Source organism: Alexandromys fortis, unplaced genomic scaffold, assembly GCF_014885135.2.
Source record: "Alexandromys fortis isolate MF-2015 unplaced genomic scaffold, M_Fortis_MF-2015_v1.1 scaffold_25, whole genome shotgun sequence".
Classification (NCBI taxonomy): domain Eukaryota; kingdom Metazoa; phylum Chordata; class Mammalia; order Rodentia; family Cricetidae; genus Alexandromys; species Alexandromys fortis.
In genome coordinates, this window is record NW_026067904.1 from 14593204 (window position 1) to 14644211 (window position 51008).

The window sequence follows — 51008 nt, forward strand, 5'->3', positions numbered from 1 at the left end:
TGTGCTTTCTTCCTTGCTTCCATTTCAGTTTTCAATTCTTGAACTGTTTCCATTACCTGTTTGTTCATTTTTTCTTGGTTTCCCAGGGTCTCATGTACGTATTTACTCAATTCTTCAAACTTTTTGTTATACTTCTCATCCATTTCTATAAAGGTGTTTTTTACATATTGTTTAAGGGACTCTATTGCTTTCATAAAGTCGATTTTTTCCACTTCTTCTGTGTTAGGGTGTTCAAGTCCTTCTGTTGTAAGATCATTGGGTTCTGGTGCTTTCATGTTGCTTTTCAGCTTATTGGGAGAATTTTTGCCTTGGCGCCTGGCCATCTCCTCCTATTGATGATCTCTAATTGGTCTTTTAAAACCAGATCAGGTTTCCCTGCTGGCCAGAGGCTCCTCTTGCAAAATTCCCTCGTTCTGTTTCCTGGCTCCTGCCAGGGGCCAAGATCCCTCTCACCCCTCAGAAGGGTCTTCAGGAAAAGAACCAGGTTCCCTGTTTGCCAGGGACCTCGCCAACCAAAGGCCTACCTCTTTGATTTAATTGTCCTGGGGCGATCTGCTCTTGGTGTTGCACTGGTCCCTGTCGCCTGCGTTGTCTGCCACTGTGTCAGCACTCGCAGGTCCCGGCCGCTGCGCCAGCTACGTCGCCCGCCGTGCGCGTCCGGTTCCGGCCGCCGCTGCCGTGCGCGTCTGGTTCCCCATGTCCCACGCTTTAAAAGGATTTGTTTGTTGTGGTTTTTGTCCCGCCCGGTACCTCACAACTGTTTAGCCCCAAAGAAAATCACACATAGGTCTCCATAAATTATAAGCTGATTGGCCCATTAGCTCTAGCCTCTCACTGGCTAACTCTCACATCTTGATTAACCCATTTTTCTGATATATGTTAGCCATGTGGCTCAGTACCTTTTTCAATGGGGCAGATCACCTCCTACTGCTTTGGTGATCTAGGTAGGAGTGGGAGAAATCAACTTCCTCCTTCCCAGAATTCTCCTGTTCTCATTACATCATTTCTACTTTCTGTCTGGTTTTCCCACCTGTATTTCCTGCCTGGCCAATCAGCGTTTACTTAAAACATGATTGACAGAATACAGACAATTCTCCCGCACCAGTGGACAAATCTCAGCTTGCTGTTAACCAAGCAAGGCATTGGGAACCTTGAATTGTGGGGGGTAAATCTGTGGATTCTGGCACCCAGAACTGAAAAGATGGTTACTTTTCTTTATTGAACAGTTGTTCCTCTTCCTTAAAACCATTCCAGACTGCATTACTAAATAAATGCTAAGCCATGTCATTGCTGATTCAGAGTTTCTCTTTGTAGACTGGGCAGAGGATGTGAAAAAAACAGACCAGCCACCAATAAGTAGTCTGCTTGTATTTGTTTCCTAACTGTTGATGTCAGTGAAGCTAGACAGTTGCACAGGTACCTGTCACACTGTGACTTTGTCTTTGAGGTCACAAAATTAAACCAATTTTGCCTTGTTTTGTTTGGTGTGTGTGTGTGTGTGTGTGTTGATGTCAAGGGTTACATGCACAGGTGTGTGTGTGTGTGTGTGTGTGTGTGTGTATGGTGATGTCAAGGGTTACATGCACAGGTGTGTGTGTGTGTAGTGATGTTATGGGTTACATGCACAAGTACTTTATCAACTGAGCCATCTCCTTATATGCAGTCTTGCCATTTTTATTTCTTGAATTTTCTATGAATAGAATCTAGTAATATTTTTGTAATTTACCTAAATTACTTTCACTTTTCTGGCCTTGATTCAGAATGTTCAGGGCAAGTCATTCATCATTCTTTAAGATTCTTCATCTAGCGACCATTTTTACCTAGTTTTTTTCTCTACATTATTTTCATCTAAGGCTGACCAGGTTTAAGGGGGAAGGGCCCGTCAGAAGCAAGATCCCGTGTCTTGGCACCTCTTCAAAGGACACGCAACAGTGAGGCATGTATTTAGTGACAAGCCACCATGAGGGCAGATGGCTCTTCACAGTGTCCTGGTACAGAGTCTGTCACAGTACGTGAACACCGTCCCTTCTTTACTCCAGCGTCTCTCTCGAAGTCATCATAGAAGGGTGGGCTTTTGCTTGTGAGGTTACTCCTCTCGTCCAGACACAATGTGCATGTTTAAAAGCAACCAGTTTCTACGAGCTTTCTGCTTTGAACTCCTTGAGTACTGCATCCTCCCAAGGCAATTCTGAATCCTCAGATACTTCCTCCTTGTCTGGGAGGATGAGGAAGAGGTATTATCCAGGAGTAAAATGCTAAATACCGTTAAAAGATTCATATACACGTTTGCAACACATTTCTTAACAACCATTATGGAAAACTCTTTCTTTCACAGAGTGATTAAGGTTTATTGACAGTTTTATTGTAACTGTGTTACACTACCTGCTTTATTTGTTTGTTTGTTGGGTGTGGGGGGCATGCATGAGCCATGGTATACATATAGAGACCAGAGGAAAACTTTTGGGAGTGGCTCTCTCCTTCCACCATGTAGGTCCCAGGGATCAAACTCATGTTGTCAGGATTGAGTGCAAGCACTTCACCCACTCAGCCGTGCTACCAGCCCTGCTATGCCTTTTATTGCATACTGCTTACAATGTGTAGTATATGAAGTCAAAGGAGACTTAAATATTTTACTTAAAACAATTTTTATTTTTAATAAAAAATACAGATACATTGTTATAAATGGAGAGAACTCCTAGGCTGTTCCAAAGAGCAATACATTTTCAAACTCAAAAACACATTTATGTTTTCATCTAAATAAACTTTACCACTGTGACCTGGTTTCCTCTGCATTTTAATAACACAGTCAAATATCCATTTTTGAGGCTATCTTTCTAACCTTTTGTTAGAGACAAGGTCTCATGTAGCCAGGCTCATTATGTATCTGAGGATGACTTTGAACTTTTGATCTTACCGCTTCCATTCCCAAGTGTAGAGTTATAGGCATGTGCTACCAGGCCAGGCTCCAAATCCCATTTGATAAGTTTAAGAGCTAAAGCTAAAGTGTTCTGAGAAACCCGAGTCCACCTCTGCACATTGAGTAAGGACTGTTCTGAGTGTTAGTCTAGCAGTCCTGAAAAAGCAGAGGCACAGACCAGCGTCAGCACTCTGGATCAGAACTGAGGGGCAGGCTGCTCCACATGCTGGGCTTCTTTACATGCTGGGCTCATCGCACTTGGTACAGACGAGCTGAAAGTCTTGGAAACGTGGGCTGCTTAAGCTTCTCAACTTGTTTGTCCTAATACATACATTCCTGGGAACCACAATGCTAGCAAAAGGGACAGGTACTAGAGACAGTGACATTTGGGTGTTTGCTTCACCCTCAATATCATTAGACTGTATTTACTTTTAGGGTTAAAACATAACTAATTAATATTCAGAGTCTGGAAAACATTTTAAAGCTTTCATCATGAAAAAAATCTGATGTATGTGGTGGTTCATGCCTACAGTCTCAGCACTCAGGAGGTTCACAAGTTCAAGGCTAGCATGACTACATAACAAGTTTCAGGACAGCCTTAGCTAAAGCAAGATCCTGTCTCAAACAAAACAAAACAAAATAAAATGAATCAATCAACAAAAACCAACATCAACAACAAAAATAAAAACCCGGAGAGGAAAATTAAAAGACCTGCTTTTTATGCGATTTGAAATAACTGAGCTGGACAATGGCCTTGGAAAGATTCGGCGAAGACAATAATGCCGAGAAGCAGGTGAGGTAGGGTGTTCTTTGTGGGCTGAAGGTTGGGGTCATGAATAACCAGACATGTCTGGAAGAACTGTATTACTGTTAGAGCAACTCTCATGAAATATGTTCTAGACCAGAGGTTCTCAACCCATGGGTCATGGATCCCTTTTGGGGGTGTTGACTGACCCTTTCACAGGGGTCACATATCAGATATCCTGCATATCAGTGTTCACATTACGACCCGTTACAGTAGCAAAGGGACAGTTATAAAGTAGCAGTCAAAATAATTCCACGGTTTAGGGTCAGCCCAACTGTATGAAAGGGTTGCAGCTGCAGGAAGGCTGAGAACCAGGGCTCCAAATGTTCGCTCACACAACATCCTCACACTCAGCATTAATCGCTACAGCTGTCCAATTCTGTTTCACTTGAAAATGGTTTCATTTTATCCTAAAGTGATACACATTCGTTCACTCATCTCACTGCCTGCTATTTCAGTCCACGGTCCTTTTGGCTTCGAGGAAAAACCACACTTTCTCCTCCCACAAGCCCTTGCTCGACGTTATTTGCACACCACACCTCATGTGCATCTGTGAGCCAGTCCTACTCATTGGCACTTACACTAACGCTTTTTTTTTTTTTTAAAGATTGGCACAGGCTTAGTTTTGGAGGAGTATCTGTGAGGGAGCTCGTGTTTTCTGTAGGAAGTTGCGTTTTCTTGGACTAGCTTAAAATACTTACAAAATATTATTTACATATACTAAACTTTCTTACATGTTCTATGCTACTTGTATTTTAAAACCATCTTATTGTGAATATACATAGAATATAGATGCAGTAATTTAAGCATGTTCACCCACAGCCCTGGGCTTGAGCAAAAGACAGGCTTTGAGTTCTCTCACCAAGAAGACGAAACCCCTGAGCTGCATCCATTACCCTTGTCCCAAGCTGCCCTGAAAGCTTCATCATGCCCCTCAGATTCCCACTGTTAATAATACTCTCATATCCTTATTAGTGATGCCAGAAAGGTGACAGAGACAGGAACCTGAACTCCAAGAAGGAAGCCAATGTACTAACCCACACTGCGTAGGGTTACAGCATCTTCCTTTGATGTTGATATTACAGAACTGTAAAGATGCTTAGGAACACTCCCTACATAATATATTAAGATTATTTTTGAAAATATACAGGTTTACTCGTGCTTGAAAAAAATCAGAGAATTAGAAATATTCCTTAACATACCTAGCTGTTGTATATGAATAAGAATATGTAAATCATGATCATGATCAGAGGTTATCCAGTAGGAGCCAAATTAGTCCAATACCACAAGCTTTGCTAGATTTTAAAAAGATATTTGGGTACAAATATCCAAATTTGGCTAGTATATTTTTCCAGTTTGCTTAGGTCATAGATGGGAACTGGTTTCTTTTGTATAGAGCATACTGTAGGAGCCCCGCAGCTCTGTGGGAGCCACTATGCTACCAGAGATACTAGGAAGGGGGCAAATCACTCTTTCTGTTACGGTGACATTCTGGGTGAGACGTGAGTCAGAGGTGGCAGTGGTGGGCTGCACGAGGGAGCCTGAAGTTGCGTGGGTTTCTGTGAGCAAGTAGTTACCAAGCTGTAAAGGGTCAGGAATGGCAATGGCAGGGTGGACAGACCCGGAAGTGAACAAAACAGAAGCATCCTGACTGCCAGGCAAAGTCTGGTGTCTTTGAGCACCCGACTGAGCGACCTCCAGACTGCCAGGCAAAGTTTGGTACCTGTTAGAAACTGATTGAGGGACTTCCAGACTGCCAGGCGAAGTCTGGTACCTTTGAGAACGTGACTGAGGGATTTCCAGACTGCCAGGCAAAGTTTGGTACCTGTTAGCACCTGACTGAGGGACTTCCGCAGAGCGAGCAGAGATGCCTGCCCCAGAACCACTGTCTTTAGGGCCTGGCTTTGCCTGCTTGGCTTCGTCATCAATACCGAGACATATCTCTGCAAGCTTTTTAAATTTGGGGCCAAGGGACTCCAAGAAGCTGTCATCTAGGTCATCGGGCATGAAGCTGCAGGAGCTGAGGGCAGGCGAACAGGGGGCGCCATCCTCGTCTTCGTCATCGTAAATCAGCAAACAGTCATTCACTTCCCGCTCATCCTCCTCCTCGGCATAGGCAAACGATTTCTAAAGATGGAGAGAGGAGAGACGGACCTCACAAAGACCATCGAATTTATCCATAAAGCCCAAGGCTGGAGAGTGAATCCCCACATTAGGAAATCCCCACTAGTGATGAAAATGGTCTTCATATTTTAAATTTGGTTATTTTTTCCTTTGGGTAGCTAAAATGTTTTCATTTGTTTATTTTTATTGTTAGTATGTTTTTAGTTAATGGTCAATATAATAGGTTTATGACATTCTCATAAATATATATCCTTGATCTTTGATCAGATTTAGATCCCTGCTTGCCCTTTCTTGCTCTCCCCTCTCCCCTGCTAGCCATTCTCCGTTTCCCCAATAGTCTGTCCTTGGCGTCCATGTGCTGTATGTGCACATATAGTTAAATATGGATTTTCTCAACGAGAGAAAGCACGAGATGGCTTTTCTTCCTGTTACTGCCGCATGTTTCCCTCCTCTCTCCTATTCTTTCCCTTCCCTTCCAAGAAGTCCCTCCTGCTTTCACGTCATAGATAAAAGTAAACCTAGGTCCACACTAGAGAAAGCAGGATATGGGTCTTCCTGAGTCTGGTTTCAGGAAATACTCTTTAATTTACATTTTTGTTTGGGGAATTGGCAATATGGCTGACAGTCCATCAAAGAGGCTAGCCTAGGCTTATGTGTTAGTTCTTGATTTCAGTCTCCATAGCAACTGTATATACTGCCTGGAGTCTATCACTAGGGCTGCTTGATTTTTGTCTTGGGGACAGGCAGCTTTCTCAACGCTCATGGAAACAGTTTTCACCCCATGGGGACTTTGCATTAACTTTGTCTTTGCTGGCTTGGCTTGTGAATTTGAACTGGTGGCTCAAATCTGACAGCCACCAAAATTACCTGATTTATTTTGACAAGAGGAAGCTTTCCTTTCCTCACATTGAAAAAAGTGTAGAATGTATCTCAAAATGAATGCATACAATCAAGTAGCCAGATTTCCTATATAAATGAGATAACCCAGCCTGACAGTTTGCTACGCAGTTACCTGATTAAAGTAGGAACCTAGGAAAGTCATGTTCACTGGTGCAACAACGTAGTCCTTCAAGGTCCCTCCAGTGGAATGCCTCGTTCTCATCGTTCCTGAGTGATCCAGGGAACAGGGGCCAAGTGTCCCCGCAGCTCCTGCTCCAGTAGCGGCTCCCATTTTGGTAGTCATTTCCATTCCCGAAGCACCTTCCACCACCGTCCCTCCAGCATATGTGTTTGTACAGACTTCTAAAGGCAGAAGAGAGAGAGAGAGAGAGAGTTCGCTGATAGTTCATGCTGTGACTTTGTAAAAAGCTCCTATGTGTGCATATGTGTGTGTATGTTCGTGTGCACGCCCAGGGGTGTGCTCATGCCCACGTGGTATGTGTGCACACGTCAGACTTGTCAGAAGTCAGTCGTGGGTGTTGACCCTCAGGGCACCATCATCTCTTTTGAGCCAGGGTCTCTCCCTGGTCTGGAACTTGTAGATTCAGCTAGACTCTCTGTCAGTGAGCCCTGGGATCTGCCCCCTATCGCCCCAACATGGCCACAGTGCTTAGCTTTTTCATGAAATCAGGGTCTCATGCTCGTACAGCAAGCACTTGGCTGACTGAGCTCTTTCCAAGCCTTAAAGTTCTCTCATCTTTGACAGACAGTTGCCATATAAAGCCGCAATGTGACGGAAGTCTGGCGGTGTGGCTGGGGAACAGCATTGCCGAAGGTTTCTGTGAGAGAAACTCTGAAGGGGCGTGGGCAGGTGGAAAAGACACAAGAACATGTCAGTCAGTTAGAGGAGGGTACAGGGGAATTGGGTTGTCAGTGGCAATAGCCAGAAAGAACAACGTGAAAGGACAGGCGCAGTGATCAGCCGTGGAAAGCTTCCGAGCGCGTGTGTTCTCAGGTACAATGACATTGCAGTCAGGCAGCCGTGTGGTTTCAGTATGGGAAATGAAGATCGTCTCCATGACGTGGCCGTGCAAAGTGACAGATGGTACCCATGGGAAATTTAAAGTGTTACGGTGTGTTTCCTATTTCTTTCATGTTATGCTTTCATAGATTATTTGAATTTATTTTCACTTTTTATTTGTGCCTGTGTGAATGTGGGCCCATGTGTATGGATGGGTACCCACAGAAATCATAACAGGCTATCAGATCCCCTGTGACTGGAATTCACAGGTGTTTATGAACCACCCAGTGTGGGTACTGGGAATTGAACCCCAGTCCTTTGTAGTACCAACCAGTACCCTAAACCACCTGACCAATTCTCAAGTTCATCATGAGCTATATTTTTTATTTATTTATTTATTAATTAAAGATTTCTGTCTCTTCCCCACCGCCGCCTCCCCTTTCCCTCCCCCTCCCCCAATCAAGTCCCCCTCCCTCGTAAGCCCAAAGAGCAATCAGGGTTCCCTGCCCTGTGGGAAGTCCAGGGACCAGCTATATTTTATACCAATTCTGAGTTCAGTTTTTGCTATAGAATCATAATGGGAGAAGCAATTGAGTATTTGAGAAGCTGTTGAAGGCTGATATACAGTTAAAAGCTGTTAACTGGAGATAGCTTGTGCAGATTTTTGCTAACTATAGAATTAAGAATAAAATTCCTGTGAGTGTCATATTGCATGCTAATTTACAGTGTACTTCTAGTAATGAGACAGCATGATTGAAATTGTTACTCAGTAAACCCAAAGAAATAACAGATTCACTTAAATGCCAGCTTTAGGCTTTTGCCCCATGGTGATTGCAGAGAACTAGGAACTGAACTCAAATCAGCAACACAGTTGATGCTGTTATGCCAGGAAGAGGGACAGAATTGCAGATGTGCACACAGTGTATACACACACACACACACATACACACACACACACACACACTCACACGAGGCATGAACGCTCACACATGAGACACAGATGTGCACACATAGGATTTGACGGGCAAACATAACCCGACCTGAACTAGCAATAGACAGAGTTGGTGGTAGGCACAGCTGTTGCTTGAATTTTCATTTACAGTTTTCTAATACTGTAAAACAGTTCCTAACTAAAAGTTATTGATTAGTGGTTGGAGAGATGGCTCAGAGGTTAAGGGCTTGACTGCTCTTCCAAAAGACAGGTTCCATTCCTGGTACCCATGGAGTGGCTCACAGCCATTTTTAACCCTGTTTCCAAGGGATCCTATACCCTCTTCTGATTTCTGTGGGCAACAGGCATGCACATGGTGCATAGACTTACATGCAGGTGAAATACCTCTAAACAAAACAAAATAAAAAATTAAAAATATTTTAAAGTTAGTAACTAGTTGATTGAGAGCTATAGTTGTTTCAATTCATTAAAATTTGGAAAATTTAAAAAAAGTCTTTAGATTTTTCCAAACAGCAACATCAGCGAGTGAATTACCTCATGGAGGGCAGACCAGTGCTGTGGAATTGGCTCAGACACAAAGAACTGTAAAGCCAGCTTCTAATCTCAGTGGTAATATCGCTTGTTATGTACACGAATGTGCAATTATTGATCATTTCTTAATTTTGGCTAGTTCTCCTCTAACCTGCCCTTACTTTCAAAGTTACATTTTAAAAATAAATTCCAGCTACTCAGGAGGTTGAGGCAGGGGGATTTAAAGTTCAAGGACTGCCTGGGCAAATTAGTGAGAGCCTATCTCAAAGGAGAAAACATAAACAAGGATGGACTGTACCTCAGCATGCATGACACCCTGAGCTCAAATTCCAGTACAAATAAATAAACAAATTTGATGCCTACTCACCAGAACTTTCCATAAAATCTGCACCATTGGTTGTGATAGGAGGCACACAAATATTTGTGATTTCCTACAAATTATAAGACAAACACATGTTTCAGTGCAATACAGATGAAGTGTGACCCCCTTATAAGTGATAACATTAAAATTCTTCTAGGAGTGTGGCCCTTTTTAGGACAGGACTTCTGTAGAGCTGGAGTCCTAGAAGTCCCCATCCATGACAGTTTCAACTCTCCATTTAGGATTAAGATGTCTCCTGAGCTCCCTCTATTCCCTTTTCCTACTTTAACATAAACTGTTTCCCACTGCACGGCCGCAGTAACTGTCTTACAGACTGGATCCTCACCTTGTCTTCAGGCTGGGCTCCTTCAATTCCCCACTGATGGATTGTTCCTTCTGAACCATCAGGCACAGGGATAAAGCCACCTGTCGCGGCTCCTCCTCCGATGGGACCTGACCCACAGTCACAGGCCAGCAGCAGAAGCGGGGCCACTGGGCAGGGACAAGGATAACAAGAGAACGTTTGACTCCATCGGAAACTATTTGACATGGCAATTGTCAAAAGTGTTACAAAGGCAATACAATAATTCAAACATTAAAGGAGGATATTTACTGAAAGCAAAATAAGTGTCTACAGAATGCAATTTGGTAAGTTAAATGCAGTAATTTTCTAGTGATCATTAGCTGTAGGAGGCCAGGCCATTTCTTGGAGGGTTTGTTCAATTTTGTAATTCCTTTTAATAATACTTATTATTATTACTTGCTGCTGTTGTTATTATTCTTGTTATTACTATTTATTGTACTTCTTTTTCCATGTTGACTGTATCAATTATGTCTGGCAAATATACACAAAACTATGATACCCCATAATCAGGATTTTAGGTGATTTTGATCATACTTCAGGATCTGATCTTTACTAAAGAGCAATTGACCAGCAAAGTGCAACAGCGGCTAAAGACAGTTTAATCAATGGCTGTTAGTGCACCATGTGTAATGCACTGTGTGTGTGTACTGTAGGTGTGAGGTGCTGGGACCTGGAATCCAGGTTCTGGCAGAGCCTGTGCTCTTAACCTCAGAGTCGTCTCCCCAGTCCCCATCAGTGCACTTTTAATTGTGAACAGAGCGTCCTTAGCGTGGAGGGTCTTCCAGCCACTGCGTCATCCTTTCTGCTAATGGGTAAGACATGTTCATTTGAAAACATTTTTTATAGGTATGGGTGTTTGGCCTGCATCTTTGTCTAAGGACCGTGTGGCTGCCTGGTGCATGCAGAGGCTGGAAGAAGTGTCAGATTCCCTAGAACGGGAGTTACAGGCACTTGCTGGCTGCCGTGTGGGTACTGCAATCCAAGTCCAGGTTCTCTGGAAGAGCAGCGAGGGCTCTTAGCTGTTGATCCACTATCTAGTTCTGTGGTCACTGCCTCATCTCCATCCCTGCACTGTCAAGGCCATATGAACCCTAATGCTTGAACTGTCTGCTTAGAAGTGGTTCCCTGAGCCGGGCGGTGGTGGCGCACGCCTTTAATCCCAGCACTCGGGAGGCAGAGGCAGGCGGATCTCTGTGAGTTAGAGACCAGCCTGGTCTACAGAGCGAGTTCCAGGACAGGCTCCAAAACCACAGAGAAACCTTGTCTCGAAAAACCAAAAAAAAAAAAAAAAAAAAAAGGTTCCCTGAAAGGTTAGCAAATGCCGTCTCTGAATCAGACTTCTAGGGTTTGAACTTTGGATGCATGGCTTTTCAGTTCTGTGATCCCGAGTTGTTGTATGATCTAAGTCATCAGTTCAAAGGGGAAGCAAATGGTGCCTCCATCATGGTTGTCTGAGAGAGGGAAAAGACAGTAATGGATACTAGGAGGAGCTGCTAGTATTGCTAGAGTGAGCTACATAACTATGCAAATTATATCAGTCATATTAGTATAAAACTAGGTCAAGTTATAAATAGATGGGATGTAATTCATACAGCATATTAATTTTAATATAATGCTTATATGAATTGTATTTATCATTAAAATATTTTATTTTTAATTATGTGCACACATGTGCATCTGTGTGTAGTTATGTGCATGTGAGTGCACATGTCTCTGAGGGCCAGAAGAGGATGCTGGGTCACTGGAACTGGATCTATAGGGAGTTTTGAGCCATCCACTGTATGTACTGGGAACTGAATTCAGCTCTTCTAAGAGCTATGTGTTCAAGACCACTGAGCAATCTCTCAGCCCCATAAACCATATTTCTAAAGACAGTTGAAGTAATAAACTAAAAAATTATTGTGAATTTATTGAGGATCTCTTATCTGACTCCTTTCAAAGTTTCTTTAAGTAGAGGACTCGTGCATTCACAGCATCATTTGATTAATGAACTTTTGATTAAAATGAAAATTTCCAAGAATCTATCTACTGAATAAACTAAAATGCACATTTATAAAAAGACAGTAAGACATGTAGTTTCCCTAAATGTCTTCCTATTATGTATGAACATTAAAATGTTTTGTAAAGGTTTATTTTATATGTATGAGTGTGCACTGCATATGTGTCTGGGAGTTATGGGTGGTTGTGAGCCACCATATGGGTGCTAGGAATTGAACCCGGGCCCTCTGAAGGTACCCCTAACTACCGAGCCACCTTTGCAGCCCAGGGGTGAATATTTTAAAGGGTGCACATGAGATAAGGAATAAACTCTGATTTGAGGACTTGCTGGATTAAATAATAAATCCTCAGGGCTCAAGTTCTGCTAACGTGGATCCTAGATGACCTCTCTGAAGTTATGTGACCAGCATTCTTTGTTTCAGAACTATAGTTATGAGACTAATAGGTGAGTCAGAGATGTATATGTCCATTTTAGAAAGCCCATGCATATGAATAAAGGCATGGTTTTGACTGTGAACAGAGCATCTTTATAATTTCCCCCTCACTCTTGTCCGCTACCCTCCGCGTGTGTGGAATGTGCTTGTGAGCACACACCATACGAGTGTACTCATGGAGGCCAGAGCACCACCTGAATATCATCCCGTGAGTGTCTTCCCCTTTTGTTTGGGACAGGGCTTCTCAATGGCTTGCGCTTCGCTAAGTAGGCTAGGCTAGCTGGCCAGTGAGTTCTAGAAATCAGTGTGTCTCTTCCTTCCATCTTGGTACGGCTGGAATTACAAGCATCCATTGCGGCACTTGACTTTTTAGGTGGGTGCAGGATTGAACTCAGGTTCCTTATGCTTGCGAGGCAAACAGTATTGACTGAGCCATCTCCCCAGCCCTGTCTTTTTTGGAATGTTTGCATATATGACTTGCCTTGCTGTATTTAAATTGCTGTTAAGTGACAAGCTAAACACATCTGAGATTTTTTTTTCTAGCAATTTCTTTCAGCTTCACCAGTTAAGTGATTAGAACGATGCTTCTCACATTGCACAGATGAGCACAGTGACTCTTACAAATGAGGCCTTTGCCACAGACTCCGACAGGCGTGTTAGTTTACTCACACAGCAGCATCAGGAGTCCCAGCAGGATCAAGCCGATGGCAGCGGGCCCCAGCCGCCAGGATGACTCTCTGTGTCTCATAGGCTCTCTGCTCGGGTTAGGGGCTCGGCACATGTTCCGGTCATCACACTGACACACTGTCAGGGTCAGGATCTCTGGTGTGTCACACTGCCCGCCCTCATTGTCCTTCACAACGACTGGGACGCTGTACACTCCTGGGGACACCTGCTGCTGGGCTCGTAGAAGTGCGGAGGTATCTACAAAAAAGTCAAAAGCAACAGTGAGACCAGGCAGCACTTGCTCTTAAAGCCTCCTCTTTGTGATAAGGGTGGCAGCATTGTCTTGGAATCATGGTCACAAACAGCCAGACTGGTGTTGTTGGAGCAGAGCTGAGTGGCGAAGGGGTTTGGCGGGGTCAGTCTGCCCACCAGGAGTGTCCAATCATGTAGGCCACTGTGGCCTAAAACAGCTGTAGATACAGTCGAACACAAAATTGTAAAAGCTAATTAAAATACAAGAGATTGATTTTGTTTGTTTGTTTGTTTTTATAGACTGCTCAGTACTTGAAGTCTTTAGAAGACAGCTTCAAAGTGTTGTGTCATGAAACACAGTGTTGTGAAAATACACACACACACACACACACACACACACACATATATGTATATATATTTGCAGTCGCCAGGCTCTTGTAGGTTCAGTATTGTGCGTTAGACATCTCTCTGTGGCCCAAGACAGTTTTTCATCAAATGGATCCCAGAAAAGCCAAAAAGTTGAACCCCTCTGGTATCTTCTTGTCATTCTCTCCCATAGTCCAACAGACCCATGATTCCCCTCCACAAGGACCCAGCCCTGTATTATTTTTTCTACTGAAGTTTGTGGGAGTCGGGGCATCACAATGTCATGTTTATATCCTGAGCTTACCCACTCGTGTGTATATCTGCACCAATACTTATAGACACATGACCTCATGTACACTTTCAAACTCTGATCCCATGTCTGACTCTTTGAAATCTAGTTTGGGTTTTGGGGGTGCTCTCTCATCTGCTCCTTTTGCTTATCCCCAGAGCTAAGGGCCTGGGTGATAGGGTTCCTAGTGGTGGGGCCCATTGCCTATTAGACAACTGAGCACCACCTGGTTTTGGTTCTCCATTACTTTGTCACCTCTTTCTAAGTAGGAAACCTGGCAGTGTTACATTGCTTGAATCATTCTGGAACTCACAGTGCCCTTGACATTGTGCCATGGCTACATAGTTTGTGTTGACCAACCTAACTCAATTCAGTCACCCCCATCCTGTCACCCCAATACTTGACCCTAGGACTTTGTGAGTACTAGGCATGAGCAGTACCACTGAGCTACATTCCCAGCTGTCTGTTCACTGACTGTGCGTCTATCTGGCAAACGCCTTTGGAGACCAATGGCGCATACAGTTTGGAGCTATTCCTCTATATAAGATCAGAACGCTGAGAGTGAGAGAGCAAGATTTCTTTAGTGTCTCTGGCCATGACTGATATACGACTGCAGGATACCATGGAGCACATTCATTAGAGGAAGCAAGATTTGCACAGAAACCAGAGAGGGAAAGTGTGTTTGCAGAGGACTAGAAGCATCTGGATGGTCACTGTGCAGTCCAGAAAGGGACTTTTGAAAAACTCAGAAAATATATGATAAACACAATACGCTTTAGGAGGAAGATTCCCTCTCTTTCATTGACTAGTGAGTTTGCAGCTGTCAGTCTACTGGACTCAAGGTTACCTCTGACAGGCCAAGCTCCAGCCCAGGCTAGACCGCACAGAGAGATCCTGTCTCAAACAACGATACTAACAAACCCAGAAACCAGTAAATGATGCTCAGCTCATCCAATTTCTCCTCAGAAGAGACCAGGCTCATGTCTTAGTTTCAAAGCAATGCTTTCAGTTTTTCTCAGAAAGGACCTCCGTCAAGGGGGTTCATGTTCCTCTGGAAATACACAGCAGCCGCAGCTTCGGCCCACAGAGGCAAGTTTGCTCGCTCACCATTCATCATTCTGATGTTCCACATGACTGGCAGTTTCAGAGGCTGCTCCTCCAGCGACACTGTGTAGGGGCCAGTGTATCTGCCCCTCTCCAGGGTTTTCACCGAGATGAGCACAGACGGCGAGGCACTGCTACAGATCTCGTTCTTCTCCAGGACAACCGAGGGACAGTTTTCACTGAAACTGGGCACTTCGACGTGTACTGTGCCCGTAGACGTCTTACCAGTGTTTTCTGTAAGAATAGTAAAGGAATACAGAGAGTAAAGTTGAACAAAACATGATCTTTCACACCCCATCTCCCCTCCTCTCCTGTCCTCTCCCGTCCTCTCCTTTCCCCTCCCCTCCCCTCCTCTCCTCTCCTCCTCCTCTTCCCCCTCTCTCGTTGCTTTCTCTGAGTTCTTCCCCTTCTCCTCCTCCTTACTGTTCCTCTCCACTCCCCGTTTCTTTCTATCTTTTCACCTTCCTTTCTTTTTCTGCTTTCCTCTCTCCTCCACACACTCGTCTCTCTCCCCTCTCTTCCATCCTTTCTTTTTCTTTCCTTCCCTTCCCCCTCTCCCCCTCTCTTTCCTCTCTCTCTCCTTTCCTTCCTTTCTTGTTGAGAAAGAGTCACTCTAAATTGCTCAGGCTGGCTGTGAACTTCGGCCTCAGTCTCCTGAGTAGCTGGGATTATAAAGATATGCCCTGCAGCCAACTTACAAAATTAATTTTTTATATTTCTTTCTTGTTGCCAAGTCATGATAACTTCTCATGAAAAGTTGTGTTTGTTATTATCAGGAGTAAAAAGACACCATCCTATCTCTGCAACTTATAAAACCAGTTCAGACTTGTCAAGTTGTCTGGTGTCTCTAGTAAGCAGCATGAGTATTAGTTAAATAGTCGTGAAATCAAAGTAACTGATTCATTAATTACAAATGAAATTAAAACAAAAAATAGCTTGTAAGGGTCTTGCTTCTGCAATCTGAGCCCCCAGTATTTAAAATAAATAATTATATTTATTACTTAATACTTAAAAGTTTACTGAAGTCAGGGTGGGTGGTGGCATGTGGATTTTTAATCCCAGCACTTAGGAACAGAGACACGTGGATCCCTGTCAGTTCGAGACTAACCTGCTATACATAGTGAGTCACGGGACCAGCTCCATACAGTCAGGCCCCATTTCAAAAAAGCAAGCAAACAATTGATGTTTACAATCCAGCAACAAAATAAAACTCTTTGGTAGTGAGATGATGAACGAGTTCTGTCATTTTTGCGGTTGGGGTGGTTTTTGCAAATGTTAATATTTTTGATGTTTATTTTTGGTGCTTATTACACCGAGCTTAAATTAATTTTATAGATCGTTTAACACATACATTCTATGAATATTATTTTAAGACATCTCAGGAGAGGAAACTTCATTGCTTAATGACATGAGTTTACAGGGAGCTCACAACGTGAGCTTATATTTGGAGTGGATTTGTGGTTGACTGTCTATAGGGATTTTTCCTTGTCCTCTAAAACTCAGTTATTTCTGTAAGTCAAAAAATTCCTCCTGAGGCTTGGGAAATGGCTCAGGGTGTGAGAACACTGGATGTACAGACATGAGAACCCACGTTTGGATCCTTAGCACTGTGTAAAAAGCCGGGGCTACTGTGTGTGTGTGCGCCTGTAATTCTGTCTTGTCGGCCTGCTGACAGCCAGCATTGCTCCAGGTTAAGTAAGACACCCTGTCTCAGGTTACTAAGGCTTACACTGATGAAACAGGAAACTCAACATCTTCCTCTGGCCTCCACAAATGCATGGACACATGCATTCCCACACACATAGGGATGAATGCACATCATACACACACATATGTACACATGCACACTTTCTCCCTCACCCATAGTAAACCAAAGGGACCAACTAAACTGAGAAGTGGAAATTCTTAGTCTCTCTTAGGTTAAGGTGTGGGGTCTTAGACTCAAGGCCGGAAAGTGCCTAAGATAATAATCTCTATGATAAAGAGAAAATAAAAAGCAGTCATATCCATCTACTCTGAAGGAAATGCTTTTTTTTAAAATACATTTAATTCAAAACCACGGAAATAGCTTTCTTACCATCTATAGCCAGAACCTCAGCTGAGATTGTCTTGTTAACTATGAAAGTAGAATCTCGGTCGATGTTTTTGATAAATTTGATCTGAGCAGTTTTTGGATCAATAACAAGCAAACCACCATCATTACGACCCAGGACATATCTGTTTTATAATAGAACAAAATATAAAATGTTATTTGCTTAAAAATATTGTTCATTAGACAGCCAACATATTTATGCATGATCTAAAAATGTTGTATATGTACTTGTAAACAATATCAGGGTACTGGAAACGTAGCTCAGTACTTAAGCTGTTCTCTAAGGGGATCTGGGTTTAGTTCCCAGCACCCACACAGCAGCTCAACCACCTATAACTCCAGTTCCAGGGGGATATGATGCCCTCTTCTGGTTCTTTGAGGAACTACACACATAAGGCACAAAGCTACATGTTCAGGTAAAACACCCATCCACATTAAAATAAACATAAATAAATCTTATAAAGCAATTAAAAAACCAGAAAATTAGCATGACATAGATGGATTACAATTCATAATCTTATGCATGCATTAGTCTGGTTACCCAATTTTGGCTGTGGAAAATAAAATAGAACAAAGTAAAACAAACCCTGTGCCTTTGCTCTTTACACTGCGACTGTTACTCTGTACGACGTTTATGCTTCAGCTATTACTGACTTTGCTTTGGATTGAGCTGATGGAGGAGGGTCTATGTGTTACTTTCATTGGTTAATAAAAAAACTGCCTTGGCCCTGATAGGACAGAAAATTAGGTAGGCAGAGTAAACAGAACAGAATGGTGAAAGAAAGAAGCCGAGTCAGGCAGTCACCATGATTCTCCTCTCCAAGACAGACACAGGTTAAGATCTTCCCTGGTAAGTTACCACCTTGTGGTGCTACACAGATTATTAGAAATGGGTTAATCAAGATGTGAGAATTAGCCAATAAGAGGCTACAGATAATGGGCCAGGCAGTATTTAAAAGAATACAGTTTCTGTGTAATTATTTCTGGTAAAGCTAGCCATGCGGAGCTGGGCGGGAACGCAGCCCACCACAGCTCTTACTACATTGAGCCATAATGTCTTCTCTCACTGGTGCTCACTCTTCTGATGAACTTCTAGCCTTTTCCAAGTCTCAACTGTGAAGCGCTCTCCTGATTTCCACATGGGCTAAGGCATCCCTCTTTTAGTGTCTACTAGTTTATGGGCATACTATTTTTGCTCACGGCACAATGTATTCTAATAATTTATCTTTATATCTCTTCTTAGGTTGTTTGGCTCCTCAGTTTCCCCCTTTTTATAGCTCTGGTTTTGGCAGCTAGTGAGTGGAGCGTTATGCTGTAGTCGCTTATAGACGAAAGCTACATGAAGGCCTGAAAGGATAGAAGGCTCATCTTACCTGACAGTCGAGGCAGCTCTACCAGTGTCTTCATCAGTAGCTTCATATGTTCCCAGGATATAACCAGCCAGTTTACTGGTGCTTATGCTCCCTGGCACAGTAAATGTCTTGGAAGGAGGACGGAAAGAAATGCCTTCTTGGACATTGGTGACTTGGATAATGACTGGAGTCGGCTGCACTCGGTACTGAGAGATCACGGACTGGTGGAACTCAGCTTTGTTCCTGACGGCGATGCTAAACTGCAGGCTTTGCATCTGCTCGTAATCCAGAGCCTGGAGTGAAGACCAAATTAGACAGAAGGGAGCGTCACAAAAGGCAAAACAAGAAAGCACAATCTGGAAGACAGGACCTTCTAATTCTATAGAGCAAAGATAGTTTCAGAAGTGATTGCAGTGTCAAATAGAGAATGCCTCAGGATTCCTAACTCATGAGACCTCGTTTTGGTAACCTGTGTTTAAAGCATAGTGTCTCCTTTCCAGATTAACGGAACATCATCAACTCTTTTTAGGCTGTGAGGGAGAACTTAAGAAGTCCTGAATTCATGGTGGTAACATGGCTCAAGTCTTCATTCTGATACATCTGAGCTGTGATCCTCAGCTTTTCGCTTCTAAATGTTATGTACATTTTATTAATTTGTTTAAGAATATTAGTCTTTTCAGCACTGGAAACAGAACCCAGGATGTTATGTAAGGCAGGCAACTGTTCTATCACCATGCCACACCCCGGGCCTAACTTCCTGACACATAAAACCAAACCTTATCTCACCAGGTTGTTGGGAGGCTGAACAAATAAAGTTCTATGATTCATTCTTTTTTTGTTTGTTTGTTTTTGAGACGGGGTTTCTTTGTGTAGTTCTGGCTGTCAATCTATAGACTAGACTGGCCTCCAACTCAGAGATCTGCCTGTCTCTGCTTCCCGAGTGCTGGGACTAAGGACATGCCCCACCACTGCCTGGTGATTCATTTTTTTTTTTAAATAAACAGCCACTTGGCCATTAATAATATATTCATTGGATTCATGTATCTTCTTTTCTGACATAAATAAAATTCCAAGGTTCAAAGGCCACTTATTGCGTCTTTGTTGGCAAAAAGACCAACCAATTCTTTTTTATATCAGTGAGCAATTGGCCCAAGTCTTTATAAAACCAATTTTCAGTGTTTTTGCTTATAGTGGCTTGGCTTTCTAGTTAAGCTGGCCTAAATCAAGAGTTCAAGGTTAACAGTTTTCATTCATTCGTTTTCTTCTTCTTTTTTTAGGATGGTAGATTAGGAAATGCTAATTTTGGCTTTATCTATTTACCCGCAGAATATTTTTTTTCTTTTTTTTTAATTGAGAAGTTATTTATTTATTTATTTATTTTTCTTTTTTTTTATTTTAATATTTTTTAAGGGAAGAGATCTGGTTTCGAGTGTCAGCTACAGGGACTGCTTGACAGTGTCAGAGTTCCCCGGCAGAAGGGAAAGTGTGGGTAGAGGTGGCAGAGCTGTGTGGAAGCAGGAGGGGCTTCTAGTCGAGAGCTGGGAAAGGCATCTGAGAGGATCTGCACTGAGCACTGAAGGATGCTGGGAAGTTCTTCAGGGAAAGGCGGAAACATCTTCAAACACCCTGCGCTGCGGAAGGATCTGAGTGGCTGGTAGGGTAGGGTCTTGGGCACCGTAATGCGAAGGTCTGCCGCTTCATTTTGAAGTAGGTGGTCATCCACCTGGATGGCACGTTAGAATCATGTTGCTTAATTTAAGACTCAATAATATGAATGTTTGCCCCACAGACTCCTCCCACGAATCCTTTCTGTATTCTATGTAGAAAAACTGCAGGTGACGTGAAGGTGCTGTTGGCACGGGGCCAGCTAAGCTCATTGAGAGCCAGGGCAGGATTGACAGAACAGAGTAAGTCATCTTGTTTGTTTCTTTAAAAAATGTGGTAGTGGACTGGTGGCAGTGAGGACGACAACTGGGGACAGGCAGCAGGGACACCTGCTAGACAGTATTGCAGTCAGGTAAGACGGAAGGAGCAAGGCAAGGCAGAGGCTAGGTGGAAAAAAAAAGGAGGAAGCCATCCTTGTTTCATAGCTTGCGCAGAACTCGGTGGCTGGTGGAATTGTCAAGGTTCAAGGTTCAAGGATAACAGCCAGGTGTCAAGTTTGAGAAAGGGAATGACCCCAGGACATTAAACAGGGAGTCACGATGATGTTGGAATTTATAACAAGGTCTTTGCAGATTCAGAAGCAGTGACACTCTCTGTGAAATGTGGACCACTAAGGAAGTGTTTGCAAACCTTCTGGAAGTCTCTGTTAGGAAAATAATATCACTCCATCTTTGAGTCAGACCCAGTCGTTAAAGAAGCTCCAGAATGTTTCAAACCCAGTGCCAAAGAACATCAGCAGAGTGGCTACCGTTCGAGTCTACAGTTTCCAGGCACAGCTGCCCTGATGTAATTCCAGCTGGGAAGTCTGTCTTGCTGAACCCAAGCTTTACTCAGTGTTTTGCTTTTTACCTAGCAGAATTTGTTAAGTTTCCATTTTCTAGGAATTTTGTGATTTCTTTCTGTGACGACATTAGTTAAAGCCCTTAAAGCGTGTTGACAAATTCCCAAGTCACAATCCCATGCTTTCTTATCTCTTCTGAACTCCAATCCAGCTCCAGACAGTGAATCTGATTAATATATGAAAAGTTTTTTCTTTCCTGTCATGAGAGTATGCAAACCTCCCCCACCATGTGTGTGTGCGTATGTGTTAAAGAAAGTATGGTAGCTTGGAAGGAAAAAATAGTATTTCAAGAGAAGTTGTCTTTAAGTAACAGAGCTATGATGAGAGTAAAATAAATGCTGCCCACTTTGTTATGTTTTCTATGTTTTAAATAATAGAGTGATCATATCATTGATGTAATTTATTTGTATAACTAATAGTTTGAGTTACTGTAGAATGCTTTTACCCACTAAAGAAACTCTGACCTTACCTTAACCACCTTCAGGATGCCTTCGTTGGTTCTTGGATCTGTTTCAATTTCAAACCAATTCCCCTCATTCCCAGAGGTAAAGAAGTACACGGCCAACCAGTTATCCGTGTACTCTTCGTCCCAGTCTGTTACTTGAAACCGGAGTAGCTCGGCGTTTAGAGTGTTTTCCTCAATGCGCGCTGAGTACTGAAAGGGAGAAGCGCAGGATTTAAGAGTCAGTGCTAGGAGTCCTGAGTGCTGCAGCCACTCTGTCCACTGCCAGGGTTGTTTGGGTGACCTGGCTGCTTAGTTCAGTGTGCCCTTCCTCCCGCACTGTGTCAGCCCTCCCCCATGAAGAGGATGGTCCGCAGCTCCACTGCTAGAACCGCTAGAAAAGGACTCAAGAGTCCACACTAGGGTTTACCTAAAAGACTATTTTTAAATAATATTAATTCTTATTTCTCAAATTATGTGTTATTTCATACCAATCCCTTAACTGCCATATTTGAGGGTTTTTTTTTTTTTTTGACAGCATTCTCTGTGTAGCCTTGGCTGTTCTGGAACTCACTTTGTAGACCAAGCTGGCCTCGAACTCATAAACTTTCCTTTGTCTTCCAAGTGCTAAGTGAGATTAAAGGCATGCACCACCACTACTCTACCTAAACTATATTTTTTAAATAGAAAAACATAAAAAATTTAAAACCCAACAAACAGGTAATTAGTAAATTGGGATGCTAAACTGTTAACCACATATAAAAATGGTTCTTCAAGAACCAGGGGGCATACCTGAGAATCCCTAAGCACCGGGAAGTTGTCGTTGACGTCTTTCACTTTAATACTGCATTCGCATTGAGTCGACAGTCCCGTTCCGTCATTGTCTGTACCACTCACAACCAGATGGTAGCTACTGATTTGCTGAATTTGGAGAAAGAGAATAAAATTTATGAATGGCCAGTAGTTGCCTTTATAGATATGATAAAATGATTCCATGAAAACATTTAAGATCGTGAAGCGTGGCAGAGAGAGACTGGTACGGCTCCAGATGCCTGGGTGGAGGTGTTGAGGGGCTGGAAGAGGCTTCCTCTTTGGCCAACTTCTGAAGGTAGCGGTGTAGATGTAGAACAAAAACATGGATATAGGAATGAGGTGTGCTGTGCCTGTCTGAGAGAAAGAGGGGTGCTGTGCCTGTCTGAGAGAAGCTCACGTGTGGCGTTTCCCTGCCAATCAGTTGGGAAAACCATTTGTGTGAAGGATATGTGTACCTGAGTAGCCTGCTCTGGTGGAGAAACACGGTGGAGGGAGAAGAAAAGAGGGAGAGGAAGAGATCCTTCGGTGTCTGTAAGGAGAGGTAAAAATAAATAGCGATGTCTAGAGGAAAGGTATGTATGCCTTCAGACTTTTATGACAGATAAACATCTCCTCATCTAAGAATTTTCTCCCATTCTTTAGGAATGAGTCCCAGAGTAGTCTGCTTCTACACACCAGCGTCTTCTTTAACCCCATTTGAGCTGTCGTGTGAGAGGTATTGTCCCAGGTACACACGCTACTACAGCGGAATCACACCCATGGAGGCAGGGTCCTCCAGATGGTGTCTTTGTGTTCTCTTTGTATCCTCAGATAAAATGGAGGTACCTCTCTTGGGTTGCTAGTCATCAAACCCTTTTGGCTTTTTCTTTTTTTTTTGATGCTTCCAGGTAATCTGCCTTACCTCTCGATCAAGAGAACTGGTCAAAGTGCGGACTTCTCCCGTGTTTCTGCTGATGAGGAACATGGGCATGCCTGCAGGCTCCTGGGAGACGATTTTGAAGGCAATTTTAGAATTCAAATGGTTTGGTTCATCCGCGTCTGTGGCATTTAGGATCATTACCAGTGAATCTAGGAATATAGGAAAATTGTCAAAGACATTACATTCACATCAAAGAGCCAAACTAGTTTAGCACTAATTCCCATTCAAAAAAAAATTTTTTTAAATACTACCTGTTTGCTTTAAAAAAAAAACTAAAAACAAAAAACAAAGTATGTCAGTGTTGTTCTTTCTGTTGGCTTTCAGAAAAATCTTCCAATGTTCCCTCAGCCTTGACTTTGTTGAGATTGGGGCTATCTTCTGACTGGAGTTCTCCCCCAAATAGATGCACCTGCGTGTTTCCTTTTAAATATGACCCAAGAAATATGAATAGATCTTGGCCTCCTATAATCCAAACTCATTGAGCTTGTGCATCTAGGCTGCCCAGGCGGCCTCTTCATTTTTGGGACTCACACAGAGTTTGTATGCCTAGGCACTAGCTTCGTGACGGGACTATAATCTACAAATGTAATCCTGGTGTGTAATTGTTGAGAGTTACTACAAAATTTGGAAAAGAAATCTCAGACTATCGTGATGAGGTTTTTTTTTTTTGTTATTAAACTACAGAGCAAAAGAACAGAATAGTTTTTAAAAATGGTATAATGACATGTGTAGTTGAAAGTCATGGATAGGAGGTGGTTGGTGCTGCTAAAGACTTACTTGAAGCACTGTTTTCTTCAATTTCACCCTTGAATATGGTTTGTGAAAATATCGGAGCATTATCATTGACATCTAAAATTTTCACTGTTAATATGAGTGGTCTCTCTACATCTTGTCCCAGGGCGTTCAGAGCTCGGCATGTGATCTAGAGACAAAGGGAGAATAGCCATTATCACTATACGGAGCTAGTTTGAATATGATTAACACCCATAGAAAGCAGAGCAGTGCTGGTATTTAGAGAAGTTAGTGAGAAAGGAAGAAAGAACATTTCCCCCAGGGTGGGTGAAGGGAAAGGTTCCCACTCTTGCTCTTGTCCAGCTGCTCTTTCTTCAAGCTGCTGCATTTTGGCAGGATGAAGTTCTGGAACGTGTCCCCAGTCCCTCCCCTATTCCCCGTCATCCCCCACTCTCTGGTGTATTATCCTAGGGACATGAACCATGGGGTGGGGGTAGAAGGATGAATTTTATTTGCTGATAGACTAATCCGTGTAATAAATTCTTCTCTTGCAAGCCTACCTGGAGAGAAGCTACCAGCTAACTTCACAAAGTACATGGAGAGGGCCAGCTTGACTGGGAACTCACCAGGAAGCTCGGGGTTTCCTCACGATCAACTATGGCCGTTATGTTAATATCACCATTGTTTGGGTCAACAACAAAGATTCCAAAAGGGGGCTGATCAATTCCCACCCCAGAAATTCGGTAGGTAATTTTCTGGGTTGCTTGAAAATCGGAAGTGATCTGTAAGGAAAGAAAATGGCTTAAATGTCAAGCTGACCCTTGACGAGCCTTCTCCTGACTCCTGCATGGTCTAAAGTCATCTGTTCACTGGATCCACCCTTTCCGTTGCTGTCGTTTTTTCTTGTTCTACTTATTTATTGGAGAGTCGGAATAAAAAAAACCAAGTACAGCTGCTCTGCTCACCAGCATGGACCAAGAATGACAAGCCATTCTGAGTGCTTATTTGGGTCGTGGTGCCACGGTGAGAATGTTAAAATGTTGTAAGAAAACAAAGGAGGCTTAGTGGTGAGGAAGCTTCTTCTGGATGTCCAATCCTTACTTACCATTTACAAAAGGATGCTTCTGTAAGTTCGGGGAAGTGACAAGGAAGGGGGAAACGGAGAGAATAAGGTAACAGATGCTCAGAGTACGTGTGAACATGGACTGAGTTTTATTTTTATAATCTTAAAGCTGTTTAGCAGAGCGAAGAGTACAGAGCTCATGAGACAGCTCATTGTCCAGCCTCAGTAGTCGCCATCCACGGTCACACTCACTCCCAGTCATCTAATTGCTGTCTCTTTCTATTTTTAGCCTTGCTTAATAGAATGTGGACAGGCACAGGCTTACGCATTAAAATGAGCCAATATATTTCTTAATCCCTATTTATAGCTCCAGAGGCTATCATTCCTATCTTTTTTCTTTTACATTACTATTATTGTAGTTTTGTTGTAGAGGACAGGTTGTTGTTCTGTGGACTTTCCAGGCTGCACATTGTTGAGTGGAATTCCTACAATGTCTTTAATTTGCATGTAATATGTTTATTCTAAAGCGCACACTGCTTCTGTCAATATGACTTACCTTGGCAATGGGATTTCTTTTTGAGTTGTCTTCTCTTTCTCTGCAGGGCTTGGCAAATTTGACCCATTCACGTTTGTACCTTCTTTTGACCGGCTGCACTGCTGTCCCGTCTTCTCCGTGCTGCCCTCCTGACTGTGTTGAAAGAGACCCCGATTTATCGCCTCCGTGACGGGCAGTCTTTGCTTTGAATATTGATCATAGATAGATACCTACGCTGAGAATCTTTATGTTTCTCCTTTGACGAGCATTTGCTCACCTGACCCTTTGTCGAGAAGAAGCAGCATTAAATAGGTCATCACAAAGCTATGTGATATTTCATCTTACTATTTAGTCAATTTGATTTCCCCTATAAACTCCATAGTAGGATTTGACTTCTTGTTTATTTGAGCTATGAAGAAAGGAGCCAGACATAGCAGGGAATGCCTGCAAGCAAGCACTAGGGAGGCTGAGGAAGGAAGATTGCCAGGAGTTCAAAGCTAGCCTGGTCGGCATAGTGAGTACCCAGCTAGGCAGCACTTCCCAGAAGAGCGGTTCTCAAGAGAAGAGAGCCAAGCAACCAACCCAGAATCCAATAGAAGATAAGATAAAATAAGACCATATGAGACAATAATCATAATATGTATAGATAAGTTTGAAATATCTTGAGTTATTTGCTAGAATTTTAGTTTTACACATTTTTACAGTTGAATTACCAAATAATTAAATTAAATGCTTTTCTCAATATAACTAAGTTTTACCAGTGAAGCGATTCTAATGATGCAGGCTGCACACTTTACCTCTGTTCGCAGCTCCCCGTGCACCAGCAGCACCTGCAGACATCAAGTAGAAACAAGCTCCACGTGAGTTCCCCAAACAGGCGACTGTGGAAAGCTATCCATCCTTATCACTGCATCTTGTTCTTCAGCTCATAGTTCGTTTCTAGTTTTGTAACAGTTTGCAGAAGCATCCCGAAGTGTAAAATTCTACCAGGAAAAGGAATATTCTCCAAATAAACAAGGTTCTCAACTTTTTCGATCTGACTTTAGACATTTTAAGGATTTGTTTTACTTTATGTCTATGGATATTTTGCCTGCATGTATGTGTGTGCACCATGTGTGCACCTGCTCAGTGCCCCACAGCTGGAATTTAGAATGGCTGTGAGTTGCCATGTCAGTGATGGGAGTTGCACCTGGGTCCTCTGCAAAAGCACCAAGAGTTATTAATTCTTAAGATATGCCTCCAGTACTGTGCTTCAGATTTTTTTTTATGCCAGAAAAGAGGAATCCACCAGTGGTTAGAGGCAGATGCTGCAGGATAGACAGACCTGGGCTGTACAGTGACTGCAGATCAGCTTGGACTACAAAATAAAACCCCGCCTCAAAACAAAACAACAAAAGCAAGGAAGAAGATCCACAGCCACCCCCACAACATCATCATCATCGCCATTGCCACCATTATCACCATCTCCTTGACTGTAAAATTCTGCTTTCAGGCAGTCTCAGTCACTAGATGTTTCTTACACAGTTATCACATAAAAACTTCCCAGAAATCATTGCTTTCAGAACTGTTATGATAAACTCCTGCAAGAGGCCACATAGTTATTGACAGCTGTTATGCTGGGCATGTTGGTGCATGCCTACAATCCAGCATGTGGGAAGCTAAGGTAGGAGGGTTACAAAGTGCTGGAGGCTAGTCAGGAAGACATAGCAGGACTTTGTCTCAAAATACTAGGAAGAAAAAAGCAACAACAAAACCAAAACCCTAAGCCTCTATTATCTATCATGTGTGCTTATACAAAAGCAACTTCAGATTAACTCCTTCTAAAGACAGGTTCTTTGTTCCCCACTTTTTTATCCCCCCTCCTCTTTTTAAAGCTGAACTAGAGTAAGGAGAATAGGACAAAACTATTCTGGTTTATGAAAATGGAACCTTTTTCTAAAAGCAGGGGTTGTCCTATGCCGGTCTTAGGTGCTGTTTGCTGTAGGGCACGAATCTGTTCTTCTTCCTACTGTAACATAAACATTACACTTCATTTTAAATTCCAGATGTGGTGGTGTTGTCTTCAACCCCAGCACACAGGAGACAGTGGCAGGTGGGTCTCTGTGAGTCTGAGACTATCCTGGTTTACATGGTGAGCTCTAGGCTAGGCAGAGCTACATGAGACCATGTCACAAACAAAAACAAGAGTTTCATTGTGTACTACGGGTCTAAAAATTTAAATGAGGACAAAAGAAGTGGGGCTGCCTGGGACCTTTGCTTTCTTAGGAGCCCACAGGCCTGGCACCTGGGTTGCTTTCCACCTGGAATGCGATCCTGCTCCTCACGGCCCACCTACAGGTGATTCACCCAGTCAAGCACCGGCATGCTACATGAAGCTGCCTTTACTAGTGGCTCCCTCTCTGAGTTTGTACAGCTCACATTCTCTTTAAGGGCATGTAGCTCACAAACGCTCCCTGTATCTTACTGTTTTATGAGTAGTAAAGAATTTCTTCCTGAGCTTTCCAAAGCCTGGGTCTTACGCTATTGCTCTTTCCTATTCAGGTGTTCAGCAAGTACAGTTCGGAACTCACCTGAACAGCAAGTTCGGATCTCACCTGAGTGTGAGATCCGAAGAAAAGAAGGGCATGGAAAACAAATGACAGGGTAAATTTAGGAGAGTGGTAGCGGTGGTGACTTGCTCAGTGTTTACTCACAGAACATTGTGCTTAATATTGCTATTGTTTATTGCAACCACCTGAAGAACAAAAAACTCCCGTTTTTGTGTATATAGAGAAGCAGGAACACGGATACTTTCTCTCTGTTTAACAACCCTTGATGAGCTAGGGTTTGAAACATAGCCACTTTATCTCCAGGGTGTGTGCATTGCCGTGACAATAGATTCTAACCCCAACCTAACGTAAATACACAGAAGAAAGTTGTAAGACGGTGACTTAGATTTTTATCTGGCCAAAGGCTGTTGGCTGATCCTGATGTAGACTTATTATGTCATTTATTTTTAAAGATTATAGTGAACAGGCAGGTCCAAGTCTTAACTAAAGGAGCAATTACACCAGACATATGATCAACCCCTCCATCATAAGCATTCTGATTTTAATTAACACCTCAAGATGATGCCCCAACATCGTGCAATCTCTGAGGAAAGAAGGGATCTGTATGGTGTGGTCACTGACCGTTCTTTCTCATCTGACTGTATGGGGAAGGATGGGCCGGGTGTGCTCCCCTTTACAGGAAAAATGGAGTCATCCAGAAACCATGAGTCACGTCTGTGCTGGCTCCTGGAGAATGGGGCTTCTATAGACCTTAAAGCCCTGATCTACCTTCCCAGGCAGCAAAGCCTAGTCTGTGAAGGATTAGCAGAGCAGACCACGGGCTATCGCATTTCCAGTGCTCTCGGAGAACCAGAACCCACAAATGACTTCTCCATTTAAACTCTCTTCTTTTAAGCCTGATCTCAAAGAGTGCCCCTTCATTTCAGTGTTGTGGAAAGATGCTCTTTGTTTCTGGAAACATGAGAGATACCATAGGAAACATTTCTGAATGCGGAACCATTATTTTTGGCTGGCTGGAACTGTGATTGCAGCTCTACATTAATTCTGAAGGCCGGGGAGCCTTGGGAGGGGGGGCTCTGGCTGGAGAAACAGGTCACCGAGGGTGGGGCTCAGAAAGTTGCCTCCTTCTCTAGTCTCAGCAAGCCCTCTGCCTCCCGTGCGAGCAGCTATTGATGTGAGAGTCTCTTGGCATGAGCGTTGCCATCATGCTTCCCAGTGGCAGACTGGAATCATTGGCCAAAATAAAGCTAGCCTCCCTTCAGGTTTCTGTCAGCTGCCTGCAGCAGCTGCGAGAAAAGCAGCTTACACAGCCTCTGCCCGTTTCCAGAGTTATCACAGCACCCACCATGTTCCCCGCTGGGGAGTTCAGAGAATAACGTAGGTAACTCAAATAAGTCATTACAGAGTTTGAGTATGATTTTAGATTTATACCTTTCAGGCAAGAAATGTCGTGAAATGCCCATAGGCTGGCGGTTCACTGCTGTAATTGATCAACTAGTCAGAAACTTATTGTAAGCACATAGGTCATAGCAGCCTTTCAGGACACGTTTGATGAATGAGTTACACAGTGCACAGCTCAGAAGAATGAGTGACTTCTTCTGATTTCTATGTGCAAGCTCCTTCACTTATGGTGTGCAATGTCCTAATAACCCACTGTAAGCTGGAGATACTGATCCGCACGTGCAGGTAACATGCATAACCCTCTGAACATCTTAGCTTAGTCTGCATCCTCAGAACACTTACTACAGTCCATGGCTGGGGAATCATCTAATACAGAGGCCGTTCTATAAACGAAGCATTGAGTACTTCATGCAATTTATTGGATTTTACACTGAAAACAAAACCCCAAGGGTTGTGTAAATATAAAGCAGAAAAAATTCAAGTGTAAGTCAGGACTGTGTAGAAATTTTGAATTTTAAAGCCACAAACATCCTAATAAATGTTATATTCATTAAGACAAAGACAAATTCTCCAATTGAATAATACATATTAAATTGCTTAGAAATTAGTATTTAATTTTAGGCAATTCAGTTTTTGAGACCTGATATGTGAACTCAATTAATTTAGAAAGCTGATTTTTTTTTCTGCAGCGAAGAAAAGCTAAATAAAAGTGATGCCCTTGGTTGCTTGTGGATGTTCCATTGGATGCACTGGGGGATGCTGTGTCAGGTGTGCTGGTATGAACCTGGACCCTGCACACTGGTTTTCTTTTTAATAGTGTGTGTGTGTGTGTGTCTTTGTATGCGCATGTGAGACCATGTGTGTGGAGGTCAGAGGGCAACCTTAGGTGTCAGTCAGTCTTCATCCATCTTGCATGAGGTAAGAGCTCTGGTTTGCTGCTGCGGTTGCCAGGCTCCTGGGCCACGAGCGTCTAGGGATTCCTGTCTCTCTCTACTGTCTTCCCAGAGGCATGTTCTGATTACATGTGTGTACTTCATGTTCTGATTACATGTGTATGCTGCATGTTCTGATTACATGTGTGTACTTCATGTTCTGATTTCATGTGTATACTGCGTGTTCTGATTACATGTGTGTACTGCATGTTCTGATTACATGTGTGTACTTCATGTTCTGATTACATGTGTGTACTTCATGTTCTGATTACATGTGTATACTGCATGTTCTGATTACATGTGTGTACTTCATGTTCTGATTTCATGTGTATACTGCGTGTTCTGATTACATGTGTATACTGCGTGTTCTGATTACATGTGTATATTGCGTGTTCTGATTACATGTGTGTACTGCATGTTCTGATTTCATGTGTATACTGCATGTTCTGATTACACTTGCTCGGCAACCCCCTGAGCTATCTTCCTAGTCTCCAGGCTGATTTAAATCCCAGTCCCAGACATGTATCACTATATGGTTGGGAACATGACCCAGTCCTTGCAGTTCCTCATCTGCCGTAGTGAGATCACACCGCTTCTTACTTGCATGTTTGTTGTGGGGGTTGAACTATGAGCCCAAGTGCGTAGTAGGTGCTTAGTAGATGCTAGTAATTTCTGTTAGAACAACAAGAGAAGGAAAGGGCTATCAAAAGCCCTTTGACCAGTACAGAAACTCCTTAACACAGCGCTCCACTGTACCGCTGTGCAGGCTGTTCCTTGCAAACTTCCGGGTGCTGCTTCCACTGCAGATCCCGTGAGTGCACCTACTGAAGTTGTGCAATGCACAGCCTGGCCAGCGGCACTGCATTAAGAAAAAGTGTGCATTAAGCAGATTCAATTATTCGTCATGTAATTATGGACGACCAACCCATCATCTGTGTAATTTTCTCATGAGGCATTTCCCCAAACAAGCCCTCACCTTAGGCTATCAGATTGACTTTTTACTGGAAAGGAAGCACCAAGAGCTAAGAGATTTACGAGAAACCTCTGGGACACAGAGTGTTCTAGTTAGGGTTGAGAACCGGCTTCTGGTATTAAGCAAGCGGGAAGGCTAATTGGTAGAAATAATTGGGTCTATCCCAGCTGCTGCCCAAGCCAGGCAGTGTTAGGCAGGAGTCCTGGCAAGGTTCCTCTGCCTTTAGAATTTGAATTTCGAAGAGATTCAGTGGGACTCACCTTCATATGTATTTATCAGCGGAGGAAACAACCGTCTCACTAATCAAGACAGAAAGAGACATTTCTGAGACTTCCATTGACTGAAGTGGGATGTTTGAATTAAAACTGTTTTTATAAACTTTGATGGGGCAGAGAAAGATGGCTGGAAGGGATCTTGCTAGTTTTAGGGGATATTCTGCTCATGACCTGACTTTTTAATGGCTGTCACTCTTTCCCTTTACCACAGCAGCTTAAAAAGCCGTGTTAGGGTTGGGTGGTGGTGGCGCAAGCCTTCTCTAATCCCACACTTGGGAGGCAGAGGCAGGAGGCCAGCCTGGTCTACAAGAGTTAGTTCCAGGCCAGGCTCTAAAACTACAGCGAAGCTCTGTCTTGATAATCCTCCCCCCCCCCAAAAAAAAAACCCCCAAAAAACCAAACAAAACAGAGCTGTGTTAAACCTTTGGGTTTGGCATTGTCACGTGAGATTGACAAGCTCATTCTTCAGGTAAGGAGGGTTATGGCACAGGATGTGTGCTAGAGTTTGTTAACTATGTGGCGGGGAATGATGGGTTTCTCTGTAAATAATCTTTATTTTCAGAAGTGAAATCTCTGAAGGGGAGCATCTTCCCTGAAATGTTTTTGTGATTTTGTGTTATGTGAAATAAATCGATACATATAAATAACTGGTAATCTGACACCTTAAAAGGGATATTCAGGTTCACTTTATACCTATGTATTCCAAAAAAATAATCTTAAAGCCCAGAATAATGGAGATTTTTGAGAAAAAATTCTCTACATTAGAAAGCATGTCATTTTCCAACAGTCACGGTATATTTATGATTGGCTTTTTTCCTGTAACTTTCAAAACATTCGTTTCAGAAATGTTTTTTAAATTTTTTATTTGAGTATTCGTATGTATAGGTGAACAGTGTGTGTATGTGTGTGTGTGTGTGTGTGTGTGTGTGTGTTATGTATTTACATGTGCCTGGAGGTCAGAGGGCACTGGATGTGTTCACTATCGCTCTTTATTTCCTTGAGACAGGGTCTGTCACTGAACATGGAACTAGGTTAATGGGCAGCAAGACCCAGCAGTCCTCCTTCATTTCCCATAGTGGGAAGCTTCAGGCATACGGCTTTGCCTGGTTTTACATGGGTCTTGAGGATTCAAACGTGCATCTTCATGTTTGTTCGACAAGCTCTGTTAACCTACTGGGACATCTCCCCAGTCCCACACATTGTAATATGCTCTAACTGAAGAAACATATTCGTCCTTCCTTGACATATTAAAATGGATGTCAGTGGTTACTTAAAGCATTAAAACACAATACTGATGTCATCAAGAATCACCCCTAGAATGGAAACACCACAAGTGGATGGTATCAGAGTTTTTCAAATGCTTCTGTTTCTCCAAGCACTTGGGTGAACATGATGACACTCCCTTCTCACTGTGGGCATAATAGAGAGGCAGGGGGAGGACTAAGGTCTCTCTACTGTTATTACTTTCTGTTGCTTGGTTTTTTTTGTTTTTTTGTTTTTTTGTTTTTTATTTTTTTTGAGACAGGGTCTCTCTACAGAGCCCTGACTATTCTGGAACTTACTACGTAGACCAGACTGGCCTTGAACTCACAGATGATCTGCCTCTCAAGTGATGGGGTTAAAGGTAAGTGCTACCATATCCAGTCTAAGATGATTCTTTGTTGACAATGGAGAACACGAGACCTGGAGTGAGTCACTGGAACAGCTGCACAGTCAAGCTTAGGTCTTGCTGTTACATCTCACGTTACAGCGCTGTCAATGACCTTGTGTGGTGTGTGCGATGGGAAAGGGACCTAGAAACCTCCAGACATGTCTTTCAACTTTCAGACACCACCCTTCAACAACAAATGATGCCCGTGCTCTGAGAACATTGCCTTTTACCCGTAACCACATTATGTCAAAACTCTGGGTGGCTCCGCGTTCTAAAAGGATTCCATTTGCCTTCACAGAATGAACCTTTCAATGTCACACTCCTCTACTTTTATAAATTGTGCCCCGATCCCCTAACAGACAGTTTCAGTCCAGTCAAACCGGTAGCTCCACAGCCCCCGGCAGAGGCCACAATTGCCCTGTCTTTGCTTGTATCAGTCTGACAGTAGTTCCGTCCATCCCCACATATGGAATCTCAACTCCCACTCAATCCACAGAGTCTTATCTGCCTACACCATCCTCTGCAAGTAGAATTAGGACACAGCTTTGCTTAATGTGAAGCACAAATACCACCTACATGAACAGTTTAAATTTTCTTATACTTTTATCAAAAGGCTTGTTAAAAAGTTAATTAGTGGTATATTTAATTTGATCTACTGAAAAAGACTATAATTTCAGTATGTAACAAAATAAAAACTAGTAATATCTTTTATACTCTTTTGTTATGTTGTATGGTTTACATTTAACAGCATATCTCGTCTCAGAACAATTATGTCCCAAGTGAAAAATGTCCATGTATGGATAGTGGCTATGATATTGCACAGCTTACATTTAGACCTTTCATTTTTCCCCCTCTCTGTTTCTGTCTCTCTTCGTCTCTGTCTCTCTTCCCCTTTACCCTTCCTTTCCCTCCCTCTCCCTTCCTCCCTATCTTTCCTCTCTTTCTCTACCCCTACATGGGCAAAACTTTATTGTGTGTTGGAAAACATCTTATATGTTCTAACTTCCTCATCACCAGCATCATAAGAGAACTGAAGGTTGATTCCAAGTTAAAAGAGGCCTTGTTCAGTCATTGGTTCAGTTTTTAAAAGCGGTGCGATGTCTACTTTCTGTCTGAGCACTGCCACATGAGGGAGAGCTGAGTTTTCTTCCACACGAGGCGTCTGTTATAATGGCAGACAACTTTACATTTCAGGCAGTCCTTGAGATCTGTCTCCCTGTAACTTTTAAAAGGCACTGCTCTCTGTGTTTTGAAGCGAGGCAATGGTAAGAATGGCTCCTGAGGCCGAGTTTGTCATCTACAACGTGGTGATAAACTTTGGTGTTTTCCTTGTATTTATTTATATTCAAGTTTTTGGTGAACTTCCCGTATGAGATAAGTCATACTTTTGCCTCACTAATACAATGATTAAAGCATAAACTAGCTTATAGAATCTGAGCTAATTCTTTCCTTCTTGATTCTTTTCGTCTATCAGAAAACATGTAACATTCCCCCAGCCAACAAAAGAGCTACATGAACATGTAAAGCTCATGTCACCCCTCCCCAAGGCTCGATATAGTTTGTACATAATGGCTAAATGTAAAACCGGTTTTCTTAATAATCCTCCCAACTTGTCTAGAATCAAAATTACTTTGATTTTAGTTCAACGGTTGATGAGTATTCTAAAAACAAGTCGGGCGTCAAGATCAGGCATGCAGAGCTCTCAGCCATACCGTACCAGGAGATGTGTAATCCTGGAGAACAGAAGTGCCTGTGTTGTGCGTGTTCTCATCTGGGTGTTGGAAAATAATGTGCTGCTTTGAAGAAAACGAAGGTTGTGGGAAGCAAAACTTGGGATTGGGATGAGTTAATCTGATCACTGAAGAAATGTGAAATAACTATATTAAATAAACTTTTTTCCCTGATTTATACTTCTTATCAAAATTGAACACTAAGAAAATCAAAAAAGGAAGGAATGTAAAAATTTCAGTTTAACGCTTTGTTCTGCTGTGTCCTCTTTAGAATGTACATCAGGGATTCAACAAACAAAGCCAATTTTCTGATCTATGCAAGGAAGCAGAGAGAGTTTTCTAGTGTTAGAAAAAGAAGGGACTTACCATCAAGAGGACCAGAGGCCCCAGGGCTCTGGGGAAAAGGCAGGTCATTGTCGCTGGTGTCCCCGGTGAACAAATCCAAGCCTCTTGCTGCTGCTCCTCACCCGAGTGTCTGTATCCAAGGTCTGAAACTCCCTTCTGGCAGTGGTGGCTCTCTTGTCTGCCCTAGGACTCTCCTGGTGGCCTGCTAGTCTGTTCCTCCCCACCCCAAGCCAAGGATTGGTCTCAGCTGAAACGCTTGCATCACTGCCTCCCAGGTAAAAGCTGAGACACACCTCAGTTCCTACAGCAATGGAATCCTTTGTTGGAAGTGAAATGAGATGTTCACAGGCTAAAGACAAGAGTCGACTAGGAAGGTACCAGATGAATAACACATTAATCACGGCATGAAAGTACAAGAGCTGGCTCTGCCACACTTAAAAAAAAAGATCTAGTTGGCTTCTGATGGTCATAGCTAAAAACTAGAAAGCAGAAGAGGAAACATAAAATCCCCAAACCTGCTTGTGGAAAAGTACTTGTTTTAAGGCTGTGTGTGGGTAAGGGGTGCATCTTAATTAATAATGTATGTTATTGAAAGGTCTACAAGTAACAAAGAAAGGAGCCACATCTAGCCACAATGAATACAGAGTTTGAATAAAATCAATTAGCAATAACTAGAAACAAGCAGCTCCATGGGTGCGCTGGGGTTTGAGGTATATGACTAATGCATTGCAGAATCTGCTTGTGTTGGCGCTGAAGCGACATCCTATTGTGCCTTTGTTCACTCATAACTTAGGGAAAGTAGATTGACTATCAGATAGGTTATCACAGTGCTCATTTAATTACTCTTTTAATTTCCCGAGGCAGTCACCATGACTGTCACATCGTAAGAGGCACCTGAATACCTGGACTGTACCCCAGGTTAGGGGAGGGAGCTAGAATAGGCTCTTCGCTGGTGTCACAATATCTGAAGAAGGACTCGAGGAAGAACAATTTTATCTTTGAAATATTTATACATCATTTTAGAAGCATTTTGTTCTAGGTAGCTCATTTAATCATAAAGCATTTGGCATAAAAGATTATGTAGGCCAGGAGTTAAAAAAGATTCTGGTAGGAAACATTTTAATTTCTTTTAAATTGTGGTGAAATATTCAGGAATGTTACTAATAAAAATTTTAAAAATTGCACTTATAGTGTGTGTGTGTGGCCACAAGACAAGTTACAAGAGTCACTTCTCTCCTTGTTCCATGTCTCTGGTGGCAGAACTCAGGTCATTAGCCTTGGCCATGATGTCCCCATGTCTGAGCCATCTTTCTAGCCTTCCTGTTCAGGTACTTCAGGGTACAGCTCAGTGTTATTAAACACATTCATAGAGTTGTGTAACTGTGATCATTATTACCACCTATCTCCAAAAGAAAACTGTTGTTTTTGACATAAAAATTTTTGTGAATTTAAGGTCAATAGACATAGGCATTCCCACTTGTTTTGTTGTGAATGGCCGTCTTGGTGCAGCATGGGATAGCTGAGTAGGGCTATGCAATTATACAGGAGCCTGAATGACTGCTGGGACAAATATATTAACTGTATGTCTTGTTCATTTGCTGATTTCTAGGTGACACTATAAATGTGTGTGTGTTTGTGAGTATGTGTGTGTGTGTATCTGTGTGTATGTGAAGTAGGGCAGAGGACACCTTGGGTGTCATTCCTAAGGTGCCATCTGCCTTTGACTTACTTATTTACTTTATTTATTTTGGATAGGCTCTCATTATGTATCTCTTGCCTGGACTGGCACTTACTATGTAGACCAAACAGGTCTTGAACTCATAGAGATTCATTTGCCTTTGACTCTGGAGTGTTGGAATCAAAGGTATGTGTCACCATACCTGGCCTTCCTTTTACTTTTTTTTTTTTTTTTGAGACAAGTTCTCTCCCTGGCTTGGAACTTATCGAGTAGGCCAGGCTGGATGGCCAATGGGCCCCAGGAATCTGTCTGTGTCTGCTTTCCTAGCTCCAACACTGCAAACACGCTACCACGTCTGGATTTGGGATTCTGGGGATTGAACTCAGGCTCTTGTGCTCATGAGGCAACCACTTTACCAACTGAGCCATCTCTCTAGCCCATCATCTATTTCAACAGTATTTGTGACAAATATGTTGGGCATTTGAGTCTGTAACAGAAAAATAATCAGTGAATCTTTTAAAGTCTTCTTCTATCCAAGAGGTCAAGCTTGACATTCCTCTTAGAGTTCCCTCCATATGATCCCAGCAAACACATTTTATGCACTTTTGGACCAGCATTAGAAAGTGAGTGACCACTCAGCTCTCGTCAACACTGAAGGATAGAGGCACAGGACAAAGTCTGGACACAAAGATGGTTGTTCTGTGTCTCAGTCCTTGGGAGGACTGACTTGGGAGCACACGTGAATGGCTAGAAGCTGAGCAGAGATTGATCGCATTTTCCAGTGTTTTGTGCAGTGCTGATATAAGTGATCAAATGTTAGGGGCTCTCTGAATTTAGTGTTTGAACTTAGTTAAGGTTGTAGATAACCTTGGGGTTTCTGCCTCTACATTGTTCACACAAGGAGAAATGCAGAAGAACAACAAAACAGTAGTAAGAATCATCGCAAACCCCAAGCTTAGTTTGAAGAGTCTGAGTGTATTTTACCGATTTTGATCATATGCTGACTTATTTGTGATTTTGTTTTTGTGGTGAGAACCTTTGCCACCCTTTGTTTGGTTTTGTATGAGACAGGATCTCACTAAGTAGTAGCTCAGACTGGCCTTGAACTCAAGGTCTCCCTGCCTCAGCCTCCTGTGTGCTGAGACTGTGGTTGGGCACCACCACATCCAGCTAGAGACTGGATTAATTTTCAATTAAAAAGGTAAGTTTCTTAAAAAGTAATGTGAAGAAAGCAAGGCTTTATGAGTAATATTCCAAACTTATTGGTAGGGAAGGAAAGACAAATCAAGTATGGTAGTTTTCTCCCATAATTTAATATCTTGCAATTCTTTAGATTTTTCTTGAGCTAATTACAAATGGATCAACAGGCAGATGGGGTTCTCTGTGTTTTTTTTCTCTGTGCCTTTAACAGTTCCTTTATATTTTATTTTACTATTCTGGGTTACATAAGACAAATTTCACGCAAGTGTATAATATACTTGGGGCATGTGCCGCCAAGCCCTGCCATCTTTCTGTTTTCTCTATAACTCCCCCAGACAGTTTGACTTCTATGTAATGCCATCTGTGCTTATAGGATTTTATGCATCGCTATTAAATATAGGACCCACAGACGAGAGAAAACATCTGATCTTTGTCTTTCTGAGATTGATGTAATTGCCTTAATATGATTATCTCTAGATGAATCGATGTTTTGGCAAATGACATACCTTCATCTTTCTTCACGATTGGAACATTCCAGTGTGTATATAGACTGTATTTCCCTTATCTATTCTTCTGTTGATAGGCACAGGTTAGTTCCATGACTAAGTTACTGTGAAGTGCTTCAGTAAACATGGAAGAAATGCAAGAATTGATGTGACATCTTGACTTGGAATCTTTAGGGTTAATACTCAGAGAGGTATAGCTTGGTTTTATGAAGATCTATTGTTAGTCTTTTGAGGCTCCTCTACTGACTTTCATAGTAGCTGTAAGAAGTCATACATCCTGTTGATTGAAAGATGGGTCCCTTAGCAAGGTAAGGAAGCAGCCTGGTGTAGCCCTGTTTATGTGGCTGTAAAAGTGGTCTGGATGGTGATTTTAGGTAGTGTTTCTTATACTTAGTAAGACTTTCTCTTTCTATTTAATTGTGTTTGGAGTTAAAGACGTTATGAACTGGTGTGTGGTGCTGGGAATTTGAACTCTGGAAGAATATACACTGCTCTTAACCATTCACTGTTTTCCAGTGCTTTCTGTTTGAGCAATGGTGTTACTACTTTTGGGATAATTGCTTGGAACCCCAGCCTAGCTTGAACTGGCTCTGGATCAAGAGACTGAAATCAAAATGAGAATCATAACAATAAAAATTAAAGGGGAACTTCATTGTATGTGTTGGCTGTGTCCCAACTAATGTACCATGTGAAGACAGGAGAGGTTGAAAGTGGATCCAACATAAGCTGAAGAATTCATCTTCTCTTTGCTGGAAATTGAGCCTCAGAAGCCAAGCAATAAAAGTGAGCATTTATTCAAATGGGCAGAGTCTCGAAAAGTTTCCATGCTGCTTCTGAAGCTTGTTATCTATAGTAGCTCCCTTATCCATCAAGTACAGACACTAATTAGACTTCAGCTTCCCTGGCAAGCCTTTGCTGGCATTCATTGCTTCCACTGGAAACATGTATGTAGCTCTATGCCACGTTTACTACTTTTTTGATGTTTAATTGTGCTTGAGTGTTCACAAACTCATGAACTGGGATTAGTGCTACCAGTCAAAAATGTACCTGTATTTTGATATGACTTGCAAAAGCATGGGTCTGTCTTCTTTTGTTATTCAAGGTACTGGGAACTGTATACCTCTTCCATTCTGATCATCCAGGGGAGACATCCAGACATGCCAGGAAGTCTGACTGTGCTGCAGAGAACAGCGTGCATTTAATTAGTGGAAACCCAGCTGTTGTCCCAACAACGCTTCACATGCTTCTGTGGTACTTAGGAATATTTTGATAGATTATGTATTCTTCTTCTTCTTCTTCTTCTTCTTCTTCTTCTTCTTCTTCTTCTTCTTCTTCTTCTTCTTCTTCTTCTTCTTCTTCTTCTTCTTCTTCTTCTTCTTCTTCTTCTTCTTCTTCTTCTTCTTCTTCTTCTTCTTCTTCTTCTTCTTCTCTCCTCCTCCCCCTCCTCCTCCCCCTCCTCCTCCCCCTCCCCCTCCTCCTCCTTCTCTCTTTTCATGTATATGCTTGTGGTATCAAGGATTAAACCCAGGATTTTGCACATGCCAACTGAGCACCCTGCTGTTGAGCTACATCCAGACTTACATGCTAACTCTATCCCAGACTTCAGACTTCATTAAAAAAAATTAATGTATGTTCTTTTAGTCTGATTTAGTAATTACTTACTTGTGGGGATGTTTTGTAAGATAATAAAATGTGTGAGAGAGACTTTCCAGATGAACCTCAATGCTGCTTTAAAATAAACTTTTCCTTTGTTCCTGTGACTTTTTTTTTTGGAGGTAAAACTGACAGACTTGAGTCATTTTACAAAAGTGTATATTGAAGGCATGAGTTCCTTTCTTCTCCCAGCTACTTTAGCCAAGTTCCTAGCATCTGTCTCAGAGGTAAGGACTTACAACTTTGTTCTTGCTCAGGTCCTACTCATTAACATCCTACATACTATTTTTAAAAAGGTGCTGTCTCCCATGCTGGGTGGTGATGGTGCACACCTTTAATTTCAGCACTGGAAGGCAGAGGCAGACGAATCTCTGAGTTCAAAGTCAGTCTGGTCTAGGATAGCTAGGGCTATGCAGAAAAACTCTATCTTGAAAAACTATCAAAACAAAACAAAAACCAAACAAAATCCATATACAACTTTCTGAACAGAGCACCTGTAGTGCAGACACTATGATCAACAATTAATAAATGGGACCTTATGAAACTAAAAAGCTTCTGTAAGGCCAAGGACACTATCAATAGGACAAAACTGCAGCCTACAGAATGAGAAAATATTTTCACCAAATATCTAATAGGGGACTAATATCCAAAATATATAAAGAACTCAAGAAAACTAGATCTAAATACACCAGATAATCCAATTAAAAATGGGGTACAGATCTAAACAAAGAATTCTCAATACAAGAATCTCAAATGACTGACAAAACCATTAAAACAATGTTCAGAGTCCTTAGCCATCAGTGAAATGCAAATTTATATTACTTTGTGATTCTATCTTACACCTGTTGGAATGGCTAAGATCAATAATACAAGTGACAGCTCATGCTGGAGAGGATGTGAAGCAAGGGGAATACTACTCCACTGCTGGTGGGAGTGCAAACTGTACAGCCACTATGGAAATCAATATGGCAGTTCCTCAAAAAAACTGGGAATCTATCTACCACAAGATCCAGCTTTATCACTCTTGGGCTTATACCCAAAGGACACTCCATCCTACCACAAGGGCACTTGCTCAGCCATGTTCATTGTGGCTTTATTGATAATAGCCAGAAACTGAAAGTAACCTAGATGTCCTTCAACTGAAGAATGGATAAAGAAAACATGGTACATTACACAACAGAGTATTAATTAACTACTAAAAACAATGACATTATGAAATTTGCAGAAAATGATGGAGCTAGAAAATAAAAGCATCCTTAGCAAGTTAACCCAGACCAAGAGAGACAAATATGGTATGTGCTCACTCAAAAGTGGATATTAACTGTTAAGTAAATGATAATCAAGCTACAATGTACAGACCCAGAGAGGTAAAGAGGAAGGCTCTAAGGGGTACACACAGATCTCTCTCGGAAGGGGAAATAGAATAGAATTTGTAGTCGGTCTGTGGGATGATGGGGATGGGAATGCGAGGGATCAGATGGTGGGGGAATGAGATGGAGAGAGGGAGATTCAGGAGGGATGGATGGAGTTGGGGAGTATTTGGGGGTGGTGTGGAAACAGTGCAGTGGAAATTTCCTGGAGTCTATGAAGGTGACCCTGGTGAGGACTCCTAGTAATGGAGGATACAGAGTCTGAATTGGCCCTCTTTTGTAGCCACGCAAGGCTTCCAGGGATGAGTTGGGTTGCATTTCCTTGAGTTGTTGATCAAAGGGGTCCCACGGAGATCCCTAAACTACCCAGGCTGATGCTAGGACAGAGGGTTATTCTCTGAAAACTGATAGTGGGTCCCCATTGCTGAGGACAACATTCACACAGCTTATTGAACTTAGAGAGGTAGTGCTGGTGCCTGTCTGGAACTTTCACCCTACATTCTGGTCACTTTTGTACTGGAAGGTGATCTGCGGGTTACTAAAAAAGAAACCTGGATACCAACTCAGCCACAAAATAATCGACCTATAATCTGTCCTCCTTGCAGGATGTGCTGGGGCAATGGTGGCGCAGAACTTGTCAAAAATGCTCCACCAATGTCTGTCTTACCTTGACGCCCATGCTCTGAATGGGAGCACCAATTCCTGACACTGCTCGATGACCAGGAACCAGACACTGGATAGCCTAGAGATCTAAGATTGGTGCTTTGGCCTCCAGTTGTTATCGGAGAGGCTTCCTATGGCAGCATATGGAAGTCTGACATTATACAGAGAGTCTGAATTGGAGGTCTCCATTGGGTCCCTCCCCTTGGAGCTTTAGAGAACCCCATGGAAGAGGAAGATGAAATACTGTAGGAGTCAGAGGGGTATGGAGAACACTAGGAGAACATGGCCCACTAAATCAACTAGGCAGAGCTTACATGGGCTCACAGAGCCAGAAGCAGCAAGCAAGGGTACTATGTGGGTTTGCACCAGGTTTCTGTTATGACTGTTAGCTTGGTGTTTTTGTGGGACTCCTAGCAGTGGCAGCATGTGAGTCTCTGACTCTTTTACCTGCTGTTGAGACTCTTTTTCATTAGGTTGCCTTGCCTATGAGAGTTTTTCCCTTGTCTTATTGTATCTTGTTTTGTACTGTTTTGTTGCTGTCCTTTGGAGGTGTGCTCTCCTATGAAGGCAAAGCTAGAGAAAGTGGATCTTGTGTGTGGGGGCTCAGAGTAGTGCAGGGAGGGAAAACTGTGGATGGGATATATTGTAAGAGGGAACAGTCTATTTTTAATAAAAAAAAAAAGATACTGTCTCCCTGTGTCTTTAGGACAGAATCTAATCTGCTTGATGCAACTTTAAATACCACAGGATCTCAACTTCTACTTTCTATTGGTTGAATGTACCCGTATTATTACTAGCAATTCTTAGGGAGATTTTTAAAAAATAATTTTTGTGAGTTAAATCACAACCCATTTCTAAATACCAAGTGGAATATCTACTGGCTCCTCAACCCCATAGTAGAAGATGTAGTGACCACTGGTCACTGCCTGGGCTCTCTGTCACATCACAGATACTGATGTGTGGAAGGGTGCTGTCTGTAAGCATATGTCACATTGAGAAGAAGCTGTGTAAAGGTCTCAGCTCTCAGTGTAGTGGAGAACCGCCAGCTCTGACATGACAAAGGCAGCGCGTCATACTTAATTCTTCAAGACCTGTGCATTTTTTATTTAAGACTCATGTACTCCTGTCTTTTTATTCAGTGAGGTATTGGGCATCTATGTGTGTGTGATTAGTAAGTCCCCAGTGAATTTACAAAACCTGAAAGACTTGCACAACTAACTGGGCTCTGTGATTTTTCTATTGTCTCCTAACCAGAAGTTATGAGACACTTCCTGAAGTGATTAATTGGTGGGAATAGAAATTTCGAAAGGGTTTTTGTCAGTTCTGCCTCTCAGAGGACAGAATAACACTAGCTCATGAGAACCTACTTTTCATTCTCCTGTGGTTGGGCAAATGACCTACAGCTCAGGATGTGTTTGGTTGGCCTTTCTCTGTGTCATCATCATTCTCCTGCTGTTGGGGAAATTACTTAAGTTTGGGATATGTTTGGTTGACCTTTCTTTGCATCATCATGGTTCTAGCCATTGGCATTAAGGGCAGAACCCACTGCCTATTTAACCTGTTCATGAATCTGCCTTAGAGAGATGTGTCAGTTCTTCTACAGAGATTTTCTATATTGTTTCCCATTGCTTTGATTCTGACTATGATTACAATCTACTTTTTGGGTTTAAATCTCTCCAGGATCCCAAGGGTTATTTAGTCTGAACATTAGATGTGCCTCTCAAAGAGGGGTTTATAATCTTTGATCCAAGACTGGTACAGATGCAGCAATATGTGGTTCCCTTTCTGGAAACTTAATCTAAGAGGGTGACAGTAGAGAAAACTCCACCTTTCTCCTTCCTCACTGTGACAGCTGCTCCATGAGTCACGTTAGGCTGAGTTTCTGATGCTTTAGTTAAAGGACAAATTCGATGGTTGTTTGTTCTCATCCCTCATCTTGTGCAATATAGTGGCTTAGCATTAATCTTCCATTCTCTGGTGCAGAATCAGGCTGACACATTCTCAAGACACCCTTTTATTGTTTTAGAAATAGAAGAGGCACAGTGCAGGCTGATCAGGCATCACTCGGAGGAAGTGTTGAGCTCAGGCTATTTAACCTCTAGGTAAGAGTGTCCCTGCTCTAAATGCCCTCAGCATGCAATCAGTCTGCCAATGTTTTTTTTTATGTTTGAGGAGGAACTACATTTTTATAATCAGTGTTTTCTCAGGATCAAGGAGCTCTTCAGCATTTTCACACTCACCACTGCATATGGTACCTTTCTTAGAAAAATTTAATTCCAAGAAATGGTTAAGGGGAGTTAGGATAAATGTTAAAAAATGGTATCTTTCCTGTAGTAATGAGAATTTAGAAGCTTCTAAGCAATCTTAAATGAAACACTGAGGATAGCATTATACTGAGGGTAGAGTGTGTGATTACCATGGGCAAAGCCCTGGGCTCAACACCCAGCACACTTTGCCCAGTGAAATCCAACATTAACAGAAACATGATTGTTGAGAAGAAGGCTGAAGGGTCTTGTTTATTAGGCGTCAAAGTTTACCCCAGTGCTTCTATTGTCCCTGAATCAACCATTAGAACTGTTGCTACTGGGGACCTAGAAAGGGACATCAGCAGTAGAGAGGCACCGAGTTTGATTCTCAGTACCTATGCTGGGCAGCTGACAATTACTTGTTACTCTAGCCCTATGAGGATGATCTGCCTCCACCAGTATCTGCGCTCATGCCTCCCTATGTGCACATGACTAAAATAAAAAATAAATAGGGTGAATTTTAACATAAAATATTCTTACTACTATATAGTCCATAGAGGGGAAGGGTCATTTAACTAAGAAGGAAATGGAAAAGAACTCACTGGAATCTCTTTTAACTATTTTACTTTTATGTTACTGCTTTAATTTATATATTAATACATCACATTTATGCATGCCTTAGTTAGGGTTTCCATTACTGTGAAAAGACACCATGACCATGGCAACTCTATATATATAGGAAAAACGTTTAGTTGGGATGGCTCACATTTTCAGAGGTTTAGCTAATTGTCATTATGGTGGGGAACACAGAGGCTGGGATTATGATGGCCTGTAGACAGACTTGGTGCTGGAGAAGGAGCTGAGAGTCCGATATCTTGACCTGAAAACAACAGGAAGTGGTCTGAGACAATAGGTGTAGCTTGAGCATATATGAGACCTCAAAGCTCACCCCTACAGTGTCATACTTCCTCCAACAAGGCCATACCTACTCCAACAAAGCCACACCTCTCAATAGTGCCACTTCCTATGATTTTATGGGGATCAATTGCATTCAAATTGCCACAGTCACCTATGAAAAATGTAATATATGCATCTGAAAAATAAGATATTTTGATTAAAATATATTTTTATTTTTCAAAGCATTTGATATTTAAAACCATTTAGAAAAAATGAACTTGCCCTAACATGAAAAGTTACATATAATTGTTATTTTAAGACTTTATCTACAATAAAAATACCATATAAACATTGAACTATTAGATTTCTTTGAAGCACGTGTTTTTTCCTTAATATAAAATGCTGTCTGAAAAGAGGAATCAGCTGTACACATTGTGCTGAAGGTATTGGCAGCATGACCAACTTTATTTTCTTCTATTGTAACTGAGACAGAGGGACATTTAAAGAGAGAAACAGGAACAGGACTGAGGAAGAACATTCTTTTTACTTGTGGTTTGAAATGAAAAAAGAAACCACTGAACATTTTCTTTTTAATTTGGAAATCACTTTCTTATTGTAGAAGATAAGAGTGTTGTAGCTCTGACAATGGGGATTTATAGAAGATATTACTAATTTGGTGTGGGAGGTCCTTCTGTATATGTGTTGCTTTTATTGGTTAATGAATAAAGAAACTGCTTTGGACCTATAGCAGGGCAGAACAGAGGTAGGCAGGAAAAAGTAAATTAAATGCTGGGAGAAAGAAGGCGGAGTCAGTGAGAACCCATGTAGCCCCACTGGAGACAGATGCTGTAACTTTACTTGGTAAGCCACAGCCTCATGGCAATATACAGATTAATGGAGATGGGTTAATTTAAGATATGAGTTATGGAGAAATATGCTTAAGCTATTAGCCAAATAGTATTGCAAATAATATGGTTTCTGTGTGATTATTTCAGGGCTGAGCAGCCAGGAACTAACTAGAGGCCTCCGACAGCACTAATTGTTATGAGATTCACTAGCAAATTTCTAGGGACATGAAAGATTTTGGAAAGGGATTCCATGGCCCAGATGTTTGCTCAGTAGTAGAGTACATGTCTTAGCATGCCCAGATCAATTCTCAGTGCATCAAAACAAAGAAAGAGGAGGAGGAAGAGGACCTCAGACTGCTGATGGAGAGCACAGCCCAGAATAAATGGGTAGATCCCAAAAGGTGAATGTTGTTGTCATCTGTCCACATCAATTCTACTGAGATGTGTGTGCCACCACCTGCATCGGTTGGGTCTAATCTCAGAGCCTAAGAGAAGTTCCAAGTGGAGGCTTGAGTCAAGTCACTATGCCTTAAATCAAAACGGTCTGGAATAAAGTATGTAATATGAAAGATCGTGCAGTTCAAGAGAGAAGGTCTCTTCCAAAGGACTAGCACACAGGCTCTGAGAGGCACAGGCTCTGAAAGGAGCAGGCCCATACCTGTCGTTTTTCACTTCTCTCCTAGTTCAGTGTTTAGTTCTCACAATGCACCTATTGAGGATGTGAGTACATGGACACATCATTGGGTGAGAGTGGAGTTGAAGGGAATTGAATGTGGTTCTTATTTAGGCTCCAAATGAGCCAGAGACAGAGCAAAGGATCTCCTACTGGCTACCCTTAATTCCTTCAGGTTACAGTCTAAAGACCCTGAACCCCTGTACAGTTTGACTTCAGTACTTTTTAAAATATTAATTAGCTTACCCTAAATGCCATGCATTGGAGATGTTATCAACTCCATTTTATACATCACACAGCCAAGACTCTGAAGTAATGAATACTGGATTTCTTTCTTTCTTTCTAAGATTTTTTTTTTAAAAAAAATACCAATCCAAATTCCTACTCCCTTCCCTTCTCCCATTCCCTCCATACACCCTCCAACCCTACCCCTTCTAATCCTAAGAAAGGGTAACACATTCATTGCCTTGGGGAAGGTCCAAGGCCCTCCCTACTATATCTAGGCTGAGCAAGGTATCCATCCAAAGAGAATAGGTTTTCAAAAAGCCAGTACATGCAGTTGAGATAAATCCTGGTGCCACTGCCAGTGACTCCTCTGTCCTGGCCATGCTACTGTCACCCACATTCAGAGGGACTAGTTTGATCCTATGCTTGTTCCTTTCCAGTCCAGCTAGAGTTGGTGAACTGCCATTAGTTCAGGTAAACTGTTTCAGTGGGTTCCCCCATCATGGTCTTGACCTCTACACATATTCTCATTCCTCCCACTCTTCAACTGGATTTTGGGAGCTCAGTCCAGTGCTCTGATGCAGGTCTCTGCCTCTGTTTCCATATATTGTTGGTCGAAGGTTGTATGGTGATATTTAAGATAATCATCAGTCTGACTACAGGGAAAGTCAAGATCGGGTCCCCTCTCTATTGCTTAGGGTCTTAGGCAGGGTCATCCTTGCGGATTCCTGAGAATTTCTCTAGAGCCTGGTTTCTGCTAACCCTATAATGGCTCCCTCATTCAAGATATTTATTTCCTTGCTCTCATCTCTGTTCTTCCTCCTTCTCGACTATCCCATTCCCTCAAGTTCTCCTCAACCCTCCCCTTTTCCCCTCCTCTTCCCCCTCTACCCCACCCCCATTTCCCTGCTACTAATTCTGTCAGGCAATCTTGTCTGTTTCCAATTTCCAGGTGGGCCTATATATGGTTTTCTTTGGGTTCACCTTATTACTTAACTTCTCTAGGATCATGAACTATAGGCTGGCTCAATGTCCTTTGTTTATAGCTAGTATCCACGTATGAGTGAGTACATACTATATTTATCTTTTTGGGTCTGGGTTACCTCACTCAGGATAGTGTTTTCTAATTCCATCTATTTGCATGCAAAATTCAAGATGTCATTTTTTTTAACCACTGAATAGTACACTAATGTGTAAATGTGCCACGTTTTCTTTATCCATTCTTCAGTTGAGGGCATCAAGGTTGTTTTCAGGTTTTGGCTATTACAAATAATGCTGCTTTGAACATAGCTGAACAAGGGCTTTTGTAGTATGATTGAGTATCTTTTGGGTATATTCCCAAGAGTGGTATTGCTGGATCCTGATGTACGTTGATTCCCAATTTACTGAGAAACTGCCACACTGATTTTCAAAGTGGTTGTACAGGCTTGCATTCCCACCAGCAATGGATGAGTGTTCTCTTTACTCCACATCCTCTCCAGCATAAACTATCATTAGTGTTTTTGATCTTAGCCATTTTGACAGGTGTAAGATGGTATCTCAGAGTTGTTTTGATTTGCATTTCCCCGATAGTTAAGGAGGTTAGCTTAAGTTTCCTTAAGGATCTTTTGGCCGTTTGAGATTCTGCTGTTGAGAATTCTGTTTAGTTCAGTACCCCATTTTTTTTGCAAGAAAATAAATGCGCTTTATTAATCCAGTAGAATATTATTACAGAGTCTGGTAATTATAATTGAATTACACCAATATGAGCTATTAATTACATGATATTATACAAAATAAGCTCACTCTTAGAATCTTTGACATTTTCCTAGTGCGAGCTCAATTTGTTTTAATACTAGTTGGTAAGTCATAAATCAACACACAGGGATAGAAAGGTCAAACTACATCCGTCACAGGAAAAGTCTTCTCTTTGCTTCGATTGGTGTCAGTTGAACCCACGTACCTCCTTTTTTGTCCTGTTTGTAGCATAGGAGTGTATGCTTGGAAGAGTGACATGATCTTTTTTCAGTGCCACAGAAGGAGCGACAGGGAGGGTAAAGCAGAACCATTAAAAAGAAAACAATATTCAGAACTTCCATGAGACTCAGCGTGGGGCCATTTTCTATAGGTTTGCTAAAATAATAATTTTTAAAGTACCCCATTTTTTAAATTGGGTTATTTAGAATTTTATTGTCTAATTTCTTGAGTTCTTTATATGTTTTGGAGATCAGTCCTTTGTCTGATGTGGGGTTGGTGAAGATATTTTCATATTCAGTAAGCTGCCTTTTTGTCATATTGACTGTGTCTTTGCTTTAAAGAAGCTTCTCAATTTCAGGAGGTCCCATTTATTTATTGTTGCTGTTAGTGTCTGTGCTACTGGGGTTATATTTAAGAAGTGGTTTCCTATGCCCATGCATTGAAGACTACTTCCCACTTTCTCTTCTATCAGGTTCAGTGTGGCTGGATTTATATTGAGGTCTTGGATTTGGACTTGAGTTTGGTGCATGGTGATAGATATGGGTTTATTTTCATTCTTCTACAGGTTGACATCCAATTATGCCAGAACCATTTGTTGAAGATGCTTTTTCCCCCCATTGTATAATTTTAGCTTCTTTGTCAAAAATCAGGTGTTCATAGGTGTGTGGATTAATACCTGGGTCTTCAATTCGATTCCGTTGGTCTACATCTCTGTTTTTATGCCAATACCAAGCTGTTTTGATTACTGTAGCTCTGCAATAGAGTTTAAGTCAGGGATGGCGATGCCTCTGGAAGTTCCTTTATTGTATAGAATTGTTTTGGCTACCCTGGGTTTTTTGTTTTTCCATATGAAGTTGATTATTGTTTTTTTCAAAGTCTGTGAAGAATTGTGTTGGGATTTTGATGGGGATTGCATTGAATCAATAGATTGCCTTTGGTAGGATAGACATTTTTACTATGTTCATCCTCCCTATTTAAGAGCATGGGAGATCTTTCCATTTTCTGGTATCTTCTTCAATTTCTTTCTTCAAGTACTTAAAGTTCTTGTCAAACAGGTCTTTCACTTCTTTGGTTAGTGTTACCCCAAGATATTTTATGTTATTTGTGGCTATTATGAAAGGTGATGTTTCTTTGATTTCATTCTCAGCTTCTTTATCATTTGTGTATAGAAGGGCTACTGATTTTTTTGAGTTGATCTTGTTTCCTGCCACATCACTGAACGTATTTTTCAGCTGTAGGAGTTCTCTGGTAGAGTTTTGGGGTAACTTATCTACACTATCATATCATCTGCAAATAATGAAAGTTTGAATTCTTTTTCTTCCAATTTGAATCCCTTTGATCCCCTTTTATTGTCTTATTGCTATTGGTAAAATTTCAAGAACTATGTTGAAGAATATAGAGAGAGTGGACTGCCTTGTCTTGTTTCTGATTTTAATGGAATTGCTTTGAGTTTCTCTCCATTTAATTTGATGTTAGCTGTCAGCTTGCTGTATGTTGCTTTTATTATATTTAGATATGTTCCTTGTTGAAATAAGAGCAGCACCCCAGCCGCCTGCTAGCTTATGCCCAAAATAACAACACACAAACTGTATTAATTTAAACACTGCTTGACCCATTTCTATCTAGCTTCTTCTAGGCTAATTCTCACATATTAATTTAGCCCATTTCTAATCATCTGTGTAAGCACCCCAAGGTGCGCTTACCGGGAAGATTCTAGCCT

The 51008-nt window shown here is 42.0% G+C and overlaps 1 protein-coding gene across 1 annotated transcript; it reads right to left on the reverse strand.

Annotated features, from left to right (window-relative positions):
- Positions 1-4892: 4892 nt before the first annotated feature.
- Dsg3 (desmoglein 3) lies at positions 4893-35442 on the reverse strand. The gene is made up of 16 exons (XM_050134844.1): positions 35395-35442; positions 31156-31258; positions 25539-25720; positions 24546-24701; positions 23965-24109; positions 23170-23336; positions 22248-22376; positions 21483-21668; positions 18529-18800; positions 17141-17280; positions 15067-15297; positions 13056-13310; positions 9937-10082; positions 9597-9660; positions 6859-7088; positions 4893-5849 (listed from the first exon to the last, which is right to left on the reverse strand). The coding sequence occupies exons 1-16, from the start codon at positions 35440-35442 to the stop codon at positions 5088-5090; spliced, it is 3216 nt and encodes a 1071-aa protein (XP_049990801.1). The 3' UTR covers positions 4893-5087.
- Between the last annotated feature and the right edge of the window lie 15566 nt (positions 35443-51008).

What these genes read in the sequence shown, in the direction of transcription:
- Dsg3 (XM_050134844.1), bottom strand. Translation starts at nt 35,442, where the DNA reads ATGACCTGCCTTTTCCCCAGAGCCCTGGGGCCTCTGGTCCTCTTGATG. An exon ending in AAAGAAATCCCATTGCCAAG is followed by an intron (nt 24,702 to 25,538) that starts GTAAGTCATATT and finishes CTTTCCTTACAG; the next exon opens with ATCACTTCCGATTTTCAAGC. An exon ending in GGGACTCCTGATGCTGCTGT is followed by an intron (nt 10,083 to 13,055) that starts GTGAGTAAACTA and finishes GTCCCTGCCCAG; the next exon opens with TGGCCCCGCTTCTGCTGCTG.